The sequence below is a fragment of the Leptosomus discolor genome, chromosome 1 (genome assembly GCF_034619465.1).
Source record: "Leptosomus discolor isolate bLepDis1 chromosome 1, bLepDis1.hap2, whole genome shotgun sequence".
Lineage (NCBI taxonomy): Eukaryota > Metazoa > Chordata > Aves > Leptosomiformes > Leptosomidae > Leptosomus > Leptosomus discolor.
In genome coordinates this window covers 184,665,744-184,737,832 of record NC_141391.1, presented here as the reverse complement: position 1 = coordinate 184,737,832, position 72,089 = coordinate 184,665,744, and the positions used below count along the sequence as shown (strand labels likewise).

At 44.1% G+C, this 72,089-nt stretch overlaps 1 protein-coding gene across 1 annotated transcript; it reads right to left on the bottom strand.

Annotated features, from left to right (window-relative positions):
* Positions 1-19,811: 19,811 nt before the first annotated feature.
* Positions 19,812-48,091, bottom strand: SLC38A1 (solute carrier family 38 member 1). The gene is made up of 15 exons (XM_009946034.2): positions 47,973-48,091; positions 40,206-40,281; positions 39,527-39,642; positions 33,450-33,523; positions 31,563-31,655; positions 31,166-31,247; positions 29,898-29,980; positions 28,927-28,985; positions 28,678-28,803; positions 26,388-26,467; positions 25,117-25,217; positions 21,794-21,912; positions 21,166-21,307; positions 20,960-21,057; positions 19,812-19,913 (listed from the first exon to the last, which is right to left on the bottom strand). Exons 1-15 carry the CDS (start codon positions 48,089-48,091, stop codon positions 19,812-19,814), a joined length of 1,470 nt encoding a protein of 489 aa, XP_009944336.1.
* Positions 48,092-72,089: the final 23,998 nt, after the last annotated feature.

The following is a 72,089-nucleotide window of genomic DNA, read 5'->3' as shown; positions in this document are numbered from 1 at the left end:
CCTGTGTATATGCTAGTTACAAGTGCCTGTATTTTCTCAAACTTTAATTACTTAGCTAATTGTGGGAAACTATGCAAAATCCTCTTTGAATAGGGCCCCTTCTCAGAGAGGCCATGAGAGTCAGGATGAGCGGTTGGAAAGTCCCTTCAGACAACCTTCCTGGGGCAGCTCCTGCAGAGCAGCCACCAAGCAGCTATTACATGACTGGAGTTGCAGAAGATGCAAAGTAACTCACCTAGCCACATGGTGGAGCTGGGTTTGAGGAGAGGAAGGTCAAAGCACCCCAAGGGTTGCTCCTCCTGGCTTTGGGAGAAGAGATGCTGCCTCCCAAACTGCTGGCAGGTTTCCTGCTTGGTATCTTCCAGACAAAAACAATCAGTAGGCCTTCAAATAGTGAGCAAACACACACACACACAAAAAAAAGCAGTTCTCAACAGGGAAGAGATTTAGTGAGCTGTTCAGCAAAGCTAAAGAGCGGGATTGAATGCCAACTGGCACAAGAACCCAGCTATACACTCAACGGCTGCACTGAAAATGTAAGATTAGGGGAAAAGTTTAATTTTCTAGATGCTTGAACATCGCGACCAATTTCCACCTGAAAAAAAAAGTATTTCAAGGGGATCTAAAATGCAGCCTGTGACTCAGAAGGCGGCTGCAGTTATTTCTGTGGACATTAGTAGCTGTGAATGAGAAGTATAACTGAGCAGTGGCTTCCTCTATTTCCGGCAAAAAAAAAAAAGGATTGCTGCAGTAACTCCTTGCAGACCACTTCTCTGTTCACTGTGATGAAACCTGTTCGAAATTAATTATCAGGCAAGCATCCATATCATTTGAAGGAGATGCTGGGATTTATTGCTCCCGATGGGACTTTCCACTGGCGAGCTGCCCCCCGTTCCACACTGGACCCTGCAGCGGTAGGTGGCAGCATGTCACCCTTGGAGAGGATGGTTTGGTGGCTGGGAACTCCAATTCATAACCAAGCTGGTTAGGAGAGGCAGCAGGCTCTGCGGAGACCCCGCTTTTATGTCACGTTGCAATCTTCTTCCCTCCAGCAGTCCTTCTGTCCTCTACAGGCTATAAATTACCTGTCCCTGGCTTACCCTGCCAGATAACCACTTCTTCACCCCCTTCTTTCTTGGCCCTCACAAACACTTCATTGTACAGCAGCGATACCCCTGGGTTTTGCTGTGGTTTTGTCCCAGTTATCCTTTTTTTTAGGGAGGCGGCAAGCTGCGATTGAGCACAATGACTGTCCGTTAGGGAAAGGGACTGCCAGAGATGTTGTTAGTTCCTATTAAGTGGCGATGCCAAAACTTCACAGGATCAGGCTGTATATGACCGGACATATTTAGCATTTTAGCAGTGCTGTAAGTGAGGATGTGCATCGTTTCCTGGGATTGTCAAGCCTTTGATGGAACTCTTGGTATGCAATGAATAATATTATTACAATACTGTACTTTCTTAAACATAGTGGGCATAATTAAAGTCCCACCCGCAGAGGTCAGATCCATCTGACTCACTATTGTTAAGAGTTAAAGATACTTCCATTTATTTTAACAATGGTTTGTTTAGAATGTGAAGTCAATGAATTTCTTTTCTTTGTGGAAGGTGTCATTTCACTATGCCAGGAACAATGTGGAGTTCTGGAGTAAAGCTAAAAATAGAGGACAGATACTATTGGATCTGTTTGCCACCTAACAAAAAATAAGGCTGCTTTGGTGAAATCAGGGAAATTATTATTTGCGTCAGTGTGCTGTCTGGTTGTGTATATTTAAAAATGTGTGTATACCTTTAAAAATAGGATTGTTAAACCAATAATAGTGTAGATTATATGAAGCAATAACACTTTTAAAATTTCAGTACTTTTAGCTATTCTGCTTGCTCACTTTATCACAGTGAACTACTGTAGACAAAAAGTTCTATTTCTCAGTTTTATGTCAGTTTTACTGTCTGGAGCTTTTGCAGAAGCGCAGAGCTGGTGCACTGTATTTCTATCGAGCATTGCATTGGAACATTTAAGGGGATCGCATCAGGAGAAGAAGAGTTTGAACTATTATCACCAATAACAGCAAAATAGTTATTACTCAAAGCAATTAGCAAAAAGCAATTTCTATTTTTTATCTGATTGCTCTATGCATTTGATAGCCCTCTGTGTATAATTAGTTTCATCGTTTTACTGATATGGCTGCTTAGACCCAGATCTTCAGAGGCATTTCAGTTTGGAAATCTAGGGCAAGCCTGGTGCTTGTGTTTGTTGTTAGGAGCCTAAATAACTTGGTGGAATCAGACATTAGTCCTGATAATAGAAACGCATTAATCTGTACCTGACTCTGTTACTGTGAATGGTCTGGTTGTCAAGCTCAGAAAGAAAAACAGTGAAAACCAAAACTTCTTTCTCACTCTTTCAATAAGGAAAGCGGGCAGAAAGCTTACATCCAGCAGTGGGGAAGATACTGGCTGAGTCCGTGGTGGGTGGCTTTCCACACGGCAGCTCATGCTGCTGCAGGTACTTTCGCAGGGCGGCCTACCGGAGGTGCGGGGAAGGGCAGGACGGATGGCAGCTGCGGTGGGGACACGGGTGGGCAGCCCTTCTCGCCCTGTCAGCGAGAGGACCATACTGCAACCACCTCACGAACTGGTGAAATAGCAGCAGCAATTCCAGGCAGTGCCTCTTCCAAGGCAAACAACTGGAGCAGCACAGAGGCCCAGCATCTCTGAAGGTTTGTGGTGCTGCAAACCCAGCCTGCTCCACTTCCCACCACGTGCCATCCCCATGGTCACCCCTGGAGAGCTTAGGGCTGTCTGTGCTTCTCACTGTGGTCACCATGTGGTCAGTGGGCAAACCATGGCCTTGCCCGAATCCAGATTTACTGATCACTGAACCAGGAGCAGACTTAATCGGCTGGGGGTGTGTGTGTATGTTTTACTACTTTTCCTTCACCCTGGCATGGGAGAAACACACCGGCACACATTGCTGCATGAGGTACTGGTGAACGTGCTGGATAACTGAAGTAAAAGATGCTGGCAGCATCTGGCAGTGTGAACAGCCAAGCTGGAAAGGAATAGGAGGGACAGTGCCTGAAAGCCACTTCTCAAATCATTGTACGGATCTCTGCAATTTTCCTCCCCAAGCTGAAGGGGCGAGGGCAGGGTTCAACACAACACTGGAATGAGTCTAAATTTTGTTCATGATTGATTTTGCTGTCTTGCTTACCTAATCCACCTAATCCTGCCTCCCAGCTTGCTAAATCGCAGCCCGCAGCCCTCTTCTTAGGCATCAACTCTGAGGATCGTGATGAAAAGCAAATCTTGTTACCCATCAGCAGTGCAAACGATAGAGAATGGAAAGTAAAGAGAATTATAACATTGCTGCAGAGATTGAATCAGTTTTGTCTTCATTTTTATCCGGTATTAATTTTTAGGCACATGAAACCCGTTGTGCCAGCAGACACACAGTGTAGGAGCTGAACTACAGGATTGTCTGTGACCCGAGGAGCCCAGATTTCATGCTGAAGGTGTTGGATTAGGAAGTCAGGGGCCATGTTTATTCCAGCATCCCCAGTTAAGCCCTCAAATGAGTAGTCAGGATTTACAAAGATATTGGACTCTCCGGAAGAGCACTCTTACTGACATGTCCTGGCCAGTAATAGCAGTGTGAGGCACTTCTTAAAAACATTCTCTCATTTATTGACTTAAGCAGGAGCTGAACTCTTTTGGCAATTTATCCAGTGAGAGAGCGAGTGTTTGGGACATCTGACCTTGCACAACCTCCCTTGGTACCAGGGAGGTGCAGTTTTGTCTTTCATTCTTCATGTGCAAAAATGAGGGCAGTGCTGAAAATATTCGGGGGGGATGGAGTGGAGGTGTGCAGAGGGGGCCCCTAATTCAGTCACTGCCACCTTGAAAAGGGTAGGGGTTTTACATGAGTAACTTTGGTCTTGTTTCTTCAGACAGTTGCTTTTTTCTTAAGGTAAATTTGCTCTTTGCTGAGACTGAAATCAGGTATGGTCAACAGGCACACAGGGAGGAAGAGGAAGGGTGAGCAGAAAGAGGCACTAGCAGGGCAGTCATTTGCAGGAGCCTGTATTTCTCACAGTGTTTGGGGAAGTGGTGCTAGCTAGATATCTGCTGTCCTCCAACCATCTGCACCTGGAAAACTGCTCTCCTGGGGGAAGGGCTGAGCTAGGTGTTCAAACCAGCCCCTGCCGACTTCAAGGATGAAGTAAAGGGGGGTCTCCTGGTGAGACAGCACCATCTTTCCTAGGCCGTCCTTCACAGAGAGCTTAATCTAGCCCCCAGCAGAGTGTGGTCACGGGATCATTGCTCCAGCCTGCAAATGACAGATGAAGGTGATGGTGTCAGCATATGCACGGCCCCATCTCGCTTCAACCAGGAATTAGGAACTTTGTGTTTTGCAGCAGTAGCAGAACAAACGCAATCAGGAAGGCCACATGAAATCAATTTCTGTTTAATTATTCATTGCATATCTTTGTGCTGTACTGAGGAAATGATTCCAAAGCAGTACCCAGCTACTTTCAGCTGCCTTCCTGAAGGTAAGCATGTGATTGTGGTTTCAATTGCTACTGTAAATATACAATTATTTATAAACTACCTCACAGGGACCATATGGTCCCCTTTTGAATAAAAAAGCACAGACGGATCTGAAAAAAAATCTGTGAAAGAGAGGCATAGTAAATTGATACGTAGCGTACCATCTGCTTCCATGTGCGAGTGATGTTATAACGAACTGCAGGAGGCACAGCTAAGACAACTGTAGAGAGCCAACTCCTTCATGGTGTTTGCAGATCTTCAGCTGGTCTTCTGCCTGGTATCAATTTGGTGCTGTCATTTGCTGTGGCAAAATACCAGGGAAGCCATATTGGCTGACTTCTACATGCTTGGGACTAAAAACCCAAGAAGGCTAATGGCATCCTGGGGTGCATTAAGAAGAGTGTGGCCAGCAGGTTGAGGGAGGTCCTCCTCCCCCTCTACTCTGCCCTGGTGAGGCCACATCTGGAGTGCTGTGTCCAGTTCTGGGCTGCCAGTTCAAGAGGGACAGGGAACTACTGGAGGGAGTCCAGGGGAGGGCTACGAAGATGATGAGGGGACTGGAGCATCTCTCCTACGAGGAAAGGCTGAGAGACCTGGGGCTCTTTAGCCTGGAGAAGAGAAGACTGAGAGGGGATCTTATCAACACTTACAAATATCTAAAGGGTGGGTGTCCAGAGGATGGGGCCAGGCTCTTCTCAGTGGTGCTCAGCGACAGGACAAGGGGCAACAGCCACAAACTGGAGCACAGGAAGTTCTACCTCAACATGAGGAAAAACTTCTTTCCATTATGGGTGGCAGAGCACTGGAACAGGCTGCCCAGGGGGGTTGTGGAGTCTCCTTCCCTGGAGATATTCAAAACCCGCCTGGACACGTTCCTGTGTGACCTGCTCTTGGTGAACCTGCTTTAGCAGGGGGGTTGGACTAGACGATCTCCAGAGGTGCCTTCCAACCCCTGCCATGCTGTGATTCTGTGATTCTGTAACCCTCAGTGGTTTCCCCTGCAGATGACTATCCAGTGAATACCCCTTAATTTAATTTCAATGGCCTTGATTTTTGCTATGTTTATGAAACACATTAAGTGTCACCAATCAACTGGGCAAAAGTTAAAATGCTTCTGACAAGGTTTGTTCTGTAAAATGGCAAAAAACCTCATCTAGAACGTCTCATTTATTGAAGTATTTTCCATACAGCATCGAAACTTGTTACAGGATTGCTTGGATAATTTTAGAATAATGTTTGTGTTAGTGCTCAGTTATTACAAAGGAGCCATAAAAGCTGCAGAGATCTGGTTTTTATCACTGTTGTTGTAATATCAGGATGCCATAAGTACAGGTGCCAGATGGAAGCATCACTGATGCCACTCAGGTTACGGCGCAGCAGCGCAAACCCTTAAGTGGGTCACTGGCTCCGCAGGCAGAGGGTAGCTCAGTGCCAGCAAAAGGGCAGCGTAGGTGGTTATGGTGTGAGCACGTTGTCCCTGTGCTTTGCTCCGCTCAGCATTACAGGAGCCAGGCTGCTGGCAGTCCCTTGAAAGTACAAAGGCAATGACTGAAAAAATATGAGTTTATTATGGCAAGGAAAGAATGGGGTGGATGACAGGTGGGACAGCCAGTCCTAGCACCGACTCCATGAGTTTGGGAATGATTCAGCAAGCCTGTCTGGCACATGTGGTGAGTTACTTTTGCTCTCATGTGGTTTGGGAACTCAGCTGGCATCCATGAAGCTGGCTCTGCCCTTCATGCCTGTCCCCTAAGAGCAGGCAGGCAGACAGCGAGGGTCCCTAGGTCACCCTGGTGTGTGGGGAAGGGGAGCCTCAGGTTTGAACTGCCCCCACAAAAATCCAGCTGTGGTTACACTGCCTGGGCTAGGGGGAGAGGGGAGGCACCTGAAAATGCTCAAGATCTTTATAAAAACCCAAGAAAAAGATAATTTCCAATAAAAAGGAAGAGCGAATGCACATTTTAAGAATATATACAACGCACATTTTCTGAATTATAATAATATTGTAAATGTTATTAATAATATTATTGCTAATATTGTTAAAATGCATTCAAATTGCTCATGTTTTGACGCTGAAATTACAACTACAGGGCAGAGACTGAATCAGACACAAAAGGACAGAAGCATTAGAAAGAGAGTTATAAATGAGCAGAGCTGCCTTATTCTCCTCCCCTGTCCTCCTCGAGGCCCTCAAATGCAGGACGGCAGGCAAATGGGCCTTCTGGCCAACATCTTCTCTCCTGGCCAGCTCTGAGGAGGTGTTCGGTCTCTTGTGGGCACTTTCTTCCTTTGCAGCTTGTTTTGTGCCTCTCTGCAGAATACATTGGACAGAGACTTCACCATCTTGACTGGCTGTGCACTGGGGGCGGTTTGAGACTCTGTCCTGAGAAACAGCAGTATAAAATGCTGAGATGAGAGAGTAGCACATTACTGAGAATGAAAGCGTGGCTCGTCAAAGGACCTATATTTTCACACAAAGCTTTCTGACCCTCGGTCAGTCTTTCCTTACTTCAACTCATATTAAGGTTATGTGTGCAACCTTTTCCTCTTACTCCCCTTCTAGGCTTCCCAGGTGACCTGCAGCTTGCTGGAGCATCTCTTTACGGAGTCTTCCAAACTCCTCTGGCTGTAAAGCAGCCGAGATGGAAAACAGTCCTTCTACAAGCACCATCTGCTGACTTGAAAAAGAAAAAGCAGCAGGCACCCTGTGTCTTACAGATAGGTTAAGGCCATCACAAGCAGCGTGAGCTGGGCTGCTAAATGACACACACCCATCAGTGTTGTGGTATGACTCTCTTTTTTCAGGCAGGCGCTGAAGCAAAACATGAGCTATCTGTCTTATCCCAGACCTAACCTTGTGAAAAATGCTGTGAGTCCCAGGGAGGCTCGTGGTTACCCTTCGTTTCCTTACTGGATGAGGTAGATTTCTTCCACAGGTCATCAGGAGCTTGTACACTGGAGTAACACTTCAGTTTCTGTGTGTTCAGATATAAAATAACAGTGCAGAAGGAAATACTTTTGGTGTTTTCTGTAGTGTGCAGTGCTGCTGCAAAGCCTATTGGTTTAGTGCTAAACTGCTGGTGTCCATGCTGCTTTACCACTTGACTTGGATAAGAATGATAAATTTGTGTAAGGGATTAGTCTGCATGTGTAACCCACAAGGAGAAATCATATAGCTAATGATGGTTTTGCTCAACTGACTGTGGAGACGAGGAAAAAGAGCAGCAATATCTAAAGACACCCTTAGAAATATGAGTGCATATGCAAAGTAATGTTGCCGCAAGAACAGAGAAGACTCTGGTGCCCAGTCATGCAGTTCTCAATACCCATCACTAGCCATGTTGGCTACCTCGTCACAGCTTGGGCCTCATACATTAGGTGGGGTTTCGCTGAGCTTTGTGCCTGCACTTGCCTTTAGTTTTTTTATTCTCAGTTGAGATTTGCAATAATGTTGCCCTAAAAGACCTGGAGCTCCTACAACTCTGTTGCAGTAGTTTTCATTCCTTGAAATATTTTCCTCAGCAGTGCAACACTGGCATCCTTTGCTGTTTATTTTCCTGGGTTTTTGTTGATTCTCTTACAGAGTTGGTTTAGATAGATAATTTTTCTTTTCTTACAAAGGTTGGAACCAATAAAATATAAATCCTATATCAGCAAAAAAGGATACAAAGGCTTGAAGCCTACCTAGAATTTCTCTTGTCCCCTCCATCCCCTGAAAGTAATTCATGTATAACTTAGTATCTGAGTAGAGACCCATTAAGACAGTTCTTCAGATTGTGAAAGTCTAAGACTTTTTATCAGATTATGTAAATCTAAGGCTAATTCCATTGACCACACTGGACCTCAGCCATTTCACAGCAGGCTGAGAACCTTGGAAAATCTGTGGAAGTAACAGAATAGCTGGGAATAGCTCTGTGTATCTAACTAGTAAATTAGTCTGGTACTTTTTGGTAGTGTTCCTACCACTTAGTGGTGGATGCTAATGACCTTTGTGAAATAAGCTCTGTACCAATCATAGATCTTTGCTCGTAAATGTCTTTGCTTGTAAAATTTGGCACTCTAAATGGCATTCTTGTGAGCCATCAATTAACTCTTAATTCTTTGAATATGAACAGCATTTGTGTATAGGTTTATTGTAACTAGACTGTGGATTTTCTGCCTTTGGCTCATCCAAATCTTCCTGGAAGGTCCCTGGGGTTGAAAATTTGCTGGGGAGATCTATGGCAAGGACACATGAAATCTCTTTTGCAGCTTTGAGCCATAGGACATCCCAAAGTTAGTACTGCCCCAGCAAGGTAGCATATGTGTGCTGGGACAATACTGCCTTTGGTGGAGCACTTGTGGAGATCCACTGAGACAGCACCTATAAAGTAGTGGGGCTGGAAACACTGCATGTTCTTCTTGTGGGTAAATGCCCTCATCCTGCCTGTCTCCTTGTGAAAAGTACACCTCTCAGAGTTGGCTTCGATGAATCCTGCTCTTTGTGGGTGTTGTTTTTGTTGCTCAGCTGTGCTAACCACACTGTTTCCTCAGAGGTAAGTGGGAAGGTGGAGAGCGTGTTGCAAGAGCTGTTTTCTAGCTACTAGTTTTGACCTTTTTTGTTTACTGGCATCTGGACTGCTTGTAAATACCAAAATGAAAAAAAAACTTTCCAATTCTAGACAACTGTCCTGAGCCCTCAGAGTGGTGTTCAGGTGCTCTTGGAGGAAGTATGGGTTATTTCTGCTGTAAAGAGGGATAGTGGTCCGTTGTGCTTGATAGAGGCTTGTAATGTAGATATAGACAGAATTAACTTATTTATAGTCATCCTCTCTTTTAGGACAGTGAGTTTGTCCCCAGAGAAGTCAAGGTATTGGTGATGTGTTTGCCTGGTGTGTTGTAGTACCACCCCACTTGCTCGGTGCTTTAGCTGCCTGCATGGGGTTTGCAAACTGCACGGAGTGCATCTTCTGCTTGGTGGGCTCATGATCTGGTCAGCTGTGAGGAGGAACTTCCCCTCATGGCTTCACCAGACCATGAGTCCACCAAGAGCTGAGTTTGCCCTGGTGTGAACTGGAGCAGGCAGGGACATGCCGGAGCACCGGATGAGGGAAGATAGTTAGGTGGCGTGCGTGTGTGTGTCTGAGCATGCTTCCCGCTCCCTAGAGAGTACTCTGCATCTTGGTGGGCGCCGGCAGCCCTATACCAAAGATTTCAGGCCATTCTTTATTCCTTGGTCCAGAGTAGAGGTGAGAATATCAGATTGGTCCTGAATGGTACAGCCAGTGATCACATCTTACTCTAGGAAATCAGCAGCCTGTGTGAAGATGATGCATCTGCTTTTGTAGTGATACTGAGTGTGTGTTGAAGCCATCAGCACAGCTAGGATTCAGTTATTCAGGCTTTTTTGTGAACTGAGTTTTATCGTTTTCACTAACAGAATTCTTGAAGAAAACAAACAATTTTTGCATCTCTTCGTACCCGCATTCCTGGGTTTTATTCCGTTAACTGCAGGGAGTGCCGATTCTGGTTAAAATAATCTGCCCCTGGAAAGTGGAGAAGTTGACCCTGTTTGTTCTGCCCGGAAAGATGCCAATTAGTGCTCTACTCGAGTCAAAATTTAACAAAGGCTTGAATGTTCCTGTGCCTGTTGCTCAACAAGATTGTTTATCAATTTACAGGGAGGCCATGCTGCCTTTTCAAAGTGCTGCTGGAGGCCTGCCAGCAGTAGTAACAGAGACTGTGCTCATTGTTTAAATGCCACTGGATGCGAGAATGGCAGACTGATGCCTGTTTTCCTTTCATTTTATGATGATCTAATTGCAAGAGATATATAATTCCTTGTTATGTCAGGGAAGTTGTTCCTCCAGCATCTGGTACTTCTCTGATTATCTACAAATGGTGTCTGAAAATTAATAGGAGATTCAGCTTTCATGTAAGAAATACTAGTGGGAACCGTTGCCTGCACCAAGCCCGAGGAGACTTCAGAGTCTGCAAGAACTGGCTTTGTCAGTGAACGTATAATTTTCGTTTTTCTTTTTTTTTTTTTTCTTTTTTTAACATGCTAGTAAATTACAGGCTTTGGTTATGGTTTGAAGAAATGTGTTCTACAAATGTTGTAGCATCTGTATGCTGCTGTTTTTACTGCAGCCGTTGTACAGGTCATTAATCTGATCTCACGTCGTAAAAATTTCTCCACCCTCTTCATGAGTTTCTTTGTTATCATAACACTTTCCAATACCTTGGCACCTAACTCTGCTATGCTCCCTTATAATTACCCAGGGTAGAACAAATGGCTTTTTTATCCTTGACGTGCTTGGCTCCTGCGGCAGTGCTGCTGAGCCCCGCGCTCACTGCATCTCTGCAGCAGACTGCACATCCGGGAGCTCCGGAGGGCTCGTCCCAGCGGCTGGGGAAACATCTGCCCAACCTTCCCCTCTCATCCTCATCAGCTGCTTGCCAGCAGGAGCTCATGGCATGAGTCTGGAGAGGGGAAATGGCAGCCATGGATGCTCCTGCATCTGGTACTTGGTTTTCACCTCTCTAATCACCGTCAAACACCTCTATGCAAGGGTTGTGCCTTCCAGTGCTGTGCAAGGGGAATGGTTGAGCAAACCGCTCCTAAGTGAGGTGAGGGGAGCTGACAGCTTTGCCTGGGCTGTGGGGCAGGTCTGTAACAGGCAGTAACGGGGATGGTCTGGCTGTTGCAAAGCTTGTGTGAAGTGAGCACTGCTGGGAAAACAATGGAGTTTGTAAAGAATCACTTTTAGGAACTTACGTGAGCACGGGTCCCAAAAGGTGTCCAGGGAGGAAGAGCTCATGGGAACATGTCATGGGCATGGTCAGTGCCTGGCATGTTCAAAGGGTGTAGTCTGAAGTAATGATTGCCACCAAAAACTAGGTGGATTTCACCAGCTTTTCATAATTGGCAAGAGGACAGTTCTTAAGGTTTGCTGACCACCGGGCAAACACTCTCCTAAGGGGACGTAGTGGGCAGGAGGAGGGCAATCTAGTTGTGTCTGGGAGAAGGACCTGAAACTTTGAGCCAGGTGGCATTTTCCAAGGAGGGGATGTGGTTCTCGTCTCCACAGTACATTCTGACTCCTGTTGATGATACGCTTCCCTCCATTTATCCAGGGCTGCAGCCCACAGCACAGGGATCTCAAAGAGGGAGGCAGTTGGCCAGGCACCACCACCAGCCTCACAGGGTGGCTTTGCTCTGTAGATTGGCTCTGAGACAGGGCTGGCCTGTGCCCATCCCAGCCTGTAGCAGTTTACTTTCCTAGCTCTATTGTCTAAGTCTTGGCTGAACTACACCTTTTTCCAAGAATCCCCATAACCTTGTGTTTTTCAAGCAGTCAGCCATGGCAAGGCTGAGGCACACTAAGCCATCAACATTGTCCCTTGCCAGCGCTGTGGCATTTAGCAGTGTAACACCAACAGCTTTCAGACTCTCCATTTTCCATAACTAAGTTGAAAGAGAAATGCATGACACTTAATATTTGCAAAACACAGATGCCAGGCTGCCTCAAAACTTCTGTCTCACCGCAGTGGGATCTGTGTCAGTGTTTCACCCAGCGATTGCTAACGCAACTGACTGCAAAGCAAACGGTGCTGCTGTCCTGCATGGGTCTGAGGAGAACAGGGTGTAAGACCGTGGGTTTGTGGTTAGAAAAGCTTGGAAATGGACTTATCCCTTGTCCCTGCTCCTACCATTTCTGCTTTCTCCACACTTTTTAAAGCTGGCGTGAGCGCTTACTTCCAGCTCTTGGTGTAGTGGGGAATGAGACATCTTAACAGTGACTTGAATTTGGGCTTCAGCCTGAAGACTAACTGCAATTTTACATGAACTTAAGTCAAACTAAGACCCCACTTGAACCATATGGGGGAATCTTTTCCTTCAGACAGAGCTGCATCCCTTGCCCTAGGAAACAGTGCAAGCGAAGAAAAGAAAGAACTATAGCTTCTCCTCTTTTTTCCTTTGCTTTCCAACCCATGTTCCTGTGTCTTAAGGTATGGCTGTGAGATGATTAAGCTTGGCTGGGTAGAGAAGTGGGTGCAAATGATGTGCCAAACAGGAGAGGCTATTAGAACAGGTCAGTGCAAAAGCTGGTACCTCTGTGCTCCCAGGATTATGACTTTGAGACATTTCCTTGGGCTTGGGGACTGGGCAAAGGCTTGCCAAGGATCCTCTGATACATAAATCCTCCCATCACTTCTGCAGAGGGGCCCAGGGAGTTATGCCACAGAGGTGTGGGCTGTACTTATCCTGCTCAGTCAAGTACGCTCTTCAGTCGTATGGCTAGGACTCTAGCCAAGAGGTCTTTTGGTAAGTGGTCACTACAGCCTAGGCACTAGTAAAATTAACGGTCAAAGGCAAAAAGTTAGCATCTTCCAGACTCTCTAAGGCTTTGACAGAGGCATTTTGGCAGATCTAGCTGGGAATGCTTGACATTACTGTCTTCAGGTATCCTCCTCATCCATCTGCTAATGCTAACAACAGCTTCTCCTTCCTTAGCAGAGAAAGTCTAGCAGGGGTTTAGCCACCCCAGGCACCAGTTTGGCATCTGAACTCAAACCCAACTCTAAGAGCAGCCCTTAAAGCTAAACTGCCTGACTTGACCCTGAAAGAGACTTGCAGTCACTCAGACAGTCTTCAAGCAGCAGGCAGAAACAAGCACTGGGCTTGAGAAATGCTGTCATCCTCAGGAACCCTGGTGTGTGGTGGCCATACACCCCGGCTTCAGGACCCTTAAAGCTGTATCAGAAACTTTACATGAATGCTCCATAGCTGTGGAGTGATGATTTGCTGTGTATATTGCACTGTGTCTAATATAGTTGGGTTTGAAGAGCTGCATGCCCTGAGTTCAATGAAAACACTTGCATAAAAGCGGGGAGCACATGCTGTTTAACGCACTATAATGATATGTAGTCATCCCTTTGAAAAAATGAGTATGGCCCCAACGTTAGTTTAGATCACAATTTTAATGTTTAAAAACTATAGAGGTAACAGAGAGATTATAGAACTTAATAATTTTTTTTTTTTTTTATTTACACACAGAAACTGAAAAACTGCATCATTTATTTGGATATGAGCAGCACGAAGTATGATGATGTTAGCAGGAGCAAAATATTACCAATGACTCACTTCAACAATCTATTAGACACGAGCTCATATCAAGCGTACATCATTCAAACAGTATTGTTTATACTGGATCTGGGTGAGCATTAACATACGTTGGGAGACTAAAAACAGGTTTCTATAAACAAGTTAAAGTTCAAGTCTTGTGGAAAAATACCTTTACAGTTTATGTTTTGTTGGCTATAACACTGAAAACAAAATGTACACTTGTATTCATTTGAAAAGCTCTGTAGAAGTGACTGCATATAGGTTTTTTCCTCGAATTTGTGCTCATGGTGAAACCAAACATTATTACAAGTTTCATTTTCATCCAAGACCATAAAGTAAACATGGAAAAAAACCCCCAATTATTTTTAGATGCATTTCTCAACCTCTGTTTTTCAGCAATCCTGAAAAAGCACATTTCCGTGCTTTACCAGCGAGAAAGTCTATGCAAGGCTTTTGACGGAGGCACTCTCAGGACATACACAACCCTCCTCTCCCATCGTCATCACCCCTGGACACGTGGCTATCCCATGACCAAAATACTGGCTTCTGCCTGTTCGTAGGGTGGGAGGTGCAAGCAGTCCCTGGCCTGGGGTGCTCTTGTCAGCCTCAGGTGCTAGTGTTTTGGTCATACGATAGCCCCGTGCCTGGGTCTGTGGCGGAGGAGCAGCCGCAGGACTCTGCGGGAAGGAGGCGGGCTAGAAATGGCACGAACTGCTCTGGTTGCTGCCCACCCCTGGCTTGTAGTACTTCTTTTCTGAACTACAGGCATTTCTGGTGGCTGAAAATAGAAATGGAGAAGTCCTGCCCTGACTCCTGTTTGTACTAGCTGGGTAGATACATGCCTGGGTACACCACGGCATAATGCTGGGTCAAATTGCTGGCTGCAGTTTGCTCTGGTTTCTGCATAAAGCCTTTCCAGCACTTTTCTACCACCTGACCCCAGCTGAAGAGGTAAGAGGTACCTGGGTACCAAACGGGCCCTTTACAAAGGAGATATTTTACCCAGCAGGAAGACTGGCTAACTTGCTGTTGAGACAACAGGGAGTTGTGCACTGGAATTAATCCTAGCAATTTCAGTGGACCTTTTGTTTCTCTTTTTCTTGTTACATTAGCGATGCGATTGTAATTTCAAGTTTAGGATTTAACTTGTGAACTCTTGGGAGAAAGGAAAGGATATACATTTTGCTAAGTCAGAAGCTAAATTATTTGTATTTCTATTAAAATTATTCTTAATATGCAGAGCCTATCTCAACACTTCTATATCATAGGGGATAAACAACTGCAAAAATATACAGCATCCTATTTATTTACAATATATATATGTACATAAAAATGAAATTTCCTACAATACAACACAACTGCATAGATTTGTCTTCAGAAACATAGGCATGTGTACAATTTATGAATTCTAGACCTTTCCAGCCCTGTACTTTTTATTAATTCATTATCTTTTTTTTTTTTTTTCACAGTTTGTTACAGAAATCCTTACATTAGATACAAATAAAACATTCTTTGTGTACGTTATAGGAAATAAGGATTTTCCTGACGCCAAGAACTCTGGGGAATAGTTTAAGAAAGCACCCTGGCGCCAGGCAATAAAGCCATCCCGTGGAGCTGCTGATGGAGCTGAGTACATTCTGCTGTGCCCTTCTCCTACAGGCACTGGGGTGGGACAGTAGGACTGGAGGTGGGACACCACCACATGGAAAGAATTTTGTTTTGACCGAGATGCTCTTTTGCCTTAATGTAAGGTTCAAGCAAAGAAACGTATTCCTTTAAAGATAAGCTAGAAATACCACTGATTGTAACTGTTAATACTCAATATCAGAGAGCGCTGTGGTGCTTACGTGTTGTAAGGCAGAAGTTCAGACACAACCCATACATCGTCCAACCTGCGTTTGCACGTGTGACCTCTTGCAAGTGGAGCAGAAGCTATGGGTCGGTGTGTGGCTCAGGAAAGCAGCCCTCGGGAGCAGGTGGGCGTCCCCATCCCTGACCTCGCGGGATGAGACCGGCCGTTCTGCCCTGGGCCTGCGCACGGGCTGGGCACCACTCAGTCCCTGTCCGCCCTGCAGAAGGTCTGTGCTGGTGCACGGATTTGGCATTGGCCCTCTGACCAGGAGCAAGCACCACCCAGAGAGGTCACTGCTCCCGAGATACTGTTCCCAAGGAACAATTTACTGTGTTTTACTTACTAGGCGTGTTTGCCGTCGGACAGAGAAGGGCAGCTGTATTCCGCAATCATAAGGGTGCTTTAAGCTCGTGACTATTTTCTTTGCAATGTGCTGTGGACTAGGAGAGGCAGCAAGGCCATCTTTTAAGTGTAGGATTAACTCTTACAATCTTATTAGGAGCTCCTGCTTCTAATTAGTCCTTCCTTGTCCCTCACCACTCGATGCTATTATGCAAACGATAACTTTAAAGTATTTTGTCGCAGTTATTAGGAGCAATTTTGCATCCAGTCTATGACATGTGCAGTGCTCACGATAGTGATAAACTCTCTATGAAAAGAAAGCATGCTACCACCTACTAAGTAGATACGGTACTCTGGATCCTATTAATTTAACAACAGAGAAACTCCTACAGCATTTCACTGTGCTCTTAAAATCCTAGCTAAAATGTGGGACTCGTACATCGTTGGCTACAAGTTCACTATTCCAAATGAACTGAATAACAGCAGTACATTTTACAGATAACCTCATACAAATATTGTCATCCATCACTGATGTTGACAGTTACAGCAGGGTCTATTGCATTCTGTTAAGAATGTATAAACCTGATGAGAAAACAAAAAGCACGTTATTTCACGTTCATTACCACAGACATCAATAAACATATGATTCCTTCCCATAAATATCTATAAATATGATGCCAGTAAATCAGCCTAAGCAAAATTCCCTGTTTTTTTTTTTTTTTTTTTTTTTTCAGAGACCCAGAAACAAAGTCTGTTTAAAGACTCAATATTTTGGGTATCTATTTTTCAGTATCTAAGATAAGCTTTGATGGTCCAGTACCTTGGGTAAGTTCACTCTATGCACACACCCAGCTCATTCTTCTCCCTATTTACCCAGTAAAACTCCAGTATACAAATAAACTGGGAAAAAGAAGAAGGCAGAATAGCAAAGAGGAGAGAGAGGGATAGTGATGGAGGAGATTTGAGAAGATGCAAGGAGCAATCGGTCACCCAACAGCCCTTCAAGTCAAAGGAAGCTGGGTGCCAAAACTCAATGGTTGGTATTTTGAACACAAGACTACAGACTAATTGGGGTGGGTGGAGTGGGAGGGAGATGTCGCAGTTGTGACCTTGCTGGGACCCTGTGCAGCAGATCAGACCCCTAGCTTGTACCTGGGTACTTGAAAGTGTCTCCCAGGATCTCCTCTCTCACAACCCCCTGATGCACAGAGCTGCACTGCTCATAAATCAGTAGTAGAAGAAGGATAAAGGGGGGAGGGAAGCAGGAGAGCCCTGGAGCATCTTGAGGATAACACGGTACAGCATTCTCAGGTTTGAGTTAGGTTTTTTAAGATAAGATCCAGAGAGATTATAAGGCACCTCAAAACCTGAAATATGACCCCAGCAAGCTGAGTCAGAGAACGCAGTGAGATGCTGGGCTCCTGCTGCAGCGACCATGGAGGGGTGGGTGCCTGCAAAAGGTGAGCCATAAACTTACATCCCAAGCTGGGAAGATGCCTGGAATGAGCTGCAAGGGGGTAGGAACCAAGCATAGGTTTGTCTCTCCAGAACTTGCCTAATACCTGGACTTGTAGGCTGTGGTATGGACTGCTCTGTGAATAAGGGCAGGGATCAGTCTCATAAAGAGACAGCACAGAGAGAACTGGTGACCTGCACCATCGCAGGCAACGGTTTGAGATGAGCTGCAGGAAAGCACGAGTGACCTCAGTCTGGGGGTCCCAGGTAGCTCAGTAGCTCGTGTGTTAAATGCTGGGCTGGGGGGTGCTTGGGAGGAAGGATGTTGCACCGGAGACCTTGCTGGGAGCCCGTGAGTGAAGGTCTGTGGGCCCAGGAGGAAGGCAGAATAAGGGAACCCTGCTCTGCAGTCTAGCAGGTCACTTTGCCCAGAGGGAGGAGGCTTCCAGTTTTGTTCTTGCTGCTGGGCTACTTGGAGGACTTGTGCAGCCTGCGGATTCCACTCTGCCTTGTTTCTGGATCACAGTGGAATATTGGCAGAGCTGGGTAGTCACTGCCTAGGCTGAGGTACAGATCTAGAAGTCTGGGTTTAGTAGGCTTAGTTTCTGCAGCATGAATGCTCTGCATCTCGATGCCCAAATTCCAAGGAAGGCCCCAGACTAACCTCTCTGGATGTTACCCTTAGAAACCAACTTTCAAGGTCCTGAGAAGTGCTCTGTGGTCTCAACTCTCAGTGACTTCAAGCCATGTAGGACAAGGCAATGGTAACTGAGGCAATTCAATAGCTCACAGAAATCCCAAGATCCCGAATTCTCCATCCCTAACCTTAAAAAGAGCAAGCTGCAATGACAGGTTCCCCACAGCTGATGACAGTCTCCCTCCACAGTTACAGTGGGAGTTGGCAATGAACCAGCTACTGGGAACAAGAGGGTCACCACATACTGACAGGTATGGCTCGAGCATACCGAGGGCATCACTCAGCCCTTGGGTGTGAAGCGGGGCTCCCTTTAGCCATTGGTTCTTTCAGTGGGAGCTGGGTTCATATTTTGAGACACTTTAAACCCACACAGTGAATGACACAAAGTGAACACGTTTATGCTGCTGGCAGTGCACTAGTAGAAGATGTCTGCTGAGGATGGTTAACAATCACCTGCTTAGCGTTTGAGTCTCTACAAGTAGTTCTCTACACCGGCTATAAGGCATTAGGCAAACGCTTGTTTTGTGGACAACAGATGCAAGTTACAGTGTTTCTGCTAGTAGTAATTGAGTGTCTTTTCTTTAATTGTTATGGAGAATCGATGAGAAGTGTTAATGAAATTTTAAATATAAAAAGTGTTTATATTCATTTAAGGAAACGTTACAGATTTCAGTTTCCATTAGAAATCCAGTAGCGTGGCAGGGTGAGTCAAATCCTGCTCCTGCTGCTGTCAAAAACCCCACTGACTTGAGTGGGAGGAGGATAAGACACAAGAGAGGAGCTAGTCTCTACAAGGTATGTACAAATGAATCCCAGAATGGAAGAGGCATGAGGTATGATTAAATGCGTAGGTTCTGATAAAACTGGAGCTTGGTATTTATTTTTTTTTCTGAGAAGCGGAGCATTAGTTAACAGTTTAATGCTGAAGAAAATGCAGACTTCCTATGGAAATCTCCGAGTGTCTGCTTATCTTCAGGCCCAAGTACTCATCGTTTGGGGTCAAGTCTAGTTCTGGTCAGGATCCAACTGATGTGTGCCAGGGGAATGGTGGCTGGTGGTGGTGGCTGTCCCTTCTCCTGCTCCCTGTGCCATATCACAAAAACACACACACAGAGGCCTGTTCCCCAAAGCCACGAAAGGGCCAAGCCTGAGGGCTGGCTCCCCCACCAGAACATCAGAGAGAAGCACCAGATTTAGGACCTACACTTATTCAATGCTCATTTTCGCTCTCGTGGTGCTTTTCGTGCCTGTATCCAGAATGCTACACATAACCCAGTGAGGCAAATGGTGCACGAAACAGCAACAGAACAAACAAACAAACCAACAAACCAGATGTGTACAATTGGAGAGCAGAGTTTTGGCTAAAAGATGGAGGGGAAGGGTGTGAACTGACATCACTCCAGTTGGGATTGATAACAACGGGCACAGCGGCCCCAAAGGAGCAGAGCTTATGGTTGGAGGGCTAAGGATAATAATGGAACAATGCAATTCATGGGTGGAAGAGGGGAAACAAATTAATCGTGATGAATTCCTATGAGCAGCACTCTGTATAGTCTCACAGACAATTAACACAGACTTAGCACTGATCTGATGACTCAGTATTGGGGGATAGAGTGATATGCCTGTTGGAAAAACGGGTCTGTTTTCTGCAAGAAAATACACCCATAACAGTATTTTCAGTACTGGATAATCATTATTTGGATTTGATTTGAGTAAACTCACAAAAGATGGAATAGATAACAGAACGGATGGTTGCGATTTTGGTGTGTAGCAAACAGGGAAGTCTTCTTTTCAGAAGGTGAACTTCAGTAGCCTTCAGCACTGCCTCCTGATTGTACCCAGTCATAGATGACCAAGGGAATGCTCACTAGGGAAAACATTATCCCCAGCGCCAAGAAAAGAGAAGCCTGGAACAAAAAGGAGAGAAAATGAATGAATAAAAAGAAAAGACAATTAATTCAAGTATGTTAACTACTCCTCTTAAGGAGATTTACAAGGTGATGTATCAAAGTTATCAGCTAAAATGAGATAGCACTTCTGGTAAAGACAAGACCAATAGATAATTAAACAGATTAGTGTCATTAATAATTACTCACTGAACACCAAACCCAATTTTTTTCTCCTTTCAATTCACTTCTTAAACACCGATCATCCCTAAAGAGGATTAAGTGAGTCTGTTTTTAGGACTGATCAGCTCTGCTCTTTGCAAAGCCTCACGGAAATAAGTGTACTCTTCCCGTCAGATACGTGTCTATTGAACTCAGCCCTTTCGCCTTGGGGTCTGTGGTTGGGGCCACAAGTGAAACACATGTTTCCTGCCTGTCTGCTCAGAGCAGGAAGGTCTGACCTTACGATGCTTCCAGCGCGCACCCCTGGCCATACACAGGAGCGTTGTGTCTTTTCAGCTCCAGCTCTTTTCGGGCCTCACCGGAAATCTTTCCAAGGCCCATTCCCATCTGCTCATGCATGCCAAAGGGCTAACATTTCAGCTGGCTGCTTCTGGTGGAAGCACCCTATGTCTGACTCAGGTCCTTTAACACCACGAGGAACACCACAAACGGAGCGCTTTGCACACTTTGCGGATCGGCGCGCTGAAGCGGAGAAAGCTTGCTGGGCTGAAAGGCTGCTGAAGCGGGCTGGAGGGGTACCCGCACCCTGCGGACAGCCACGGCTGCTTGCAGAGCTGCCGCTGGCCAGCCAGGGGAAGAGCCCCTCTCCCCACAGAGAAGGACCCCCCAGAACACAAGATGCCCTGTGTGGTGTGACCCCTCCACCCGGAGACCCCTAGGGTAAGCAAGGAGAAGGGCAAGCACGGCTGCCAACGGACTGAAGCAAGGAGGGAAAGTAACGTAAAGAAGCTCGCACGTATGTTCAGATTAGGTACGCTTTGCATCTAGCGCATATAAGGAATGACAAGATGAAAGCATTGCATTGATGGGAAAGGAATGCATACCCAAATCCTCTGAGTCAACTTGGATCCATCCTGCTGTGTAATTTTTAAATACAGCGATGAAGGAAGAATGAAAATCAGCATATTGGCAGAAGTGACCCCTGCGAAATTCAAATAAATGAGTTTTGTTAGCTGTCAGCAACAGCTAATTACTGTGTTGCTGATTAGCAACCGTCTTTTATTAGTAGTACGAAAGCAGGATACTGTACCTACAACTCCGAAAATATCCTTCATGGTCGGGATAAAAATGACTAACAGGTTGATGATAACTAAAAGCACAAAAGTAACCAAAACATGACGGCATAAGTCAAATTTTGTTTTTCTAGCCAGCTCAAATAATGATGAACGCACCTGAAGGAAGAGAGAGAGAGAGTTCTCTGTCAGGAATACTCTACAAGCCAGTTCAAAGCTTCCAATGCCTATTTTAACCTGTTCTTCACGTGACAACAAGCGCTGCATAGATCTGTCAGAAATTTTGGGGTCTCTGATGTAATGTCCTTTGAAATAATCCTGAAAATTAATTTTATATTTCAAAACTGTAGGTATACATGCATCTGCAGTAGGATATTCCTCTCTTTCTAACATGCTTTCTGGGGTCCTTTTGCACTTAAAAATGAACTTCACCTCTGAGCTTGCTCCAGTGAAGTAATGTGAAGTAAGAGAAGGCCCTTGTGGATTCAATTTAAAACAGATTTAAGACCAAAAGCTATTAATTTATTCCCTGCTGGGAGAACTTCTCCAGAAGTTAGTGGGAGTCTAGTGTGGGAAAAAACTGATCCAAGCTCAAGCTCTTTTTGTTGCTGGAACATCACTGTCTCGGCAACTTTTTTTACTTACAGTGAAAAACAGCACCGGCACCGTGAGTATCACCGCAACGATCACAGCCAAGCGCACGGTCAGGATGAGGATGTCATCTTTGCTCTGGTACTTGTGAAGCAGATCTGACTGCACATTGTCTACGGAAAAGACAGTAAGATAAGTGTTCTGGCAAACAGGCAATTCATTCACAAAAATCATTGCTTAACAACAGCCTTCTTGAACAACAAGTGATTTATCTGCAAACAAAAGAGTATGGAATGAAACATTCTTGAGTTAAAACAGCGCTTTGAACCAAATACTAAAGATCCCATTATTCCAGATTAATCCTTTGGAGGCCTGATTTAGGAATGCATCCTAATTCAAGACAGCACATGCCTAAGTCTAAGGTAATTTTCACTGTAGGAAAGACAACAGTGAGACATACACAAAAGCTTGCTTACATATATACATATATAAAAAAATAAGTAAAGTGAAATAAGCTATTTCTAATTGGTTCTGTGGGCTTTTTTTTAAAAGCTTCAAATGATATAAAAATAACCACATGCACTGCAATGGCTGAACTTAATATAAACTACAAGGTTTTGAGCTAAATTAGTCTAAACAGCAAATAAACTTCCAGCGAAAAGCAGTGCCCCTGTTCTCGACCAAGAACAAAGCCTATCTTGGGTCAGCTCTCAGTGGGATGCTCTGACATTTGCACTCAAGTCCCTCGGCAGCTCCTCTGAGGGCTGCCCTGATGCTTTTTTTCTCTTGAACCTGTCACCCCCCCCAGCAGTGCCTGCAGCTTGGCCCCGCACTGGCCAGTGGCCCCAGCAGCCAAGACAAATCACAGGGGGTTGCCTAACGGGGAGGCACTGGCGATATTTTTAATACAACCTCCTGCAAAAATGTTTCCTTGAAGCTGTGACAAATAGCGCAGAGCAGGTCTGCGTGTGCTAACCAACAGGAAAACCAAGTTGCTGAGGGACCTGTGTGTTTGCTTTGTAGCTTTTAAATATCTAGGAGCAATAACCCAAGGGGGCGGCTGTTAAGTGTGCCACAAAACATACTCACTGCCCCTTTTTAGGCTCATGGGTTTTTTCCTGCCTGCTAATCTCAGAAAGCTGGTGGTAAAACATAACAGCACTTAAAGCAAAGTCCTTAAAGGGAACTCGGTGGCCATGTCTAAAATCTTTGGCACTTGGTAAAATCTCATGTATTCCTGGAGGCAGAGGGATCTGTCCTGCGGCGAAATGCCTGCGCTCCCCCCAGGACGCCCTTCTGGGGAGAGACCACAGGTCAACACCACCTACGCAGTGCTTGAATCCCCACCAGGAGAAAGAAAACGCTCTCCCACCTCCCTGCAGATTAGGAGTGGGGTTTTCAAGCCGGGCACATGCACAGCTTCTGCGACACAGAGCTTACTCTGCTCCTGCCAGCACAGACTGCAACTTCTGTACCGCTCACGGACTGCAGCCGGGTAGGAAGTGAAGGGCAAGGCTTACAGTTGAAGGTCTGTTTTCCTTTCAGCTAGATACACCACAGAGCCCAACCACAGTGTGACCTTTTAGGGGAAGAAAAACACCTCTTTTCTGTAATTCTGCAATGTAAATATAGGCATCACTGCAACACTTTTGAGAACACAGCAAACAGACAAGTACTATTGGTGTAAAGAAGGAATGGCCACAGTAAAAATGCTGTTCTTACCCAGGTAAGGGTAGAGAAGAGGGTTAGAAAACTGTAAGTGAACATATGAAAGGGAAGGTCTTGTCAGTCTCAAGGGGAAGAAGGATCAAAATGGAGGAGTTTTATAGTCCCCCCGTGTCTTTTTTGCTGCCTGCCATGGCACTGACCCTTGCAGAAGCCCCAGCAGAGCCACAGAGCTTCCACCTGTGGGCTCTTGGTGCTGGGGAGCAGGGACACCTGACGTGGGAGAGGCACACGAGACACCCCAGGGATTCCTCCGCCATTCCCCCTCGGGAGGGCCAGAAGGACGCAGCCCCTACCTCCTCCATGGACTCCAGACCCTCGTCCTTGAGGGGTGTGGGAGATTCCCAGAGAGGAGCGCCACGGATCTGCCTCCTCAGATCCCTGGGGCAATCACATCAGAATCTCCTCCCTGCCAAAGCGAAGGGGTCCGTGCTGATTTACACCCACTTGCTCCCTGGGGCTGCTAATGTGATGCATTTCTACGAAAATGTGTTAGACGGGAGCAGTTGGATGAGAATGGCTGTTGCTGTTGTCGCTTGCAGCATATTTGCAGTTTTATTGGGAAAATGAGAACAGGTGACCTCAAATTGCTTCAATGCATGCAGGCTCGAGGCCTCATAATCAGAATGAGAGCCTGAGAAAACAAATACGAGATGGGTACACCTCTGGAAAAAAAAAAGGCACATTTCATATTTACTTATTTTCTTTCTCTTGCAATACGTGGCTCACAAGGAACGGTATCACGGATGAGGAGATTGTAACAAAAAATTACAAGGTCACTTGGAATAGGGTGGAGAAGACCGATGACATTTTGGTGACTCTGAGGTAAAAGGCAAACCAATTTTGTCATCTGCCTTGTAACCCCTTAATGGTCCATGGAAAAAGACACTACCTTTCAACATTCCCATTATACTGGAACATGGGAGTACCTTCCTGGGCAACATTCATATTTTGTCCTACTTTACTTAATAATTGTGCCTTTAGGGCATACAAGTTGTATCTTTTAGCGATACAACATGATTTGTCTGTTTCTTTAAGTGAATCGATATGTGTGAAAAGAGACGGGGTGCAAGTCTCAAACACTGAAATAACCATCCTTTGGTGGCTGAGCTGGGGACAACACTCGAAGCTTCCCCACCTTCACTGCCTGTTTATTTAACGAATACCTGAAGGGGGCAGCTCTAGGGTCACAGGGAAAACATTTGGTCCTTTGCTTCTATGATGAAAGTGTCAATAAGAAAATGAAAAAGCTGTGATGGCTGATTTGATGGTCGTTTCCTAGGACCTGCTCTCCAATCTGCCTCATTTTATGCAGATATGCATACTTCAGTCGTTACCAATGTGCACAACATTCAGGTGAGGACCTTGGAACAAAAACCTTAGTGGGGCCCAGCTAATGCCCAGTTCTGTTAAACAAATCTCTTCCTCATATTTTGAATATGCCTTTCGCAAATAATACTTTCACTTGTGCTTTTCCTCCACAGGGGAAAAGGAGGAAGGGATTTGTACCTTCAATATGAAAACTTTAAGGAAAATTATTTGCAAAAGTATTTTAATATAAATAGATGGAACTTTCCTTTCCAGCTGGGATACACTATTGATTTCACATGTATTCCCTTTCTACTTTGATCAGTAAAGAACTGCATACTTACCGTAGAAAGTCAAATAGCCAAATATGGCAGTCATAAAGTACATCACAAACATGGCAAAAAATGAGATATTTGAAACCAACTGCATTTTTTTCTGTGAACGGCTGAAGAAAGAAACAGAAAAGAACACATAAAAATGGTTGGGCTGGATTTTTCAATAGCTTTTTAAAAACGTATTAAGTCTTTGTGTAAACACAGTAATTCTGGGGAGACTCATGAATGCATTTTCATTTAAAACAGGAATTCACTGACAGCTGCACAAGCCAGAGAAGGGCCGGGGAAACGGACCCTACTTGGGGCTTAAGTCAAGAAATGGTGGGTCTGCCCTGTAGCTCTGCTCCCCGGCCATACCCGCTTAAACAGAGTGAAGGGTGCAGCTAAGTGGAGAGGGACAGCCCTTAAACATTTCAGTAATTAAATGAAAAGGTCAAAATAAAGGAAGAGTAAAATTATACAGAGGGAAAAAAAAAACATTCTGAATATTTGCAGAGAATTATTTGATTCCTCACGGGTAGAGAACAATGAATGTATGCAGACCACTGTAGACCTGTAAAATAGGTTAAGTGTAAACATTTCATTTTTAGATATTTGTTCTCAAATATTCACACACCAGTACCTAAACTTAGACTTTTAAATCCACACAGGGATGCCCTAAATAGACATCTGGGAACCTGCCGAAGTCACTTGAAACTCAAAGCACCCAGCAAGTGGCAAGGACCTGAGGGTACCCACGGGTCTGCCTGACCCCGACCTCTCCCCTGGGGCCTCCCTCATGGCCCAGGACCCCATTGCAGCCCCCAGGACCACCAGCACGGCCGGTCTCCAGCTCCCCACAGCCCTGCTCAGCCGGAGGTGTCAGCGGGACAGCCATACTGCCAGCAGTCTTTAGTATTGGCGAGGCTGAAAGTAGTTCTTTTTTCCTGGTACCGCAACAGGTTTTTAGTTGCACTGGAACAAACACTGTTAGCTGAACACACGCCTCTCTCCTATGCCAAATAGCGACCGGCACAACTTGGCACTCCCCAGGCTGCTGTATACTTTCAGAGAAAACTCCCAAAGTATTGCATTATCCTCAACCTCCCCCACCCCGCCCCAGCAGCACGCCTGGGAGAGCAGATTTCCTAGCTGACAGCCACGCTCGTTGGCTTGTTGGGTGTTATTAAAGCACATCTCCTCTGAGTGGCACGAATGACTCAGAGCACCTCTGTGCTAACAGTTTCCATGTGAAGCGGTTCAAAACAATTAACTGGAGAAAAAAAAAGAGAAAGGCTTACTCTTTAAGTTCGCTGTAAATAGGGAGGACTGATGGGTGGCACACAAATGCGAAAGCAATGGTGGGCAAAGCGTACACGGTCTGTTTGGAGAGAATTTCAGAAAAGAAGTTAAGGAGAAGTATTTCCCCCAGTGGCATGAAGAAATGATCCATGTTCAACTACCTCTGCTCCCAGCTCTCTGGACTCTTCAACTGAATGTTGAGAGACTTCAGAGAAGGCAGGAGACCTGTCAATTAGCACTTATTTAATGAAATATGGAGAGCAGCGCTCTTTCAACGGGAAGACAGAGTCTTTGCATTGGTCACGCGAGCACAGTCCTGGCTCTGCTCGCAGCGCTGGATGCCACGCGGCTGCTGGTTTTGCTCCCTGGGATGGGTTTCCCTGCCCAGCTACTGCCACCGTTACTAGCACACCGTCACACGTGAAAGGGATGTATGGTGGGTCACCGCTACGCTACCCTGCCTTGGCATGGAGGGGGGTGCGCACCCGTGGTGCTAAGGCTGAAGTCCTGAAGAGGAAGCCCATATCCAGACTGTAAGAAAAGAGAAGAGGAATGCAGAACTTACAAATAAATGGATATTTCAAGGTACCAGACTGAGTGCCTTCATTTCCCAGGCCAAGAAAAGGGCTAGGAGGGCTGTGGAGGGAGCATGCTTTTCCTTGGGGAAAGAGAGAGACCGTTACGTCACCAGGAAGCGCAGGAGGCCTCCGGGGGGGGGACCTCACCCCCTTCTCCACCAAAAACCCGAGTGGGTTTCAGTCCTCAGCGTACAGCCAAATTTCACAAATGATCTCAGCACCCAAGCACTTCCATTCTCCACAGGGAATAGGACCGAGCAGAGATCACACCAAAAATCCTGCGAGGACGAAATGAGTCCATCCCTACATGCAGCTCTCCCCAGCCCTCTGAGATCTGCTCACGCTGGCCACAGGCATCCCCTTCCCACAGAAGCTGTCCTGGGATGTGCCTCAGACCCATCAGATTCAGTAAATACACTGGTTGCTCCCCAGTGGTCCTTCCTCGCCCAGGCCTGTGCTGCCTCCTTTCCCTCATTCATACCACAGTACTGTTGTGGAGACTCTATCCATGGAGGTATTCAGAAGTTGCCTGGACAGGGTGCTGGGCAACCGGCTCTAGGTGGCCCTGCTTGAGCAGGGGAGTTGGACCAGACGACCTCCTGAGGTCCCCGCCAACCTCAGCCATCCTCTGATTCTGTGAAACTGTCTCTCCTCTCACACATCAAAGTTGCTAAAATGATTGGCAAACTGTTGGCCCCAAGGGAAAATCTCTAGAGTTCAGCTCCAGTGTGCCTAATTCAGATGGACTGATCCTTCCGATGTGCCTTCATCGACTCTGAGGCAAATGCTGACACTTACTGTAGGAGAAGACAACTGCCCTTAAACATTCTCTAAAATATACCTACGTCTGTGCTGCTATTGCACACCAAGTTAACTAATTCTTGGCCTGTCACACCGCATCTGGGCTGATGGCTACCCCTAAATAAAAAAAAATTGCTCGGGTTGGCTTCTTCAACTGAAGCTGGGAGGAAGAATTAAAAAAAAAACAACGTAATTTTTGCACACATATGCCATACATGCACATTCCCTGTGCGACACCCTGAGGACCCTGCCCTGCTGGATAAGATGCTGTTTAAAGAGCACTGTGCCCCAGCACAGCTGACAGAAGCAATCCTCCTGCTCCCACAGCTATGGCCAGTTGCTCTTTTGCATTCTCTTGGCACAACTTTTCCTGCAGCTGTGTGGCAATGGCGGAAAGCATCCAGCTGAAAGGCAATCAAATTTTTGCCGGATTAGCTTTCAACTATATCCTTTTTGCAATCCGTTTCACCATATGGCTGCAGAAACACATACCCTGTCACAAAGAAGTGGTTTGTGTGCAGAAGGACAGAGGGATTACTTCTGGGCTTTGGATGCAGGAATGGCTTACTCAGCCTCTGCTGAACTACAGCCTAAATGTGCAGTTGCAGCACGGATAGTAAGAAGCAGCGGAAAGCAAAACTCTCCCAAAGAAAGCATTAGATGTCCAGTGGTAGCTCGGGCTCGCAGCCTTAGCACATCTACTACCGGGGCAGAGCAAGACCACAAGGAGGTACATTGAACATGGCATCTCCGTAAGACTGGGCAAGGAGACCCATTGTGCATTCACCATCGGAGCACGAGTGGAAGCATGGAGAATCAGGCCCTATGTGGTGCTGATCAGATTGAGAACACAGCGTGTAGGTGCATGTATTATGTGATTCAAAAATAAGTATTATAAAAAGAAACATACCTTGGAATTAAAGATAACATACTTTGGCTTACACATATGTTCATGTGCTGAGCTATTTGATAGGATAGTTGATGTTGCATTTAGCTCCGATCCGCCACAGGGAATTTGAAACTTCTTGTAAATAACCTGGAATAAGAGTGGAAGAGATAATTGCTAAAAATAATAATAAATAGCAAATTAAAACATCAGAGAAATTGTGAATATCCCATCAAATGACTCCATCCAACAAAGCAAGCAAGCTGAACTTACCACTACCAGGAAAAATACCATGCAGCTTAATGAAAATCCACTGGTATAACCAAGATACCCTGAAAGAAATTAAAGGGAAATCTCATACAAGATTATTTTATTAGCCGTATCTTGGTTTTACTTCTTTTTGCTGCTTCATGTAAAGTTTAAAAGTATTACATATTTAACATGTATTGTGAGCTTCTGGGCAGGACAAAAGCATGTCCAGTTGGTGTGGGAGTCTCCCACGTCGCAAGCCTCCCCGCTTTCAGACAGACCTGAACTTTGCTCTGACCGGTTTGACTTCCCGAGGGCCACCTTTACAGCAATGTAACTAATTTTACTTTTGAAAGGGTCTGTGATAATTGAAACAAATCTGAAAATGTGCAACTGCAGTCACAACGTGACCCAGATTCCCTGATACGAGCCGTGTCAGCTGAGTATGGATTATTTTCTCAAAAGGAAGATCCCAACAGGACTTCAGTGCCAAAATTTGTTACATGGTTTTAAAAAATACATTGTGTACCTACTGGCATCTTTGTGGACTCAAACACATTTCAAAATGCAATCCTCTATACACATTTTACTGCAAAGTCCAGTACCTCCAATTAACCTCACCACTAAAAATTTCAGTGCTGACAGAAAGGAGTTATTTTTCGTAATCTCACAATTTGTGAACTTATTTTTACAGGCTACACATAAAATAGAATTGCCTTATGAAATGAAGACCCTTCTAAATATAATTTTTAAAATGAATTTCCACAATTGTATGGATGAAGCTGGTTTATACTGGGTTCACCTGCTGTGACAATGTAGGCCTACTTGTTCCAAGATGCTCAAAACACAACTTATTCCTGGACCAGAAAGGCTGCTTAGATTACAATGAGAGCACTTTTTTTTTTTTTAATTATAGTTCAGTTGCCTGTGTGGCTGTCAGTGGCATGATGTCTGAGCTCCTTTATTTTATTCCCACAATGGCATTTGCATCTTACCTAAGTTCTTAAGGAGGCATAAAGGAAGGATTATAACAAACGTCACTGCGACAACAAGAATCCGCCCATCCACGTACCATGCCCTGTATAAAACATTAAAAAAACACTCACCATGAGCATGCCTTAAACCCCTCTCTGATTTTCCTCACACTCAGTCATCCTCTTTGATTCTGCAGTTACAGAACTATCTTTGGTCTCCTTACCTTACAAGCCCCTACAAAAGGAGAGGTGGGGACCACATCTAAACTTTGTAGACTCATTAAGTGTCCAGCCCTTAAAACATGGCACTGCTCTGACTCAGATACAGCAGATTTTCATAGTCACTAGACAAAATATCAACCTACTGCTGAGATCAGTGAGTGGGACTGAGAAGCAGAACACCACCCTGCATAACCTGATAAAAGCCACCCTGCCAGAACGAGGAAAGATCATGCAAAGGGCCACACATACAGCACAGTGAGGCAGGGGGGACGCCCAATGATTCCTTTGCTAAACCACCCAGGCATGTGCCCCAGCTGGCAAACCAGGCTCCTGTGGGCTGGCATGCACTAGCCAGCCCAAGGCTTTATCTCTTTCTAGAAAAGTGCTTTGAATCCTGCTGGAAAGCAAGAAAGGGGAGAAGGGACAGTGTTAGTGACATTCAGTATGACCTATTTCCACTGCTCAGTTCAATTTGGTATGAAAGCCTGAGGAATGAGATCTCTACCTTCTTCTTGTGCACTACAGCATACCATATAACCCACTGCAAAGGATATTTACCACTATAAAGAAATATCACCCCACTATTAAAGAAGCTGGTAAATGTCAAAGAGTGATAAATGGCAGAAATCTAAGTATAATATTCTGCTGTTGTCATATGCTGCTGTCAAAGAATTTCATACTACAGACAGTGCTTCAGGGGCAAAATCCTGCAAGATGCTAAGAATGCAGGGAAATACATAATATCTTAAACTTGCATTGTTCCCAATATCTTCAAGTGTTGCCTAACACTGTACAAGATTGGACCCTATGATAAGAGGTTTGTATAAATCACAATTCTTCACCTTTCTTTTCCTATCCATCTTCTTTTCCTTCCCAAAGTTGTCTTGTTTTTCATTAACCCCCTGAGATATTCCTGTGAAAATCTACTTTGGCAAACCTAAAAAGTACCCAATACTTAAGAGCTTTTATGAGTATCCAATACTTAAGATTTTTTATAAACATATGCTTAAACTTATCTCCACAACGTTAAATTCTATAATCTAATCACCAAAATTAATTCAACTTACGAAAAAGATTCTTCTTTTCCCATTAGAAACTTTATGGCAGAAGGCAGCTCATTTTTGACTATGAAGAGATAGCTCAACATTGCTGGAGGAAGAAGAAAGTCAGTTTAGAAAATGGGTAGGATATTTTGCGGAACAAGTACAGAGAAGCATCCTGAACTTTTTCCTACATCAGCGTCTGATGATAGAAGACCCCGAACTATAATTGACTGTAAACTGCTGATTATTCAGTAATACAGCATTTTTAAAGGGCTGCATGCAAACTGTTAGCCACAGCTATATTGAGGAGCATGAACATCCCAAATGGCAGTGAGAGAAGGAGGAACATGACTGGCTGGTAGCCATAATGTTATTAAGAAGTTCCTAGGTTTTGTTTTTCGATACCCCTCATCTCCTTTACCTCCAGCGTTCTGGAGAGATGTAGATCCAAAGACAATCATTTTCCCTGGGGTGCCAAAGACCTGCTCACCCAGCTTTTCATAAACCATACAGCCTGCATGAAAAGAAACGAGGAGAGAGGTAACAAATAACACCAGTGAGAGCTGTTGAGTTGAAACACTTACTATTACTTTTCAGCTAACTACCCACCTGTGCAGCCATATCTAGCCTTTGCAAGTAAATAGAGAGCTTTCTTGTAATTATGAGGCTGAAACTTATGTAGGAATGTTTTCTTGACGTCTATAAATGTTATCGTTGGCTACCACTCACTTTTGAAATTGAAGCTCTTAATGAGGCTATTACATCTCTTTAATGAGTCTGTCTGTATCCCTAGTGACATGTTCCGTTCTGGTATCCCCATCCTGGCATATTAGGTTTGTGCCCACAACGAGAGTGACGTAGAAAGCCTCCTCTCCAGACAAAACTCAGTACAGCAGGATCCACAAGTCAGCACTGGCAGCCTGGCCACACAGACACAGTACCACAATTCTGCAACTTCGCTTGCTTTGACTAAATTACCCAAATGAGGGCAGCCACTGTTTTACAGGATGATTTACAATTTCTAATGACGAAGCCTTAACTTGTGAATTCTCTGCGTGGTATGTTTTTGGTAAAAGCAGGGTAAGGTGTAAATTATAACTAAAACTTCTTTTTAAATATCTGTCAAGCTTGAGAAACTCCTCTATTAATTGCTTTATGTTTTTGTTAAATATTTTTTTCCTTGGCTGTGATTTAGGCGGAGAAAAAGACTGGGCCTTGTGAAGATGGTGAGGAACATGAAAACAGAAAGAGAAGTATTGCAGACGTTACATTGTACAGATGATTGTCAAAATGCATCCCATTGTTTGGTTTTCTCTATATTTCCTTAGAGCTGACATTTCTGCTTTGAAGCTTGTATAAACAGTAAGTTTGAGCTTAAATGTACCAGCAGCATAGAAACCAGGGCTTAGATTTGGGAACTAACAGGGTACAAATGTGTCCACAATTAGGCGGATGTACCTAATTTAAATAGGCAGTTGCTGCCATTATACATGCTATAACAGTAACTCGTGTGTCCAAATTACGTATTAAAATGTGACATGGTTCTTGTGCACAGATAATTTTAAAAATCTGGCTTCAGAGATTGTTACCCAAGGAAAGAGTGTCTTAGACTTCAGAGCACAGTCACATTTAACACTGTAGGTAACTTCTAATTTCTGTGTTTAGAATGCATTTTGCTTACAGATACACCTCTTTCTGTGGAGGAACTGTTTTGTTTTATTCTCTTCTAGGAAACCTCCTACTACACCAAAGAGGCTGTCAGGAATGTCGCACTAACCATTGAGAACAAACTGTATTTCCAGGTAAGCATCACTATAGGCAAAAATTAATCATATTTCGTTTGCAATTGGTTTTGTAATGCAAAGAAACTGTATGAGCTGTTCCTTCTAGCTCACTGAAGACAACACTTCATGGTAGCAGAATTCACTCTTTGTCACAGAATCGCAAAATGGCAGGGGTTGGAAGGGACCTCTGGAGATCATCTAGTCCAACCCCCCTGCTAAAGCAGGTTCGCCTACAGCAAGTTGCACAGCACTGCATCCAGGCGGGTTTTGAATACTTCCGTGGAAGGGGACTCCATGTCATAAGTTTTTCTCTTTATAGTGGTAGTCAGATGCTGTTTTCCATTGTCATGTCATAATTTCTTGTTAATTCTGGGCTTCTGAACCAAAGTGTGTTAGGACTTTCTATTGTGTCAGCAAAGTGATAGAAACTTGGTCTTACACAAAGTACCTGGCCTTATTTGAGCACTTTTCACCTCTTGTTCTTTAAAATTCTACTGAAATGGTATAATAACATCTTAAATTACCTGTTTCCTTTGAACACACCAACAGGAGATATATTGAATAAATAGACAGCAGCGTCACTGAAACCAAAAGCAGCCTACAAAAGAATGGAAAATAAAGCTTACTCTAAGAGCGGGGCTCTAACATTGCAATATTTCACGTCAGGTCGTATTCTCGTTGACTCCGAGATAATTTTTATACTCTTCTGACAATGCAAGAAGCCCTAAAAATACATGTGATTCACATGCTGTTTGCAGTTCCACCACACCACCATGGAGGCAGAAGGGCCTGCATGTAGAGGGCCTGTCAGTGAGTTACACCTCCCTATGCTGAAAGAAGCAAGATGTCATATCAGATAGGAATTAAGATTTAATCAGAGCAGGGATGAGCCAGGTATATCCCTCATCCCCCACTTTAAAGCTTTTTTTTCTGGAAGCAGAGTAAAAATTTCAAAGGGAAGTCCTCTACTTAAGGACTTCCATACCAAATGGAAGCATCTTTTCCCAGGCCATGTTTCATATGCTACAAAAGGGGTGTCCAAATGGCTCTTTTATGTGCCTCCCAGTGCCCAAGGAAGGGGGAAGAGGAGGGAAGCTGAGTCTCAACTGTCTTCCCTTGGGAATAAAGGCAGAAACCAAAGGCTTGTATTTTGTGCAGGTGGGGACTGATGTTGCCTCACCGATGTCATTCCTGGGCTGCCGTGATCCATAACTTGACTTCACTAGAAGAATTGCAGGAAGTAATGACCAATCTGTTTGGTTAGGGAACTTGCTGGCACAAATGATAATTAGTCAGCGCTGGGGGCTAAGTGCATAAAAACACATTTGCTCATTGCTCCGTGTCTTTAAGCCAAGCACCATGTGTGCCTTCCCCTCTAACACTCTGACACACAAAGACGTGATGATGTTTTCATGATGTGTGTGAAGAGCATTCAGACAATCTGCTGGCAATTCCTCTCTTTATTATGACAACTACCCTCAGGACACTGAGAAAAACAAGCCTAAAATGTAACAGAAAACAAGCTGCTGCCATAGAAAGGCAGCAACAAATCTTTTTCATAGGAATACATAGAAAGAACAGGATGAGAAGCCTCCTCCCCCCACTTTTTTATTACTTCAGACTAGAAATACTTTAGCACCAAATAATGACCCACAAGTTTCTTGGGGCCAGAGGAGCAGGGAGAAACATAAAGAGGTGATAGGAGGAACTGTTCTTTTGCCAACAGTGAACGATGGTTGACAATAACGACACGCTCTTTGTACAGCCCAAAGGGTGTTTATCTTCAAGGAGGTGGAGAAGGGAAGGAAGACTGTACTGGCTGAGGTCACTCTGCTCCGTTTTGTACAGATTTGCTAAGCCCTGCTCCTGCCCGTGTTCTCTGCAGAGCTGTTACGCCCCTGTCTGCCTGCAGGCACGGTGCTCGCAGCCCCCGGTGCTCTGCTGCTGGGCTGACTCACTCCCATGGCTCCGGCTCTGCATGGCAGCATCAAGTCTATTTTAATATTAAAAGCTCTCGTTTTTCAGGCACTGAGCTCATGGAGCCTTTGCAGTGGTAAAAATAACACTCCCAAGCAGCCAGGTATTTATCTGATCTGTTGTCCTTAGCTCCCCATAGGGTTCTTACAGAGACACTTGGCATTTTCATTAGCGCTGTATGAAAAACTTGTTTGTGTTAGGACTGTGGTATGGACACGGATATTCACGCCAGAACCACCCCTTGGAAAGGAATGAAAATGTCAGTGCCACTCGCTCTGCACAAATTCAAAACAGAAGCAGGGGAGCTCACACTGCAGTCCCAAAAGCACTCCCCTACTTTTTATTTCGCCTGCTTTTAAAGAAGTGCTGGCAGCTATGGAAGCAACCAACGCACGCAAAATTCACCTCCCCCCAACAAATCCAGAATAAACATTTTAGGGCAGGGGACTGATACCCTGCTGGGAAGAACAAACTGTTCCTGCAATGCCACTGCTGTTTGCTCCCAGCTGCCACATTACCAGGTCAGCTGAAACACATGCTGTCCCCACCAGCTTTCTGTGGAGTCCCAGGCTTTGGGGCCAGAAGACCTGTAAGGCTCGTGCAGTCACCTGCCTTATTGCACAGAAGAGCTCTGAACCCTCGGAAGGTACTGGGCGCAGAAGAGCATGGCAGAGCATGGCATTTGCCACTGTATGACCTCCCAGAGGGCCGGTCTGCCAGCCTGCCCTAAACCTCTGGAGGACTTAGGCTGCGGCTTGGTGACTGCTTCCAGCCAACCCTAGCAGAATCGGCTGCAGAAAGCAATGCGAAACTCCAGCTGTGGTCTCATACTACACCTCATCTAACAAGACCCTGTGCCTCAGCAGGGTTTTTCAGATCACGTGCAGTGGCAGGCTGCAAATGCAGGCTGAAGGCATCTTGCACTTGGCTGGCCTGTTATGTCTCTGCAATGCAATCCATCACTCCGGTCCTGGGATGAGACCACAGGCAGTGACGAGTGCTCCTGCCATCCCTAGGTAGCCTGGCCCATCTCTAACTTCCCAAGGCTTTTGTGCCACCTTTCTGCAGCAAGCTTTTCTCCTCTTTTCCATACACAAAAGGATGTTCTTTGGTCTAGACTGTAGTTATCAACAATACTGGGATTAAGTTCCTCTGAGTTCCTACCTCAAGTTATTTTGCCTAGAAAGCATGACACTTTGTTATGGCCCTAAGTTGTGCAAATAGGATGTGAGAGTATATACTCATTGTCATGTTTATTTTGCATGTCTTATGCCAAGAATGTAGGACCTGAACTGATTCAGATGTGCATGGCAATGCACACTTCACACTGCAGGAGCCTAAAAGTTGTGAGAGTGGAGATCAGGCTGGGTCTGCTTTGTTAGTGCTGAAAATGCTCCTTTAATTTTTACGCCTCTGCTTTCTACTTTTCAGGCATGGTTCAAGGATGGTGCATGCTAATATTGGATAAAGCAACCTAGATATTTTCCAGAACTGTGCTACTCAAAAGCAACGAATTTAAATGCCTTCTCACGTGCAAAAATGAATGAAAGTATTGCTAGGACTCTATCTTTTATCACTAGTAAAGCAGAAACAGTTCTAAGATCTACCTGATAGCAACAGTGGAACTATACATTTATGGGAAAAATGCACTCAATTAGAGTGTGAGAAAAAAATCTAACACTAATGGACTAGGTTTAACTCTGAGATTATTGCATGATAAAAGAACATTTAAAGCAGTTCAACTTTCAGGCGTAACTACAGACACCAAGTTAGGATCCTGTATCTCCAGGCTTCAGAGGTGAAAGCTCTGCTAGCCTGGTCACTTAGGTCCTGCTAGCTTCCTTACCTTTGATCTCAGCAAGCTGGTCTATCTCCAGGCCAACAGATCTAAAGGCATTATAAAGCTAATAAAAACAATTATCCACTTTTAAATACACACAGTTAATTCTAGAGAGAATGATGCTGTTATTTACTGTATAAAGTCTCTACATTCAGGTTTGGCAGTTTTTCGTATAATATGGTGGTACAGAACTACACACTCACTACTCAGGTCAAGATGAGCCCAGTCATCATCACACGCTGTTACAAGTTTCTCTGGTGTTCACATCACTGGTCTGATCTACTTCACTTAAAAGAAACTGCCTTTGTACATCCTTTAGAGCAAACACATTTCACATTTCACTTAACTCTCATAAAAAGCTGCTGGAAGAATGAGATTATAGAAAACTAAAGTAGTAAGGAGAAATTGATGGTGCTCCTTAGCTGAGACACTATTATCACAGAAGAGGTAACAAGGCTGAATCATAGAATCACAGAATGGTTTGGGTTGGAAGGAACCTTAAAGATCATCTAGTTCCAAGCCCCTGCCATGGGCAGGGACACCTCCCACCACACCAGGTTGCTCAAAGCCCCATCCAACCTAGCCTTGAACACGGCCAGGGAGGGGGCAGCCACAGCTTCTCTGGGAAACCTCACCAGAGAAATCTCACCAGTGTCTCATCACCCTCACAGTGAAGAATTTCTTCCTAATATCTAATCTAAATCTCCCCTCTTCTGGTTTGAAACCGTTACCCCTCGTCCTATCACTACACTCCCTGATAAGGAGTCCCTCCCCACCTTTCCTGTAGGCCCCCTTTAAGTACTGGAAGGCCACTATAAAGTCTCCCTGGAGCCTTCTGTTCTCCAGGCTGAACAACCCCGGCTCTCTCAGCCTGTCCTCATAGGGGAGGTGCTCCAGCCCCCTGATCATCTTCATGGCCCTCCTCTGGACACACTCGAGCAGCTCCATGTCTGTCTTGTGCTGGAGGTCCCAGAGTTGGATGCAGCACTGCGGGTGGGGTCTCACCAGAGCAGAGCAGAGCAGAGGGGGAGAATCACCTACCCTGACCTGCTGGCCACCCTGCTTTTGATGCAGCCCAGGAGATGTAACTTTTTTTTTCTCTGGTGTCTTAGTTTGGCTGGCCTGCAATCAGAGGCCAGCCATGCCAGGCAGGCCATCAGCAGTTCTGAGTCAGCCAGGGCAGCTGAGCTGAGTTAGCTACAGGTGTAGCCCACACCATAACGTCATGGTCATTATAAAGGGGGAAAGTTTGCTGAAGAAGGGGAGCTCCTGCTTGCTAGGGTTTCTATTCTTCCTGCTCCTCCTCTGGCTTCTTCCTGCTGCTGAGGACTGCTCTCCTGTCAATTGTGACTGCTGCATGTTCATTTGACTGAATTTGTGTACCTTTGTTAGTATTAGTGCTGTTTCATTAAATCTGTTTTCCCTTCAACCCATGGGTCTTCTCTCCTTTTCCTGATTCACCTTCCTGGCTGGTGAAGGGTCATCAGGTGATGGAGCAACTGTTACAGTTTAGCCCTGGATATGGGCTAAATGTAGGTACCTGGTTACAGCATTTTTTGCAACCGCTAGTCTGTGCCCTCAGAGGTGTGCTTGTCAGAGCATGGGTGGAATATCACATACAGGTTAGAGTACTGGATAAAAAAAAGAAGCAGAACGAAAACAAAGTAAGAAAGACCTAAATTAGAGTCCAGCTACTTTATAGCCAATGACAACATAATTATGAGACTTTGTACATTTTTAATGTAAATAGATTAAATCCTTGGATTATGCCTAGATTTTACCTAACCACAGCAAACTGTAAGCTAGCAGCATTGATGTAGCTATCCTGGCACAAAACCCCAGAGCGGATGGCTATACATAGCGCTTTGGCCATCCCCTCTGCTGTATACAGGGCTCACATTATGTATTTCCCAAAAGCCTAAGAAATAACAAAAGCTCTAGATTTTTAGATTTGATACTCAAGAAATGACACCTCTTTAGAGTAGTTTGTAAACTCAATAACAGTGTTGAACAGTTCTCAAAGATAGTAAATTACTGTATTTCTTCCCTTAATGAACATTTATCACTGAAATCTGCACACAATTCCCAACTGATTTCTTAACAATCACTTTTCACTATGAAATGTCTCATACTGCGATCCAGAATAGCACTGTGTCTTACTCATTCACTGGCACTGTTTCATTTTTAAACTATAAAATTCTCCTTTACAAAATGCCTCTTTTTTTTTGCTGGAGTTAAGTACCTCATCTCTTTTTTTTTTTTTTTTTTTTTTTAATACTAAAATCTTGGCTATATTTATGTTGGCTCTCAAGGACTCTCACATAAGAAACTGAAGAAACTGGGGGAGTGAGATGAAAATATTATATGTAACATATAAAGGAATATAAATATTCTTTTTCTTGGTTAAAAAAAAGTAGTTGTACCATGCTTTGATGAAAGCTTTGGAGATCCTGTGACACGAGTAAGTATAGGTACTACCCCACTGCAACTATTACTACTAAATATTTCCGATGTATGTGTAGCTTGTATACCATAGGAAAAATCCTTGGTGGTAATCCTGTAGTAAATAACATGGACTTAATTTACTCTAGCATTACAAGTAGTGGCTTTTTCCAGAAAAAATATTTGAAAAAAAGGTCCAAAACTTGTAGCTAACATTTTCGGCTCAAATGCTGTACTTGATTACAGATGGACTATAAATCCCTCCACTTGCTGGCAGTGCATGCATTCTTTAAATGCAGTTAAATCACACGGAGATCAGCTACTCACCACGTGAATACTTACAGAAAAAGGAGAATTCCTGTGTTGGCCAAGGCAAAAGCAAGACCCAAAATCCCACTGCCCATAATTGCATTGCTGAGGTTGAAGACTGACATCCCCAGCGAAGTAGTTCCTGGGATCTGGAGAAGTAAAGACAAATGTATCATCAACAGCTTGGAATGAAGCAGGGAAATGCATCTATGCTTCCAACTCCACATTTCATGATATATCAGATATAAGTAACTGCAGCTATGGAAACAGCTTAATAAAAATTGGTTTGAGAGGAAAAAGCATCGCTGAACCCTGTCACAGCTATGCTCTGATTGCTGTCCTATAGATTTTGTAAACTGATGTAAACGGTACAAGCAATACACAACTCGTACTACACTTTCAATTTTAAACCGCATCTTCCACTATGCCTGTGAAGCATCTTAGGCACATGACTTATATTTTTAGGCCATAAGGAACCACTAGGACTTCCTGCCTAACACAGGCCAGAGGGATTCCCTCGCCTCAAGTCAAGCAAAATGCTTAGGTTTGTGTGGTGGTTTTGTTTTTTTTTTAAGTGCTGAGCACTGCTGGAACGGGGATTTCAGTTCTAATTGTGTGTGCCCAGCACTTTTGAAGACTGTGTCTAAACACCCTTCATATACACAACATATAGTTCATTTTGACAGGGGAAAGAACAGCAAGAGAGACTTACATATTCATCGCATTTCTTCTTCTCCAAGTGGCTGTTTGTGAGACTTCTTCTGCTTTCTCGATCAGAAATAAACTTGCTGAAAGAAGTCAGAGGATTTATTTCCAGCAAGTGTTTAGAAAATGTGAACACATTAATTCCATCAGCAGCGTGTGATTACAAAATATGCAGTGTATAAAAACTGTATGTGAAAAGAGGTCAAACTATTTAATGAGCCAGATGATGCTTCACTGATACCAGAGTACATTTGGCATCAATAAAGGTAACACAGCACAAGATCAGAATAAATGTTTATTACAGAACGGTCTTTTAGGAGATTCAGTAAAGCAGCAGCACGTATTTTATTGATGGGAAAGTGATTTGTTTGCACAGACATTAAGAGGAGATACGTCTCCAGGTGTCCTGCTGAGGTGCATGTGACCAGTCCCCCCTGCTCCTGACCCCTGCACATGTGGTTAGCATAACCAACACCATTTTATAAGGCAAGCAGCCATCTCTGTGACTGGGTGGGTCGTATTCATTCCTGTTCCCTCAGTATCAGGCTCTGAATGTCCCGTGAACCAAGCAGACAAACCAAACACCCTGCCCTATCAGCCTCAAGACTCCTGGGCACCAGCCTGATTACTCCCTTCCTTGCCAGCCTTGAAGGTCCCAGGCACCTGGCCAGCCCCGTGGTGGTGATGACGCCCTCACAGAGGAGAGAAGTGTAACAGCACCCAGAGCACTGTCTGTAAAATCAAGCAGTTACAAGTCCTAAGTGGGGAACTTGGACCAGAGCTGCTGCTGGACAGCGAGACCCAGGACCACTGGTAGCCAGGGGGACCCCCACTGTCCTCTGCTTCCTCTGAGGACTGAGGGAGTGACTTGTGTTCTTTTACATGATTTTTGAGTCTAGATTATGATTCTTATATTGATATGACAAACCATGTATTAAGATTTGACCTAATCTGCAGAGGATCCAGGTGAAATCATGAGTTGTATTATAAATTCTGCATTATGCTACTTATAGATTGTACTACATTGATTCTGCTTGTAGAAATCCTGTGCCATTCTAATAATAAATTCTATGCAACACTAATCATAATATCCTGGTAAGAAAATAAAGCTTTAATTGTAACCATGATTTAGTGCCATCATCGTTCTGACAACGATCCCTAAAAGAACCTGTTTGTCCCCTCAGTGTCAGATGACAGCACGGCACCCTACCAAACCCTAAATTGCCACCATAGGGTTGGTATGGCTGGAGTTAAGAGGAGGAAGAGGTGCTGCACATAGCCAGCATGGCCTGGACCATCCTGAACCAGGTGATGTGCTCTGTTGGTGCACCGTTCTGGGCTGCTGGCTTTTCACTTAAGTGTCTTTCAGACCTCAATACTAAATTCACCATACTGCAAAATTAAACACTTCTGTGCAGGGGAACAGGGAATAAACAGCTTTTCTTTCTCTGCACCCTTTACTTGTTCTGTGTCCTTGATATATCCACATTTAGGAACTTTGCGTCACCAGAACAAGATTTGCCTCCTGCAGTTGTGTCGGTATCCTTGGGATTTACGACACTTCTGATTTGGATGAGCTGTTAGTTTCTCCCAGATCCTCTCTTCAGCAAACATTTTAGTTTGTATAAAGCATTCTTTCAGCTTTTCATCTTTTGAAGGTTTATGCACAATTAAGTCCCTGGCATCTTTGTTAATCCACAGATGGTTCTTAGGCTGCACTGGCTAATGCATCAGCCCTCATACGTGTTACGTATCTAACCAGGCGCTGTCACCAAGTGTCAGGGACCCTTTTTGCTGTTAGTAAATTAAGGTGGCTCTTCTTAAACTAACAGGCAAACAATACGCTGAACGCAAAGAGCAGCACCGCTGGTCCCTTCCCACAGCTTGGGGGGTGTACTGACTGGGGATGGACAGTTCAAACTGTGACTCCAGACTGTGCATCGTTTGAGTACATCCAGCGGTATTCAGGCTCGAAATATAACCGTGAACTCATAAAGACACAGCTCTACCAAACTCCCCTACTACCCTGGTTGTGGTCTAATTACTAGTGATACATGCTAGCACAGCTTCTAAGTGTATGCCAAAACCATGTAGCTGTAATGCTGCTGACTTGGCTTCCGCAGCTGACACACGTTTTGTGTGCTACATACACTTTTTGAGTTTATCCCTTAAATCTGAGCCTAGTGGGCAAAACGTATGTAGGTTTTTTGCTGGTTTCATTGCAACTTTGACTCCTACCCATTGGTGGTCTTTGATTTCCTTCATATCAATAAAAACCAAACATAGGCTTCTCCTATATTTTTTAAACTACTAACTTCAGTAACTAATTTGCTGCAAAATAGAGACACCGTGCCAGGTTTACCAGCCCTAATGCAGTTGGAATGGATGGCTGAACCTCACCCACTGTTTTAAGAAGTGAAAAGCAACCACTTCTAAGACAGACTGATCCAAAATTAACTTCCCAAAGCTCACCGTGTAGGTATTTCATCCTGATGGAATAAAATCTCAACCTGATTCAGAGCATGTACTTCTTTTTTTTTCATGTCTGTTTAAAGCCCATCTCTTGAACGCAGGCAGTAGAGTGTGAACAGTTTGAAAAAGACATTCCAGCTCTCTCTCGAAATACCCTGCAGGCAATTTGTACAGGCAGGAGCACAGAGAAGAGTTTTGTCTCTTTTGGATTTGTAAGTGCTGCTGGGAACATCTGTGGACTTCGCCTTCTTCTGTCATTTGTGGAGATCATGTGTCATTTTAGATTTTGTCAGAGTTAAAATAGAAGGAACTGGTCTGCTCCCCCCACTTCTCATCCCTTTGCAGCCAGCCCCCCCGTAATTATTACAAAACAACAAATTTGTAGATACTATTATTATTGCCAACTGGTGTTAAATTTTGATGGAAGTTATTGTTAAAGAACTACCACATGATAAAGGCAACACTTGAGTAATATTGCTTGAATATAAAGCGACTGTGGGACTTTCCATTAGAATACTTTTGACAGAGTAAACAGCTTCTGCAGAATGGGTATCTTCCGCGGCCAACAAACACATTATTTCCTTCTGGATAGGACTTTAAGAAAATTAGTCTAATTTGATAAATTGATCCAAAGCACTTTCTTTTGAATGAGTCCTACATTAAAAAGGACTGGGCTTGTCCAGCCTCACATCTCCTATTACAAGTTGGGCTCCTCATCCACCCCACATTTACCACACCACACTGCACATTTTTCTCCATTTATGCTGTGTGGTGTGTACGGGAGGGCAAAGTCAGACATGGGAATGTAGCCACCAGGTTCCCAAATCACAAGGTACGTAACATTGCACCCAGCTTTTTTACAGGGTGCTTCCCAGTGCGTGCTTCCCAGCCCCAGGACGGCTTGCCCAGAAAGCTCAGCAGTGGTGGAGGATGTGGGGTCTGCTTGATCCAGAGGCTGTGCAGCATTTGCAACTTAACCTGCAAGTCCAGACGAGAAGGTTGCCTCAGGACCACGCTTGGTAGGTGGTACAGACGTACCGTACAATAGCCTAACTTCTCCATAAATGGAATGTATTACTGAACTTAATTTAAAAAAAAAAAAAAAAAGGTAGCGGGAAGGTAATCCAATGGATTCAACAGAAACAAATTTTCCCAAGCTTTTGCTTTTTATAAACACTTTTATTCATTTCAGGGTGTTTTTTTCCCCTATAGCATATGAAAGGGAACATATGTTTGAATACTAGAATTTCTAGTTAAACCGTGACATGCATCTGCTCTGCTTAATAGATGTGCTTAGAAAATGAGCTATTCATTGTCACAGAATGTTGTATATTTGACCTTTATAAACATGACACGAATGAAGTGAACTGACTGTTTACTCCAGCCTCTCCCAGCCCTCACAAGAACTAGAGGCCACTGTGACAGGTGCTGTGGAAATGCGCAGTAGGACCGTCTGTGCCATCAAAGCCTCGTGACTCCTTGACAAGCATGAAATCCATTTGCACTGTTTGTTGTCTTCGTTTCAAATGCTTTACTCACCATTAAAAGACATAACCTGTTCTTACACATTTCTGCTTTCCTGTTTTGATTCCTACATCACAGCTTAGTATGAACAGCTTGTACAAAACTTTTCAGATACATCAATACAACATCCCGGACGAAAAATAATCAGCTCATCCTTGCGATGCATGAAGCCTCATGGTTGGCGTGGCAAGAATTTCTTCATCTAGTTTTTTTCCTGGTTTGATTTTGTGCAAAGTAGAAACTTAGTCTTATTGATAAAGTGGTTTTAAAAGGACTATGTTATAAATTTGGTTTCCAAATTTAATTTATTAAAGGATTGAAATGAGAAATGTTTGATTAAGGTGACACCCCCGAGCTAATCATTTTGGCTAAACAGTTAGCCAAAAAACATTTAACCATTTCAGATATGTTTTAAACATAATTAAAGTGATATTTGACAATGCCTTAAACATTTGTTAGGGAAAACTAGTTTTGCCAAGATGACAGAACTTTATCCTAAGGCAGCTTCTTAAATTGTCTGCTAACTTGAGCAACAGCAAAGATTTCCAGGGCAGGTAGGAACAAGAAATGCAGAAGGAACCTTGGTTTGACTTACTCTATGAAACTTGGACCAGATCTGGTCATACCTACAAACTTGTTAACTGAACATGGAGTGCTGATAACTTACTAGTAGCTGTAAACCAAGACAGTCATTCAGCCAACAGCTTCCCAAGAGCATTGTCATAATTAAAGAAAAGGAGTAAGTCATCTGAATACTGGTTTGCAGTTACATGCAGAGGTGGCAAAATTTTATAGCCAGGATACATGGTTAAAAGTCACCAAATGCATGTCTGGATGCAAGTCTCTTTATTGACATTCCCAGAAGAAATTCGACAACGGCATGCAATGAAAACCCCCTCCCAGTACAGCCCCTTCCAAACAGCGTCCCCTCCCTGCATACAGCTGCATATATAAATGCATATTTAGGCCCAGAAAAGGCTGGAAATCCAAAGGAAACTAAAGAATTCTTTTCCAAGATCAAGAAATATTTGGAGTTTACAAACAGACCTGGAATCAGCTTCTCCCTGGTGCACCTTCTCCAAAAGACCCTTAAAAACTCTGCTCTGCATTGAGCTTGGAAAATTTTGCGCTGGGAGAAAAAAAAGTGTTCAAAATAAAATACAGAGCGCAAAATCAAACAGGTTGAAACAACAACAACAAAAAAGGAAGTTAATTAAAAAAATCACAGATCTAATCTAAAGCTCAAGTGAAATCAACAGGAAAAGTCCCACTGATTTTGATGGACTTTGGAGTTTCACGAGGCCTCACACCATGTGCCAGGTAGAACAAAACGTGTTCTTCCGTATGCCCATTAGCCTCTTATTCCACAGAGACAGGGTGTTTGCCAAAACAGTCATACAAAGGGAATAACCACATCCTTTCAGGATGCGTTTGGCACGGGGTACAGAGCAGGGTCTGCCTGCCTGCTCATCACCCATGTCGGTGTGGAGGTGCTTGCACAGGGCAGTGGCTACGGGTGGCTCAGTCACAGCCTCAGCCCCAGGGGATGCCAACAGGGTTGTGCTGGTGCCAACGTGCTTCTGCGCTGGAAAGCTGTGGTCAGCACAGGCTGACCTGACACTCTTGGTTTAGATGCGGAGGGGAACATGAACACACAGGGGTATATAGGGCAAAATACTCATGTATGGGATGCATGAGTAGCTGTCCTGTGAGCGCTCCAGCAGAGGAATAATAGACAACCGTAATGGGCTACATCCTACAACCAAAAGATGCTCTGCAGAGGAAAAAATTTATCCAAAAAGGAATGGAAAATTGTGGAATATGTTCAACTGTGTTAAGAGCCAGAACAGTAACCAGAAATTCTGCCTCTGAGTTTCTGATGCTTTTTCCTCACCCTACTTTTCTTCTTCCCTCTGCAGGCAGTCTGGATCTGACCCAGACCTTGCTGTGCTTTCTACGCCCTAACTCCACAAAGTAACTGGGACTGCAGAGGATCCGACAGATACAGCATGCTCCTTCCCCACCCTCCATAAACATTCACTGAAAGATGAAGCGCTAAACAGGGTTTTTCCCCATAACAGTTACTGGTGGCACCAGCCAAAGCGCTGGGGAGGCACAGCCAGCCCAGTACAGCCACTCCTTCTCTCAAGGATATAAATCCTTGGCAGGCTCCAGGGAGCGAATTTACCACTGTCAGCCCCTGAGCTCCTTGCCTTACGAAGTGAGCCAGCAGGAAAGCAAGCAGGTTCATACTGGAACTGTGTTTTGTTTTGGCGAAGTTGGAGGGGCTTTTTTTCTTGCTCTTGCCTTTTTTTTTTTTTTTTTTTTTTTTTTTTTTTACAGAAGTGGTTTGCATTTCGTTTTGGCACTTTCCATCAAAGCAATTGCATCAGAAAATTCCTGACCAGCTCTAATCTTCATCAGTGCAGCTGCGCTGTGGTCGCACTGCTACAAGGCGCAGCTGGCAACCGCCCCAGGACTTCCCCTCGGTGGGTGGGCAGGCTGGCACCCACCTGCTGGGGGGGGCTCACCCATAGCACAGGCCAGGGCCCCCTGCTCGGTCCCAGGGTACGGCTGGTTGGTTTTGCTACGTGCATGGTATGGCCAGTGCTGCGTGCTTATTCCTGCACCCGCCACCAAGCTCCCTGTCGACCCACATGGCTGTGACAGCCACACAACTCTTACCCTCACTTGGGAAAAAAGTAGTTCTTAATTTTGTTTTTACACTAGAAAGTGTGTTTCTCCAGGTAGGCAGAGAAGCTGCTGCCAAAACAAAGAAAGGGCAAGAGAAGAGTTTTTTAAAGACCGTAAACACAGGAGGCAGCAGCCCAGCAGTAAAGGAGCAGGATGATGTGCCGGGAGAGGCTTCCCAGCAGCATCAGTGCTGGGCAGGGCTTTAGCCCTGCGCAGGCACTGGCCGGCCGGGTGCTCCACCTAGATTTGCAATATTTGAACAGGAAGTTTGATTAAAAAACAGCTTCTTGTTTTACAGCTCACAAAACCCAAACAGCATCCGTCAGCAGGTCTTTGCTGCAAACAGGACAGCTCGGCACCTGTTGGAGGCTGGTAGGAAGGCCTGAAGAACGGCTCTCAGGTGGAACAGGCTGCTTTTTGGAAATGACTGTACAGCTTATAGGAAAATCCAACAGCCTAATAACTTGAACAAACTTAATGATTTTCACCAACATTGATAAACAGATGGATTTTTTTTAAACTTGACGTGAGTGAGGTGTAAGTCTGTTTTACCGTCTTCTTGCCATCCCTGCCTCAGGCAGCGACAGCCACTGCATGGTTTATCTCAGCAAACTGTGAAAATGGACTGGGACTACATTTGCTGCCAACCACACCAGCTGTAAATCCCCCGGAGCTTGGATCCATGGAGGTGGCCAGGCAGGTTAAAACTGTTATATCAGGGATCAAAGGTCAACAAAGAGATTTGTCCAAAATTATGCCATTGGTCTGATTTTATTAATTATTATTACTTCTTTGCTGTGTGTAAGCAGATATTTCAAAATGTTGGCTTTTTGCTACATTATATGTTTGTGCATTTTATTAGACTAATTTGAAAGATTCAAAATTATGAATAAATTGCCACTCTGTTTGCTTTATCTGCTGTTGCAGCCTATGCCCAACAGATGTCACATATGAAATTCAAATTACATCTTCAAATGGAGCATGACTTGGTAATGAATAATTCAAGACATATACTGAAAATTAGAATGCTGTTTTTAAACAGTGTGTTTCTTAGCACAGGCAGCGTCAGTGGAAAAATACTCACCTATTTATCTGGCCATTTTCCACCTCTGTGAAATCATTTGAATCATTGCTGATGTTATCATCTTCAGGGACAGTCATATTCTGCAATTCAGTCAGTTCTAATCCAGCTTTGAAAGGCATCCTGGGTGAGCAACTGTAGCTATCCAAGTGTTTCTCCAAATACTAGTGTTCAGTTGGTATCTTGTGAGTAAAGTGCAGCCACAATGTCAGTAACCTAAATAAAACAAGAAAAAAACCCCAAGATGTATACCACCAACAGCAGGCAATATCACCAGAAGAAACCAGTGGAACCTGGACAAGAGGAACCGTCCTTACCAACCAATTTTGTATTGTTAGAAGGACCTCAGGGTATAACCTAAATGCATTGCAGAACAGTAGTAATCTTAATACTTTAATGAGGTCAACTACACTAACCTTACAAACTTATCCGGTCCCACCACCAACTGCTGAAGACAGTACTTGTATTTCTAAACTAGTGAGCAAACCAATACTATTTGTTTCAGGAAAAAAAGATTAACGACCTACAAATTTAGGAATAAAAATGAGTTGTTTGTTCAAGTCCCATTTCAATATGTGGTTTTCTCTTCTCTGTGTTCTCCATTCTTACTTCAAAATATAAAATATATTGTGTCCATGCTGTTGCTAAGTGGATAGAACAGAGGGACAGAGTTATCCTGGTACTCTGTTCTACTAACAGCTGTATTCCAGGTATTTGAATATGTTAAGGTTTTTTGATAAAGAGGATGTGCAGAGGATGCTTTGTGTATGGTTAAACTTATTCTGAACAAGCACCGAAACAGACAAAAACAAATCCCTAAGCTCATGTATCATAGGAAGAAAGAGTAATGTATATCTCGTGTCAAGCAGTTATTAGCTAGAGATCAGGTGATCTCTCCTCTGATAGATGTGATGCATAAAAGCACCAAGAATAACACCAAAGGCAGATCAGACAAGTCTGCTACAGCGACATATTTCCTCATCAGCAATGCAAATCAACTGAAAGACCAATATCTTCTGAGTCCAACCACTCTCAGCTGAGCTACAACTCCAATGTGGTGCTGAGGCAACAGGATGTTATTCACAAACAAGCTCCTGCACCGCAACTCTCTCAGTTCCCATTTTGTGAATGAATTTCCTTCAGTATTGCCAAACAACTATTCACCCTGGGGTACGTGGCAAATGCTCAGATGCCAGATTAGTATGGGGATATTTTCAAATTCTCAGGGCTACCTCAAACCCATCAAACTGCTTGCATGCAGTCAAAGAAGCAGGAGCATCCCCGGCTCCTGCAGGGCACTATGGCAAGGCAGGAGGACGTAGTTCTTTGTTCAGTTATGACATCTGCCTCTTTCGAATTAAGTTTACAAGACCAAATACTTCTGTTTTATACTGCATCCCCACCACACAGAAAAGGGCTTTGCAAATGATCAGGTTTTTTCCCTGTTAATACTTTCTCAGAAAAGTAGTTTTAAAGTTTACATGTGCTCTTAACATTCCCTCAGGAACCCAAACTGTTCAGATTTCAGGTGCAAAGTTTAAAGGCTAGCCTCGAGGCTTACAGGAGAACAGGATCTGCTCTTTTCTGCTGAAGGAGCAACCAAGCATGTGGTTATGGTGGCAGACAGGGCCTGGTACAGCCTGGTACGAGGATGGTGCTGGGGGATGTGAGCTGGGTCCTTTTCAACTCCTCTGCAGAAGAGATTTCCACTACAGATACCAGAGGAGTGACCGCTCGGGTATTAAAATGTTGGCACAATAAAAAAAAAAATGAATGGATTTAGGCTGCTGACAAACAAATGCAGACTGACAAGCAGAGGGTGGTTTTATCAGTGACATTCCACAATAGTCTTCCCAGAGGTTGCAGGGATAAAATCGTCTACCTATTTTGGAAGAGAAGCACGAGCTTTTTATAAAAGGATAACGCCACAGGAGACTGTGACTGCTGAGGTGGCAAGGACCGAGTACGCTGAATCCTGAAGCTTCTTGTGACCATGAATTCCTAAAATAAACAATTCCTTAATAGACCTGACAACCTATGTACCAAGATCTGTATCCCCTGGCATTTAAAAACCTGTGTAAAGGTTCATCTAAGATTCAAGCAGAGAAGCTTTCCCTTTGGGCCCTGTTTCATGTCGTGGTGCCCCAGGAGGGTTTTCAGAACTGCCTTGACATTGCCTGTGCTTAATAAATTCCCCGTTAAGTGTTTCAAAAGCAGGTGCTGAAATTAGCACTCCTGTGAGTTAAACAGCGTGCTGGAGAGCGGATTTCACAGCTCGCTGGCATGCAGCTCCTGCTTCACCGTTCTGGCCCTCTGTAGCTGAAATGCTGCAAGGCCAGACTGGCAGGAAAACGGCTTGCTGCTTTATTCACAAGGAATCTTTGCAGTGCAAATTGACAACCTTTTTTTGTTGTTGTTTTAACCAAAACTCTGGTTCTACAGAAAACTGATAAAATGAAGATGGAGAGAAATCTTAGTGCAAGCAGTGACAGCTGAAGCACCAGCAATCATTTCAGGAGATCCCAGGTTTCAGGAAGACGAGTTGCTCATGAAGCAGCATGACACCAGGCACATCTTTGAATCTGCCTTGGGTTCTTGCTAGGTTAAGTGATTTACTAAAAGAAACCCCCCAAAAAACCCTGAAACCAAAAAATTATTGAGTGAAATAATGCATTGCACTTCCAAGAATGAGAAAGCCTGATCTTAGCATCAAAACACAAGGAGGGTGAAGAGACTGGTGGGGCTGGGGACTGAAACTTTCACTGTCACAACATGAACTCATCACAAATCTTTGGCAAACGATAACTATCTCGTCCTTAACACCTCCATCCGTAAAATTAAGATGATAATAGCAACAATAACACTCAGCTTGCGAAGCGCTTGCAGATTCAGAAGGAAAGGGTGATATAAGTGTGATAATTGGAAAAAAACACTATGCAAATTGCAAATTTTTTGCAAAGATAACTTTACCTTAGATATATCACCCTCCACAGTCAGTGGAGTACAAGTGGTCACATGTATTTCACCCCTAAATCACCTGTTTTAAGTTTCAAGTCCACAGAGTCTAAGTAAAATCTACAATCCCAAAGGGTAGGGTTCATGTCAACCAGATTTATTCCCTATGAGGCAAGTGTCCACTCCAGGTTTGTCACTTGGCCTCTCCAGCGGAGCCTGATGCTGCCAGAGGACAATCCTTCCTGGCCCATGGGAGGGGTTTGCAGCCACGCTGAGCTGCTCTCTGCAAATGCAATAGCTTGGCTCCCAAAGGGAGCTTCGACACTAGGGCAGCAGCCCAGCTCAGCAAGTCACCCTCTCAGGTGTAGGTGCCACTAATGCTGTGGGAAGAAAAAAAAAAAAATTGCTTCAACTAATAAAAACTCCCCATATGTTGATGGTGAGCTATACTGGAAGCAGCATGGTAATATTTGTACTTTTAAGGCCTTTTCATTCAAGAAATATTACGAAATAAATGCAAATAACAATGCTATGCTGGCAAAAGGTCCTAGACTGAGCTTTATGCCTGATTCACATTGAAAAGCAGTAAATAACCATTTGAAGAGTGACTGTAGCAATCCAAATCGCTTCCAATCACTGTGCCTACTACTCTGACCAGCCTTAAACCTCCAAAAAGCAAACTTCGAGAGACCTGCGAGCAAATCTCTCTCTCCAGATGCACACAGAGTAAATAAACAAGAAGAACTAAGAATTTTGCTCATACTTCAAACTTTTCTGGTCAGATGGGCAAACACTCATTCTTGGAGCAGGAATCACCTTGAGAGAAAACCAGGAAAGAGCCAACAGCCCTTCTGAAGGAACCTCAAAGGTCTGTGTTTGGTAGCTGATCCAGCCCCTCTGTTTAGTAGAAAAAGTACTACTCTGGCCTAGGAGCTTGGCTTTCCCTTTAAACATCCCATGACATGTCTTGTAAAACCCATTATGGATAATTTATTCATCAGGTGTTCCTTGCAGAATATGGGAAAGATTACAACTGGTCACAGACTTCAGAAGGAGGACTGTGAGATGACACAAGAAGATAAAATGAGTTTATTTTTCTCAGGGACACTGAGACCTTCACAAGCCATTAAAACACATTCTGAGAACCAGGGTCATTTTCCTCTGTTGCCTTCTGAAACACACACACACACACACACACAAATCCCTGCAACTCCAGTTTTCTGGGTTGTTAAAATGTCATAACAGCAGAAATGGGCTCAAAAGTTTGTATTTGAGAAAAAACGGTAATACAGACCACCTAACTTTATTTCTACTTCTGGCTCAAGTATGAATCCTTTCTGGGCAGTACCTGGAAGAGGTGTAAACTCAGAGAACACTTCACTGTAAGTTGTGTTTTTAACAGTAACATCATTGCTCCTGATGGTAACGATGATGGCTCAATTCACAGGCCATATTTTTTCATATCCTGTAAATGACATAATTCAAAAAGTGCCATCCTAAGAGATATGGTTGCCCAAAAACTGACCCAGTATGCAAGAGGCATTTCGGTAAGTGGTCAGGTTGGACACCATCTTGCCTACCTCTGGGTCTGGCATGTGACAAAACCCTTGCATTCATCAGGCACTTCATCCACTGCACACTTCCCAGAAAATGGTCTTGGGGATGACAAATATGCAAGACACACCAAGCAATTTTAACTATGGAATTTGAGATAATTTGCTTAAAAGCTGAAATGTGACTCAATTTTCTTCTCAAAGCGAGTTTTGCAAGAATACCTCTTGGTCGTTAGGAGTCATCAGAATCGAGTTTCACACAGGCTAGTTTTATTCCTGCAAAGCCTGAGATGTGATACGTCTTTCTTTGCTCATACTTTTGAAGGTTCTTTCAAAGAAGAGCAATATGACCAGTAAGACACCATGGATATAAATAATGAAACACCGAGCCTGAAACTCTGTGTATGGACTATTCACTGAAATGACAAAAAGTAATAATAGGCTTTATACGTAACAGTATCACGTTGGGAGGCGGGGAAGCAACTATCTCCTTTTTGTTCAGCATTAGTGACACCTGACATGTGGAACATAAAGCTCCCGATTTACTTCTCATCTACAGGAAGGACAAAATGGAGAGATTAGAGAAGAGCCACCGAGATAACAAAGAGCTTGGAAATTAAAGACTGACTCATATCCACTGAGCAAACATCTGCAGTGCTTGAAATGTCATTGCCTCCAGCTCCTTGGTACTGCCCCTCTGCAGCAGGCTGCAGCCGCGGGAGCAGAGGAAGGAAGGGGGTTCACCCCGGCCCCGCTGGTGGCCCAGCTGGAGAACCACCGGGGTGCTGGGACATGCCCGTCCTGCCCGCTGCCAACACCACCAGGCCAAGAGCAGTGCAGCAGCCGGAAGGCCTTCCAGCTGCCACAGCTGTTCGCTTGGTGGCCGCCAGCCATCGTCACCTTTCACTTGCAGGCTCCTTCTCTCTCCCACAGCCCCCATGGTGCGAGGGATGGAAACAGTTAAAGATAAGGTGGGGCGGGAAACAAATGACAGAAGACTTAAGAAGGAAGCTCAGAAAAGGATGCTATAAAAAAGAAGTGATGACCACAAATGTGGATTCTCAACCTTTCTCTCCGTGCTGAGTGACCTTGCGCTGCAACATGAAAACATTCCTGCTCTGCCCCATCGCTCTCCATGCTGCCCTTCCATGCTGCCATAAAGAAAGGGAAGACAGTCCCAAATTAAGTCTCGACAGGCTACTCAGCTGATCAAAGGCAGGCAAATAAGAAATCATAAAATCCCAGTCTGATTCACCCAGTGATTCATTACTTTAGGCAAAACACTTAAAGATGAGCCATAAAGGAAAATGGTTTTAAGTACATTTTTGTTTTGAGCCCTTCCCAGTCAATTTAGGGAAGGCATTTGGCAGAGGAATATAGTCACATTTTTTCCTAATTATATTTCTCTGTGAAATCCTCTCAACTGTCTCGATTTTGCTGAAGAGATCCCAGAACGCACAGCCACAAATAAGCGAACTCTTGTCTTGCACAGAAAGTGGAAGCGCTGTATGAGTGGGGCTTTATGAGTTACAGCAATGAAACAGACTACCCAGATGTATTTGTAAGGGCTAAATAGCAGCTCTGAAATTCTTATTTAAAATAAATTTTGTACTACAGAAGGAAGAACCCTTTGCATAAATTCATATGTAACTCACTTTTCCTTCTGCCCGAGTTTACAAGTAGTTTCTTTGCTTCAGTTTTCTTGACTGCAAGAGACTCAGAGTCACATTTTCCTGATAAGCTTACACAAATATTATGAGTTAACTGCAAAATGGCCGTGAAACACTTTCAACATGAAAAAGCTGCCATTTTTCCCAAGAGTGGCCACTCAAACTTCTTGGATTGGATTAAAGTCACAGCAATAAATACCGATCAGAAAGGAAACTGAATTCAGGCTTAGAATACCCAAGTATTCCCACAACATCTCATTTGCCTTCACAACCCAAACTTTCAAAGTGGTGGTTATTGTCACGCTATGTGCTAAGCGTGTTTCTACAGAGATGAGCAAGCTGAGAAAAACAGGGGAGAGCATGGGTGGAAGGAGAGTCCCATTTCTGCTCAGTCACCACTCTTCCCTGGTAAAGAACAACCCCCAAAACCCAAAAATCCTGACAAAATGTAGAACAGAGACCAGGATGAGCAGCCCACAAGCAGACGGGCTGAGAGTGCCCTGCCTCCCCTTCTACCCTTTAAAACCCTTGTAAAAAGCAGGATTTGGACACGAAGGACAATTGATCCTCCATGTTCTACAGCAGTCTGCAGGAAGCCTTGAACAACTCCGAGGATAATCCTCTGCACAGGGGTACGTGGAGCGTGGCACTTGCTGCCAACGTGCCTCCCGTCCTCACCCGGGCTAGAGAGCCCAGTTGGTCCAACTACAGCATAAATAGTCTCAAGTGACGAGCCAGAGGATGCTGCAGTGTGCTTCAGTGAAGTGCTCTCCCTATGGTGCCTCTTAAACAGAAAAAAAAAAGAAAAAAAAAATCCTTCCAAAAAGGCAAAGTCAAATAGGAGTCATTCGGTACGACAGTGAAGCAGATCTCATTTTAGTCAGTGAATTTCCACCGAGCCACAGCAGAAGGCCTCAGCTCACCAGCAACATGGCAATTCCTAGATTTCCGACAGGTTTTGCCCCTCGATTTTGGTGTGGGCCCCTAGCCTGCAAAGGGCAGTTATTGATACTCTGTATCTCACAGCAACAGATGGAATTTCCTTTTAGAGCCTTTTTAAACAAAGTTGGTACTTTGGTGGCAAAAATGAAGTGAAAGTTAGACAGAAGGATGTTCTTTCTTTCTCCCCTGTAGCTGTTTTTACTTCTGATCTAAGATGGTTAGACACAGAATGTCTTTTTTTTCCCCTCTCTGGAATGTATTTTATCAATTAACAAGGATCTCTTCCTAATATTTTACTCTTAGAACAAGGGCTGGTCCATGTTATTTTGCTTTTCAGGCACGTGTAAAACCCAAACAAACCTGAAGGTGAACGAAGCACCGCAAAGCACAGGTTACTATTGCACAGGTTACTATCATTTGGAACAGAGGTCAGTAGAAAAGCCCCAAAGCAGACCGTGGCACACTGAATAGAGCCCAAGGACATGTAGCGGGTTCAGCTGGTGGCACAGGCAGGCTATAGCTTCACCGGCTGCCAAACACGGGATTTATTTCAGCCCGTCTAATGTCACATAAGCAAAGAGGGGGTTTACCCACCTCCTCGCCTCCTTTTTCCCAAGGAGACACATCCTAGCTACAGGTTGCATTACCAACTCCGCACAACAATGAAACGAACCCTCTACCTTAAGAGCAAGCCGGACGTATATACTCGTAAGCAAACGCATACCCAGGCATTCCGACCTGGCCCTTTTTGTTCTCGCCCTTGGCTCTTCACAAGCCAGCAGCTTGGCTGTTACTACGTATTTACGGGCAGACACACACTCGCGTGCGCGCCGTGGGCCCAGCCTGCATTTTCTGAATACCGTAAAACTTCCACTGACCCCACGGCAGCGCTGGACTTAGGCGAAAGGCAAGAACGTTTCCCAGCAAGGCAGGGCTAAACCCGCGGCCGCGCATCTTGCGGGGGCTGCGGCACACGCGGCCCAGCCGCGCAATTCCAGCCATCACCCTTGCCGGGGTAAAACTCATTTATTTTTCCAATTTTTATTTTTAGGGGGTTTTTTGTTTGTTTGGTTTGGTTTTTTTTTTAATTTTATTTTTTGCGCTGCCAGATAAATCTCGTAGCTGCTGACTGCCGTCGGTTTTTTTCTTTTTCCGTTTTTTTTTTTTTTTTTTTTTTTTTTTTAAAGGCACGCCGCAGCGGCTCGCTCCGGCCGCATCCCGGCGGGCAGCCCCCCCCCATGGCGGGGAGATGCCGCATGGCCGGTCCCCGGCCCCTCCCGCCCCGCCACCACGATGCCGCCGGGCTCCCCCATCCCCTCCCCGGCTCGCAGCGCGCATTTTTAGGGTTCGAAATGCTCCGCGCCCGGGGCCGAGGAGGCACGTTTGGTGAAGAGCCGAGGGTGGTGGTGCTGGTGTTGGTGGCGGGGAGCTGCGCACACGGCGGAGACAAAGCGCGGCCCGCGGCGGGCTCCGGCCGGCGCTGCGCGGCCGCGGCGGGAAGACAAAGGCTGCGCGGGGAGCCGCGTCCCCCCCCGATTGCATCAGCTGCTGCCTACCTTCCTGAGGAGCCGCGGGGATCCCCCGAGGAACAATCCACCTCTCCGGCGGCAGCCGGCCGGAGCGCCCTGACAAATAATCACAGCGATAATAATAAAATAAAATTAAAAAAAAAAAATTAAGAAGAAGGGGCGAAGGCGCTGGAGTTGGGTGGTGGTGGGGGATTAAATTGGCGAGACGCAGCCGGCGAGGAAGATGCCTCTCCTCCTCCCGCCGCGGGTGTGTGCATGTAGAGGTGGGCGGGCAGGCAGGCGGGAGCGCGCCGGGCGCGCCGCCGCGCCGGGGCCGGGGTTGGGGCCGGGGCCGGGGCCGCGGCCGCGCCGCCAGGTGCTGCGGGACGCGGAGCCCCGCGGAGCCCCCGCGGCGCCGCCTCCCCGGGGCCGCCCGGTCGCACGTGGCCCCGGGCAGGGACCCGCGGGGCTCCCCGCAGCCCCCGCGCTCAGGCCGCCTGCGCGTTCAGCACCTTCCTTTCTTAAAAACCGCGGTTTTACTCGTTTTACAACTACAACAACAAAAACATTTTTCTCTCTGTTTTCACAGCAGAGCCCCTCCTGGCAGGCAGGCAGGCCGGATTTTTGTGGCGTTTTCTCTGAAATAGCCAGGGAAGATCTGGAATCGCCTCGTTACCCCGTTTCCTATTTCGTTGCGCAAAATGTATGTGCTGAAAATGCTGCCATTTGTGTGAGAGGCCAGAGCACTTCCAGGTGGGGCAAGACACGCTTTTCAGCTCCAAAGGGGGACTTGAGGCACAGATGATTTGCTGTAGCTTGTTATTTCCACGCTAATCTCTAGAAAGCACTGTATGAGCTTTTTGGCTTGGAATAAAAACTTTTTAAGAACAAACCTGAAGCAAGTGGCATTGCAGCTGACAGTTTGCGATCACGGTCCCTGGTTTCACCTCGCGCAACACATGACTTGAATGGGATATCCCGAGGCAAGGACTGAAAGGATGCTGGAGCGTGCGGATTTGGGGGCAGTTCGCCTGACCATCCGCAGAGCAGGGACGGCTGCCGGGTAACTCTCACGGTAGCTCTGCCAGCAGCTTTGTGAGGTGTTTGCTCTGGAAGTTCCCCCACCGGGTCTCCTAAATGTCAGGCCAAAAAGGCAGATGACACACACGAAGAACTGTGGTTTTCAAATTACCAGTTTTGCATGTACAAGCTGGATTCCCATTTTGATGCCCTTACTGCATTTTTTTTTTTCACTCGGGTAGTTCTTTGAATGTGAAGCCCTGTGCAAACAGTAGTTTAATTAACACCCATCGCACCCCACTAGGACGAGAGCCGTATCATCCCAGTAATGAGGGTGAAGCCAGAGGAAGAGCTAGCTGCTCGACGTTGTTAAGCCAAGGGCTGCTCCTTCAACACTTCCTCGTGAGAATAAACCTCTCTGGGCCTCACACCTGCACCAGGCGCAGCCTCACAGAAATTCCAGAGCCACAAAGGGTGTGGGGTTGGATTCCAAGACAAGGGCTTGACTCCCCATCCAGCCCTATGTGCAAGGCACCATGCCTGAAAGGAGAGAGGGAAGTACTTGCAATTCACTCTTACTCAATTAGACTTACTTCTCTTAAACTGACAATCAACCTCTCCCCCCCAAATTACTAAACAGAAAGGTGTATTGTGTAGTGGATGTGGTCAGGTGGTATTGTTACAAGAAATAAGAAGAAACTTTTCTTTGTTTCTTTAAAACAAAGCACCTATCAGGCTGACTATCAGTGAATGGTCATTGATTTGATGCTTTCTGTTACCACCATTTATTTTATACCTGTAAAGGCAGGCCTTTTCTGTCTCACCGATAATTTGATTCTTACCTTGTCGTGCACATTCTTAGAACCAACGTAATTATTTTTCATAGAATTTGGAAAAAAAAAACCTTTTTAGCATATCTTAACACAGCTCCACAAAAAATGATAGCATTTCTCAGAAATGAAAACTATTTTACTTTGCACTTTTAGTATTTCAAATTGCTCCACTCTCCCTCTCAATATCATGCTGATTTTTTAGCACCGATGGTTTGGATTGCCTTGATATGCTGTGAAACCTTGATTCTTGTGAGCAGCATCTTCTAGTTCTAGCTTTTATGATTTCTTGTAAGCTTTTTTCAATAGGTTTTCATGCCATTCACTCGTTATCGACCTTATTCACTCCTCCTGGGCCTTTCTCTTTATCCTTTTCACTTACAATCTCGTTCCTATATCAGGTTTCAGATATGCCAAAGATCCAGGAATTTGCTTTTATATTTCAAGCACATCATTCTCCTTCCTCTTGTCCCTCTAGAACTGTCAGTTCTTTTCTTAAATGCCTTTCAATGCACTTTTTTTCTGGTCAAAATGGATCCTCTTCTCTTTCCTCTGAAATAGCCCTGAGCCTTTCTCTGTCTGTGATAACACCATTCCCATCCTTCTTTTGTTCAGACCTGCAACTTCCGAATGTTCTTTATATTTCGGCTGCCTAAAATGCATCAACAGACATGTTCATTTTCAGAACTACACTCTGAAGTGCAATGTTCTTCCAGAGTCTGGAAATTCCCTTCTGAACTGTCCTTCAAAAATTTATGCTTATTGACTAACTTAAGCTGTCTAATAGGAACTGCATGTACGCAACAAAAAATATACCTATATAATAAAAGTGAACTTAAATTAAAAGACACCAAACCCTTCTTTGGTCAAACGAATTATCACACGTGTGAGCATTTGGCAAGTTGCTCCATGCATAGTATCTGAACGCTGTTTGATTTGGGGTGTGTTTTATTGAAAGTGGGGCTTGGTTGGCTGCTTTGTTGTCTTTTGCTTCCAAATTGCAGCGAAGCCTACAAGACATTCCAAGCACAATTCTTGCACCTGGCACAAAGCTGATGACAGAGGTTCATTAAATTTGGATGACTACCCGCTCAAATATTTTACCCTTGGGCAAATATGTGGCTACAGCCCCGGGGGAAAGCCGTTGCTGGAGTCTGAGGTAGCTGTGCCTGGGGCAGGGGGATTCACGGTGAATGTGACAAGCCTGACAGGAGGAGCTGAAGGTGCTTACAGAGTTCCCTTCACCTCTATTTCAGTACATCCGTCGTTGGCATGTTTGAACTTACGTGTTAGTTATTGTGTGAAAGAGAGGAGAATAAAAGAGAACAGATCAGAAGCGGAAAGCCAGCTGAAGGAGAAAAATCCTGTGTTCTGCAGAGAAGCTGCTTGCTGCCAGAAAATGACCTGGAACAACTTTGAAGCCTCTGACTGCCCTTCAAGAGTGGCCAAGAGTGATGAGGACGTAGGCAATGGCTATTTTTGCCCCTCAGTGCTGCATCTAAATCTTGTGCTAGTTGAATTAAAAAGCACATAGACTTTTGGGGCTTTTTTTGTTTTGCTTTATTTTTTTGGAAAAAAGACTTTGTGTCCATTTGCTGCAGAGAGATCTTGAGCTTAGGTTTGATAAAGCAGCGCCTAAGCTACGGAGCTGCTTACAGGAGGGAGCACTACTGGTTCTCTGTTAGGAATCACTGAGATCCTCTTCCCACCAAGGCTTCACAGAGTGTGTGCTCAAAAAATGTCGCAGATGTGCTGTGATGAGGAACAAAGTGCTGGTACCTACTTGGGCTGAGGTAATTCAAGCCCAAACATACCACGGGGCCCACTGAAGTGGAAGAACCCTTCCAGGGTGATACAGCAAGCTATTGCACTGCCCAGTGCAACTTTCTTCTTGGAAATAAAGTAAAATTCTCAGCGAGTATCTATAGTTTCTCTAGTCTGCGATGCCAGGATTTGCTATCAGACAAAAATAAACGTTTCTTGGAAATCTACTGCCATATTAAAAGCCTGCTGGTGTTAGCAGGGTCCCAACATTGATCCTGTGACATTATCTGAGGAGGATATTTTGCCTAGCAGCTGAGCAAGGAAAAACATCATTGACTAGGATGCATAATGTACAATCTGTACATGACTGGTCTTGCACGATACTCTGAAAAGAACTGCCCACACTTGTCACACATTTCGTGAACACTGATAGCATCAACTGTGTTTAAACATGTGTTCAGCCGCCTCCAACTCTGCATGTTGAGACAATCAGTTTTCGAAGGCTGAGAAATCTTGCATGCGTGTCTGTGACTCTGTGATCATGAGATGTTATCACTTGTTAGTTTCATGACCAAAGTGTGGTATACAACTACAATGACTAATCCCTGTTTAATAGGAGGAGTTGTCCTTTGCTCTTCCTCTTCAGATTCAGGAATTCATGCAATGAACCAGGTAGTTGTGCTTTTTCTCCTTGCATTCTGATCATCTGCTCTGACTCTTTACGTTGGCCAGAACAAGTGTTTTACTGGAATACAAAGATTTCAAACTTCTTGCGTGAGGCTAAGGAAATAAGAGTGACTACAACAAAAAGAAATTTGCAAGTACAACAGAGGCCTGTAGTGATCATAAAAGCTTCATTTAAACACCCTTTAAAAGTATGCATAACAAAATGCTCTTTTGTTTAATCACTTTTAAGGTTCCTTCTTACTGTCAATTTATAGTGCTATAGGCCAATTTATATGGTCTGAGTAGACCATAAAACTTTGATCTTTCTCAAATGAGTAAATTCAGCCTTTGTTGTAACCATGATGCGGAGCTGTGTTACAACACGAAGAGGAGATCCTCTCTCCTTTTCCCCAGAAAAGGATAATTTTTTGCCATTCCGTTTGTATAGAGTAATTTCAAAGGCTTGCTTAGTGTTTTGAGCCATAGTACCTGTTGTGTTGGGTTGCCAGAAATGGTGCTGGCAACTTGCAACTCCTGGTCCCAGCATAAGGCACGGCTATGGAAGATGGGATACGTCTAGAAACATGAAATAATTGTTAACTGTTGTGAATTAAATCATACGGAAGATAATTTCTTTAATCCAAGACTGGCCTGCTATTGCACAGCCGGGCAATTGAATTCTCCTCTGTTAAAAAAGATAGATTGAAAGATACGTATATAAAAGAAAATACTATGAAAGTTTAATTCAGAATTTGGGTGCCAAATATTATATATCTAAATCCATATACTTAATTAGAAGTGTTCAAAGATGCTGAGCACCTCTCACTCTTGCTTAAATCTGTGGGAGCTGAGGGAACTCAGTATCACTAGAAACCAGAGTGCTCATTTACCTGACTATGTATGAAATTAGATGCTAGCCTGTATGCATCCATGTTGCACATACTAACCTTATTGTAATCCAACAACAGCATGTTCTGGAGAAAGTTGTGTGATCATGAAACGTCATGAAATGAGTGAAGCTGAAAAAAAAAAAGGCAAATTCTTATTTTTGACAATTCCTGTCTAATAGGATGATGGTAAAATTATGAACACTTTAAATCACCTCAGTAAACAACCAACCGATATAGATTAGCTTTACACTCAAGAAACTCACAATAAAGAGTAAGGACTAGGTTAAAGTGAAGTCCTTTGAGAACATCTTGATAGTTAATATTCTCTAAAAGAATAAACCAAATAAAGCTACTGACATGCCAAAGGGCATGATGGGAAATATGGCTAAACCACAGCGGAAATAGTAAGCTTATTTAAAAACTGAGATTGTTAACACATCTGTAAGACCTGGCAGATGCCTCATGTGGTGCCCAGTACCCATCCCATTGTTCCTGCAGTATTTACATTATCTTTTGCAATTCTTTAAAATGCAAACAAATCCCATTTTCATTAAACCAGTGAAAGCAAAATTCAGTCCATAATTTACAAGGCTAGGGTATCATGTATTCTGTGAAAATCCTTCCCTGGAGACCGTGACAGTGCTGTAGGCCAAAGCAATGCTCTGTGCGTGCACCTTCAGTGGTTATTAAATGTGCATGCATTTAATAATGTGATTATGGTGGAGTCAAGTTCTGTAGAAAAAAACATTAAAGTGATAAAATTAAGCTAACTGGAACTTCATGTTATAAATATAGCAAAACTTCCTGATCTGCTCAAGACAGGGAAGGCCCCGGCACTGCTGGGGTGGCTGCTTCCCCCGAGCCTCCCTCGCAGCACAGAGCTGGTCAATGCCAGTTGCACCTCCTTGATGTGCTATTGCGTTCAAGCTGCAAATAAGGAAAAAAAGGCAAATAGCAGACAAAAATAGCAAAGTATACAGCCCTACTAGCAGTGGTGCTTAAAAACATTCTGAGGTACCTGTGCGGTAACCTATTTTTCTCTCTGGTTTTGAGCTTCACAAAGCAGCTGTCATTACAGTAATGAAGTGATTAGATCTGCTCTGTTGCCTAATTACAGAACTAGAAATGGAATGCGTTCCTGCAATCTAGTTAAGTACTCCATATCTGAATCCTCTGATTTTAAGGATAGTCTTTGGGAAATTATCTTTAGAGCACATCTTTTTTTTTTTTTTTTTTTTTAAAGTGCACTTGATTGAAGTGAGGAGTCTATCATATTGTAGAATTATTGATTATGATAAGTACTTTGAACTTGCACAGTGTTTTTCGTCTCAGAATTTCCTAGTATTTTCCTACAAAGGGCAAGTATTATTAGTCTCATTGCAGACTGAAAACTTTGAGGAAAAATGAGAGAATACATTATTTATTTAGGATTCGCATCAGATGGTGGAGCAAGACTAGCTAGTTCAAGACTAGCTACCCTTTCCTTTAATGTCCTTGAGGGGATCCTACAAGCAAAAGACCTTTTGTGGCATTTATTTAGGATGGAAGAGTCTTCCATGCAGGTCCTGGTGCTGTAAATTCTGGGTATGAGACAAGACTCCTCACAGCCTCCAGCTGGATACAGCACCTGCAAGTTTTCTTTCCCAGAGCAGCTCCTCTCTCTTTGTACAATAACAAGGAAGTACTATGTGGTCATATTAATGACAGAAGCAAAGTATTACAAGAGAAAAGATATCTTAAAAGACCTTATATGTCTGCCTTAATTATTTGTATACGCCTCCACAGAGGTAGGTCTGCCTTCATGTCAGCTCCTGACATCTTTGGAGATGGAAAGCTGAACCTGCTCCCTACCAGCATCTGTTTGTCTTCCAGCAGCTGTATATTTGCCAAACTAAAATGTGTTGCAAAGGGCTTACATTCCTATAACATCCTATCTGGGATGCTCAGTGTGACCAGAAGTTGGACATCCAAGTGAACACCACCTGCGTGGTCCTACAGCCTCTTCTGGTAACCTGGGGTTAGCAGGAGATGCTGTTCACTTAGCAATGCATACAACCAATTGTGTACATTCTTACAGCAAACAAGGTAATGATTATCAGTGCAACAGACACAACTCAAACTTGGGCAGCGGCTCTTCACACCGTTCAGTAGTTTTGATTCCCACTGCATTCTCTCATCTACAAGTCCCTCCTGTTTTTCCATCTGTTTTACATTGCTTAGTCAGAAGATGAAGAAAACAGGTAACATTTTAACAAAGCTGTGTCAGAGGAAAAGTACAATAAAATTTCTAAGACCTGTGTAAAAGTCTAAAAGTTGGTTTGAAAGAAATTACCCTGTGGTAAGGGATAGTAGAAAAAGTTCTTACAAGATCAGAGTGCAACACATGCTTTACCAGTAGGCCTGGTGTATAAAGCTCTGAATAACCAGAAGACAGAAGATATATTACAATATGTAGTATATATAAATTTCTCTATATTACTTTTTTATAGCTAAAATGTACAGATATGTATAGTGTATGTTAAATGTTAGCAGATGTCTGCTGTATCTCTTACAAGAAATATAATTTTAAAAACCTTGCAAATACATTTAGAACTTGTATTTGATGCATAAACTTGACTGTACTTTGTTAGAGTGTTCTTAGTCCAAAATGGCCATTAAAAATGCTGCCTTCCTAAAGCCTTGCCTTGGCAGCAAATTGTAGCCTGATCCTGCAAATTTTGTGCACTCAGGTACTGAACTCGCATTGGAAATGTTACAGACTGGCGTACATGAAGCTGACGGACCCAATATGTTTCTACTAATTACCATCATGGCCTAATGCAGTTGTAAAAGGAAGGAGTAAGTGCATTTTGTAAATGTGTTCTGAAATATTCATGTTCATCACAAATGCTACCTGGTTCAGGTTGTGGACACTTTTCTAAAAGATTGTCATCTAAATACACCGTTTTCAGAAAGAGTCGTGCTGCTGGCTTCGCAGAGCCCATCACCCTGCTTCACTCCCTGTACGCGGGGAGCTGCAGGAAGTCACGTCTGGCAATCTCAGGCACCACAGGGCTGACTGGAAGCATGTCAACAAAGACAGACAGGTACATAAAATAAAGCCTGGGCTGAAAAACTTGCCAAAATTTGGTCTGTAATGGGGAGTATAGGATGTAATGATGTAAATAATTGCTTAGTAGTTAACAAGGGTCCAGGAGGAAGGAGCAGCCTGGGGAAGAGCACACCTCCCTCATAGGCTGTGGTTGCACAGATGTCTTCTGCGTTGAGCCAGGCTGGGGCATGTGTCCAGATTAAGACCAACATCCTCCAAAGCCTTGAGCTTAGATCACTTCCCAGAAGGGCCAGTGCAGAGGCAGAAAGAGGTAGTAGCACGCAGAGAGTTTTGCTATCCCAAAGCGTGTGCTACCATTTTTAACCCACGTGAGTTGTCTATAAGAACTTGTCTGGGACCCAACTTCCCACCACTGGACAAGGGACTTTTTCTCCCACCTCTTCTTGCCCCCTTCCCAGACTGGGTGTTCAAGAGTCCCCACTGTGTTGCTGTCTCCCTTCATGACAGCAGGTCCCTTTTTGGGACCCATGCAGCCTCAGTTGGGGCACGTCAGCGCTGGAGGTGACAGGGGCAGGATGGGGGTGATGGGGACCAGAGAAGGGTCACAGTGTTGCCAGACTCAGTGGGGCCTGCCTGAAAATACAGAGGAAGGAGCAGGAGATGCAAACCTCCAGTGAGGCTGAGAAAGGATACTTCATGTGACAGCCCGGAGGGAGTACCGGAGTTGCCCTGTGTCCTGTGTCAGGAAGCACAGCCCTACAAGAGCCACATGGCTGTCTGGATTATAAAATCACATTTATTCCTGGGTCCCAGGTAAATGAAATTGTTCTGCAATTTTTCTTGGGTTTTACACTCTATGGGGTTTTTTTGCACTAAAGTTTATGGTTTAGTGCAAAGGTGAGAGGTGTCAAAAACGTGGGTGCTGAGTGGCAGATCCACTGGCAGTGACAGCCAGAAAGTAGCTAAGCTCAGCCACAGAATCCCCTCCTCTCTTCTTGGCTGAGGCAGGACAAAACCAGCCCCATGACTACCCCCAAACTACCTAATGCTTCGAGCATGCCCGGCATAGGAAATTTTGATTTAGAAATTCAGATTTTGATTGTGGTTTTGAGAAACCCAAATCAGGACCTTAAACGAAAGAGTGATCAGTCTTCAGGGCATGCCCACTGCCTGTAGCGAGAAAAACCCAAACAAAACCATCAGCCTGTGCTATAGGGAACTGGGAGACTAAAAATATGGTATATCAGAGCTTGTTTCACTTGCATGATTCTGTCTGAAAATGTTCTGGGTTTAACCAGGGGAGTGACTGGTAGTGAATTGCTGGGAACCCCACTGCACTCACAGTAAATACTCAGCAAGCAGAGAGGCAGCATCATAAACGATCAAGAAACTCTCAAAGCTTACAGCGCTGTGCAATTATTACAACCTGAGCATTTTTTAAGCAGAGCAAATATTTGCCTTCAATTTCACGGCTAGCTGTTGCCGGTAACATACGCAGCCTCTATGGGCACAAGCATTCACTTGCTCCTTGTTTGCCTTTTGGTTTTCATGCAGGAGGAGGGTTTGGTGCCAACGTGTAGTGTTACATATATAAAGCTATTTGCTTTTCTCTGACGTTCAGATAGTTTGAAATGGCTACTGATGCTTTTCATTTAATTTCTCACGTGGATTAAACAAACATGTGCCACTCACAACAAACAGTGCTGCTCATGACTCATTAAGTTGTGTTTCCTAACCAGGTAATCAATTGCCTGAAAATGCTGTGACAACAGAGTTGATGAGCTGTGTAATGTGAAGAGGACGGTAACACAACCATAGACGGCCTTCTTCAAGCCTTTTGCACACACCAGTGATGCATTGGGACTTGTAAAAATGGAGGGATTTTCCCCCATCATTTTAATCTCATGTTTGGAAAACTTCTGGATAAAAATGCATTTTTTTTCCCCTGCCTTTTTCCTTACTTTTTTCCCCTTTATTAAGGCTAGGTTATATAATAGATAATATTATGTCATGTTACATGTTACATGTTACATCGCAGAAAGGGTGGAGTGCCGATGTCATTAGTTAAGGACAGACAAAACTTTCTCTTTCTACTACCTTCAGGGCATAACACTTTGCTAATTAAAATACCCACGGCCAGCTCACCTGCCTTGCCCAGTGCACAGCGCCCGCAGAGATGATCCAGACCTCACCCTGGTATGCCTGATGGGACCCAGGGACAGCAAGCACACAGTGCGCCCTTCCTTGTCATGGTGCCGGTGCATGAAACCTGGGTGGTCCATTCGGGGCTGTTTGAGTATAGATATTTATTTGTGTGCTCTCTTAGAGTTTTGGAATCCACGCTGCACATTTGAGAGTTAAACAGAACTTTTAAGAATAACTTTTGAATCTGATGTTGAACTGCTCTTGGAAAATAATTGGCTACTAACAAAAATGGCCCCTACCCCTGCATTTATCCAGTCTAAAAATACTGTTTCATAGAGAATTCACTCATATTTCATTTGCAGGCCTGTCATTTTCCCTAAGAAATTATTTCCTACTGTGAAAGTATTTATTTTCTCCTATGCCAGTGACACATGGCTGTTTTCAACATTATTACACTAATGCTAGAACTGTTCGTATCAGTATTGTGCTGCTGCAGTAAAACCTGCCCTCTGGTTTCTGGTAATATGGATTATTCTGTGTTAGCACATCATGACAAATGGCAATGACCTGGGACACAGTTCATGCAGCTGGAGTGCCCTAACAGACTCTGGCAAGCCAAGGTTTGTACGCCGAGTAAAGCAAAGTTCTGAGTACACACATACATCTTCAGGTAAGATGCAGAAGCAAACTTCAAAGCCTGGCAGAAGCGGAGGGAAGCTAGTCTAAGTCAAATCAGGTGTGTGTAAATTGGGCCATCTGACAGAATAGGTAGCACCATGGTACTTGCGCAGCAAAGTGGAGAGACTTGATAAATTCATCCCCTAAAGTGTGGTGAGGGGTCATGCATCTCCTGCCTGATATAAGGGTGGGAAAGGAGCAATGTGATGTGCAATGGAACTTAATTTCATAGCAAACTTATGTTTGCTTCTTTTGTTTCAGGCCTGCACAAGAGCTTATGCTCCTGCAAGCTTTTTTAAATTTATTTTTGTTTTTTAAAATTAGACCCTCTAATAAAAGATATAATCTCTACCTATGGAACTTGTCTTGTGTATGTTCTTACGCCTTTTTTGGCTACAATAATGCTACATCTTTTGATACAAAAATTCATTGAATGCAATTTACTTTGATACGTATGATAACATATTATTGTTTTTCATTTTACAGCACATGAAGGAGATGTTATGTTCTTGTGACAAGGATCACAGAGGGAAGTAACAAAATTAAATCATGATTCTTATAGGACACTCCTGGTTTTATACTGGACTTTTCTGAGAATATGTGTTCCTCTGCTTCACTGCAGTTTTCCTGCAGTCCTGTTTAGGAAGTATAGAAAGATTTCAGTGTTAGTTCTTTGACATCCAAATTGAAAATTCTTTACTTTATTTTTGTTTTCTACATCAGTTTTAGTATGTATTTGGTTTGGGATATAGAGTTTTGTCTCTTTTCCTTTTTTTCTGTTCTGGGAGATCGGTGTACACCTTTCAGAGAAGCATGAAGTGCTTTATCTTTAGTAGAAATGTCTTATGACACATAATGCTCTTATCGACCTATCATGGTGCTGTCCTCAGATATGCTTTCCTTGCAGAGCTTTTTTCAGAGTCAGAGTCAAAGAAATGAGCAGCTGAAGTTCTGATAATACCAAACTAAATCTAAATCATCCTCGTAATTCTAAATATAAAACCAATAGCAAGATGTGATCAGGGTTTGCATACGTCAGCTTCATTTACAAAATCAAATTCTGACAGGAAATGGAAAACAAGAAAATCGTCCTCAAGAGGATTCTAATAACTCCAAAATTTGAATATTTTTATCTTTTTTCATTTGATCCTCTTTAAGGATTAATACAGTGTGTCAGGACAGTGCCTCCTACACGGGAAACTTAACAGACAGAAAATAATGTTCAAAGGTCTTATATCAGAGCAGAATGAAAGAATGTTTGTAACAAGAGGAGAATGAAAAGTGAATTTAAAGGAAATAGTTCATAACTTGACTACTTAAGAGCATCAGGCAGGAATTGTCCTAATTTTTTCTGAGGTATGGGATTGGCCTCTAATTAGACAGGGGGAAGGAAACACAGCAATATTGTTCTGTGTGCTGTCATGTGACCTCTCCCAACGGATAACGGTGGCTTTGCCAGCCCGCGCAGGGGGCTTAGGGAAGGCCCGGTGCATGCAGCATGTCCGCTGCCCTCCCGCTCGGCGGCCATTTTGTGTGCAGGTGCCTGCGCCGCGTGGCGCTGGCTGCACGGTGACACCGGCGTTTGAACAGGATAGACACACAACAGCCACGTTGAGGCAGTTCTCTTTGTCTTCCTAATTCCCCTGCTGAGAAATCTACTTCCAAAAGTGGCCATGTCTTCCCTGAAATACCTTCGGGCCCGTTATCTGAGGAGTTCCTCAAAACATTTCCCATGAAAGGGCATCTGGGAGAAATTCCTTGACCGGTACACCTGGAGCAATGTCTGGGCATATTTGTAAGAGCCCACAAAACTGAAAAGATGGTTTGTTCAAAGCCCAAATACCTGGTAAATGTGTCCTGGAAGTACAGCTTGTTTTACCACCCTTGGCCTGCCTGGCCACGCTGACGCTGTGCCCTCTCTTCTGGGTGCCATGCTCAATGCTGTGAAACACATGCAGGCTTTCACCCTTGGAAAATATCACCAGAACAGTTTTGGTAATTATCCAGACACAATTTATAATAGGATTAGATATCAGCAGCAGGCCTGGGATTTTGGGTAACTCTTCTAATGCCGCAGGGCTTTTCCCCATCACCTTTCTCAGCATATGCCCAAGCTACTTGCTTGTTTCAGTGCAAAGTTTGAGCTCCATGTTCTTATTTTCAGTTTCCAAATTAATTCTATATTGGAGGACTTGAGTACGAAAATAACTTATTTTAGGCTTGAGTCCAAAACTGCTTTAAAATTAGCGTTAAAGTTAGTCGGACCTTTCAAGCTGCTTAAAGCATACACTTAATTTGGACCTCCAGAGCCCCAAGCACAGTGCAGTTAACGCAAACCTTGCTTTTAAGTTCTGGTCCTCTTTCAAGTGCTGCTGGTCCTATGCAGCACTGTCATTGTGCTTGGAGTACAAATGTTTATGTTCCAGCAAAAAAAGCAACCCTAGGACTGTAATAATGATGCTGTCAGGTTTGAAGATGGTTTTAAAAAGCCCTGGCCACTCTTCTGTGAAGAAAAGTTGATTAGTAGACAAGTGAGCACCTTCACTGGCTTTTGGAGGGGATTTGCAGCTCTGTTTCTATTATTGCCTCAATTAATCCTTGTTAACTTTGTGGTAGGTTTAAAAAAAGTGAGCTGGGGTAAATATGTGACAGCTAGTACAACATTACGTGAGATAGCCACTGTTAAGACTGAAACCTCTTCAGAGCTAAGAATTTACCCATTTTTGTGTCTTCTAGATAAGCGAACTGCATGACAGCAACATAACCCAAATTAATTATTCAAAATCTAAACATCTCTGAATTCTGTGTTGCTATGCTCTTTAAAATAATTTGCCACTGTCATCTGCCTTTGGCACAGGCAGCTATACAGGAAAAAATAAAACCTCTTCACATTCTGTTAAAATACTTCTTCATCTTCTCATTCTTTTCAATAGGCAAAGTTATCCTTCCTCGAAACACAGGCATAGTTCAGGCCATCAATTTTGTTCCACAAAGGCTGTTTTTAAATCCCTGAGAACAAAAACATTTCCTATGAGTCAAGGCAAATTTCTCCCTTCAAATGTGAATATCGCCATCAATGTCTTGGCCAGAAGGAGATATTTAGCCTCTTTTCCTTCCTATTTGGTTCCTGGAAAATTACATCAAACCTACCATTTGTGTTGATTTATTTTCAGGAAATGAAGTTACTAACTCAAGGTCAGAACCTTGTTTGTGACTTTGTAATTTTTACATGATCATGGTGTTTCAGAATATTTTAATTGACTGCAAGTAGAGAAGTGTCCAGCATCCCTGGTATGTTTTGATATAGACAATCCTGGGGTCCCTCAAGGTTATGGACTAGACTGACCGTTTCCCTAGGGAATGAGTAAATTTTACATCCCGTATTTGTAGACCTAAACTCATCACAGCAAAAGCCTTCCATAATAAGAGAGAACATTTTTCTGGAGAGGGGCACCACATGCCCGTGTATTTGATCTTTGGTTGTTTAGAAGAAGGAGGAATGATCTGCCTGCAGTTTGCCTGTAAGGGCCGTTGTGGAGCTACACTGGCTATTGCATGGGCCACGGCTGCTGCATCAGCCGTTCCTGGCACCACTTCTTGACTACCCTGAGACCCTCTGCCGTGCCAGGAGCCAACACTCCTTTGTTATCCAGGATGAGTTTGCTCATTGTCAGCTTGAAAACAAGGACAGGCAAAGGTTTTATATGTCTTTGGCTAAGAATTGGAAACAAATGAAGTCTGAAAAAATTTACTCATTCCTTTTTGGCTTATTTCTAACAGTTATCCATTCCAAAAATCCATGTTCAGATGGTGATCTGGACCTCCATGCTACTCGGATGAGCTATCTCTTTGATTTCACTGAGCATATAAATGCTAGTAACTGCTCACAGTCAGCAGGAAACGGTTCTGGCTTATAGTGATTTATTTTACTACTTACGTTAATGTGCCAGTGGGATAGAAGATAGCCTTGTGGGCACTAAGTAACAAGAGTTAAGTAATGACTCAGGTTTCCCTTGGAGACTGTCAACACGTACAGTTTTCTCCAACCTTTTTTTCACATGATTTCAAAATAATTTCAAATGATTATGAATTTTTATTAATTGAACTGCTTTATGGGCTGGGCTGGCTGATGTTCAGTTCTTCACACATTCTGTTATGTGTACCTCATCCAGGATTATTTCCAGAAAGTCCTTCCTCCCTTCCTGTTCAGGGAAAGCAAGGAGGCAAACAAATAACCATGAAATCACTTTGGAGTTTCTGATGTTTTGCACAGACATTCTTCTCATCTCCCTTCTTGTTTAACAGTGTGGGTTTACTTTCTCTCTTCTTCACAATCATGACATTATTCTCATTTTCTGTTCCTCTCCAGGCCTCTTCTTCCTCCCATGTTTCTTCTGGCTTGCTTTCCTGCCCTGTGGCTTGTGGCTTCAGTGATCCCCATTGCCAA

Bases quoted from the DNA above. Each gene is read 5' to 3' on its own strand.
- SLC38A1 (XM_009946034.2), bottom strand. From the start codon at position 48,091: ATGCCTTTCAAAGCTGGATTAGAACTGACTGAATTGCAGAATATGACT. The intron at 31,656-33,449 runs GTAATTTAAGAT...CTTTTCATGCAG, and splicing joins GGTGTGTTCAAAGGAAACAG to GCTGTATGGTTTATGAAAAG. The intron at 28,986-29,897 runs GTAAGATGCAAA...AATTTCTTTCAG, and splicing joins ATGCCTCCTTAAGAACTTAG to GGTATCTTGGTTATACCAGT.